General features: G+C 32.8%; 1 protein-coding gene across 2 annotated transcripts; it reads right to left on the minus strand.

Annotated features, from left to right (window-relative positions):
- Positions 1–20071: 20071 nt before the first annotated feature.
- On the minus strand, positions 20072–60217 carry LOC139495239 (protein dispatched homolog 1-like). Of its 2 annotated transcripts, none has more exons than XM_071283488.1 (11): positions 60068–60217; positions 48742–48897; positions 44793–46537; positions 36323–36547; positions 35165–35290; positions 32984–33118; positions 32227–32356; positions 24951–25078; positions 24063–24140; positions 21995–22165; positions 20072–21622 (listed from the first exon to the last, which is right to left on the minus strand). In XM_071283488.1, the coding sequence occupies exons 2-11, from the start codon at positions 48887–48889 to the stop codon at positions 21092–21094; spliced, it is 3417 nt and encodes a 1138-aa protein (XP_071139589.1). In that variant the 5' UTR covers positions 48890–48897; positions 60068–60217; the 3' UTR covers positions 20072–21091. The 2 variants fall into 2 exon arrangements, with proteins under 2 accessions (XP_071139589.1, XP_071139588.1); XM_071283487.1 differs by lacking the exon at positions 60068–60217 and adding an exon at positions 53581–53834.
- Positions 60218–60948: the final 731 nt, after the last annotated feature.

Consider the following 60948-nt stretch of genomic DNA (forward strand, 5'->3'; position numbering starts at 1 on the left):
ACTAACATTTCAATATTTTGAATGAACACGAATATGGCCACTTTCATTTCAGACGGAAACCGTCTAAAATTTAACTAAAATGCTAAAATTGTGAAGATTTCAGTAATTTAGCATGACTTAATGATGCTAGTATCCGATATATGTGCATTGTATTGTCAAAAACAGCCCATATTTATGTAGCAGAAAAATTCTACTTTCCAATAAAATGCTTATAGATTACATTTTCACAATTTTGAAAAACTGCTATATTTTGGGGCCAAAAAGGGATCTTACTGAACCTACTCCTTTGCATTTTGTTGAACAGTTCAATTCGTTGTTTCTTTGTATCCACGAAATCCATGAAATTTGGTATCCAACGAATATTAATGAGTCCACAGTAAAGAACAATTATAGAAAAGACAGATTCTTATAAACTACTTGTTTACCATCTCAACAGGACCAAAACACACCTTTACCTAAACATTTGTGACCTAAATATTTATTTTACAGGAAGAACAGCTTTGATGAAACTGTCATAAAAGTGATAGGTTCGGCTAGCTTTAAAACTAGGTTTAATCCAACATTTTCTAAATGCCTGCACCAAGTCAGAAATATGACAGTTGTTCTCTATTCGTCAAAATGGCAATATCTAAAGCTTAAACACATCAAACAAATGGATAACATATGCCATATTCCTGACTTGGTACAGGCATTTACTTCTGCAAAACATGGTGGATTGGGTCTGGTTCAATAGCTAGCTAAACCTCTCCCTTGTATGACAGTCGCAGACAATTTCATTATATTGACATCGATGAGTAAACAAAACAACAGACTTATGAAGTAAAAATTTCAAATATAGGTGTTCAACGGTCAACATTGTGTTATAATCTTAATACTCAACTCCAATCTATTAGAAAAATCGAATTATTACAGAAGAGTGTCTACCATGCACTTGCACTGCACTTATATTAGAATAGTATGATAGTAGAATATATAAACAATAATATTGCATCGACTTGACATATCAACGATATAAGGATAAGGCTTAGAAACGGGAAAATGCGAGGCTCTCACTATAAAAACAAACAAATATGCCAGAATGAAACACAAAAGGGGATAGAGACAATGAAAATAAGCAAAAATGAAATACAAAAATAAAAACATTTACCATAGGCACAATAACACAATGACGGGATGACAAGAACTGAGCCACGTCAAATGGATATCACTAAAAATACACTAGACAGTATAAAAGTAATATTAAAAAAGACAAATTAAGAATACTACTAGTATAACACGTTATTAAGATGATAACAACGTTAGTACTTTTAATCTATACTCAAGACCATCGTGAATTATGTGTGAAGTTGATATGGAATAATTATCTACAAGGTCATGGATCGTCCGATGAACATTTTTTTACAAACACGGGACGGTGTTTGACCTTCCACTGGTTCATCAACTTTCTATTCAGACACTGGTGATGTTTATCAAAGTTTGAGTAGCAGCTACAAGTTCTTGAATACCAAGTAAGTTGAAATATGTAGATCACATTTGTAGGTCAAGGTAATATATTGCTACTAAGGTGTGTTTTACATAGATAATTTAAAAATTAAAATCGTCTGTTTTGTCATAAATTATGATTCTGGTAAAAAAAAATTTGTTTACTTGTGTCCCCGAACTAATGACAGCTGTTTAGTTCGTGGTAAAATTGAGATATTTTGTCCATGTTCATTTCACAATAACATGTGAAATGCTACGGAAAAGATGCAAGAGTTGGTAAAAACATGTATACAATGTTCATCGAAGAACTCCAGAATTCAACAATAATGTTAAAACGCCCATATTTTTAACTAAGTTGAGGTATACTTGAAAAACATCATGTAATTTTTGTTTTCAGCATATTCAAAACAAAGTAATACCCCCTTTTAGAAATGTGTTTCTTAATGGTTTTCACGTTTGTAATTTTTGGGGCCCTTTATAGCTTGCTGTTTGGTGTGACCCAAAGCTCCGTACTGAAGACCGTAACTTGACCTATAATGGTTTACTTTTACAAATTGTTACTTGGATGGAGAGTTGTCTCATTGGCACTCATACCACATCTCTTTATATTACATACGAGAAGACATCAAGTGTCACTTCTAACTAAGATAATGATCGATGGTGGAACCAATGACTACCCAGTCACGTCATCGGGTCACGTGATCGCCTATCTGATTAAAATTCATAGGTCAGGGGATGCGGTGATTACAAAACATGTAATTAGTTTAATGTGGGTGTTTTTAATAAATAGTTCTATAAATGAAATGTGTTTATAAAGTATAATTGAATTAAAAAAATGATTTTTTATTTTAAAAATCGTGTCAGGTGTCCTTTAATAGAATATACTCGTTTTTGCAAAAGTAGTGAATAAGGTGCTAAAAAGCATTCCATAACAACTTCAAATTCAAGGATTCTATTACATGCATCTTTTATTAAGATGAGTTAATAATTCACTTTATGCTGGGTGACTTTTTTCTTGGGGACGGGGGTTATGCCATACAATTTATATAAACATTCATTATGACATGTTTAACTTAAGCATTGTATCATCCATTGTTCTAAAGATATCTTTTGAAAGATATACATGTAAGATGATGTGATATAAGTGGCAATGGGACAACTCTCCATCCATGTCATACAATTTGTAAATGTAAATCATTATTGGTCAAAGTATGGCCTTAAACACGGAGAGTGTGCTCACACCGAACATTAATCTATAAAGGGCCACACAAGTTATTAGTGAAAAACCATTCAAACAACTAAACATGGTAAACCAACGATCTAATCTATATTTAAAATGTAAATAATGGCAAAGTGTAAAACATTTATTGTTTGTATTCTATTTTTTTCTTCTATATAGTTTACATCCTGGATCAAATGTATGAATTTGCACTTAATTAAGCGTTACATGAGAGTCGTGTAAATTTCAATCAATAAACGATTGGTGGTACAGGTAGATTATACATACATATAGGATCTTACGTAACACTGATCATTTACTGCTGTCCAGGGAAGCTATATTCCTATGAAAGAAACAATTAATAATACCGTAACAGTTATAAAAGGTAAACAAATGAAAAAGTTCAATAAGATCTTATTTGTGTGTGTGTTTTGTGTATGTGTATATTTTTTGTACGTTTTCCTGAATACACATAAACGTACGGTAGGTGAGCTAGGCAAGATAGATGATGATGGGAATTACATACCGTTTCTCGCTTATTCAATCATATCTATGTGTGATATAACACCAAAACTAATTGAATTGTATAAAGTATTCAATTCATCACCAATTTCAAAGTACTACAAACCTCTAAACTATACAACGTATCACATGACAGTCTATAATATGTGGTCTCAGAGGCGGCCATTCTATCCTTATCAGATGGACCAGAGCGGGCGAGCACCAAAAAGAGAGTATCACGCAATGAATGGTGTTATGAAACCTGCACTCTTAAAAATTGCAAATAAAATCAAGGAAACCAAAGATATAAATGATATACAAGTAACTTTTTCTAAAATTAGAAAAGGATCAACAGTAGTAAGTGTACGTGTTGACATCCGGGTTCCGAAGCAAAAATCTCAAATAAATAGTTTGAGAAAGTGGTGCGCATCTAACTTTTACAATAGTGATGCAGACCTAAAATTCCATATTTCCCTTGGATATCTGTACAAAGATATTGAAGAAGATCTTAGTCTACCGATCCATGAACTTGAAGAATGGATTAAAGAAAACATTCCAGTAATAATAGTGATGCGACCCTCACCAACTATTTTTCTGTCTATGGAAAATTTTATGCCGTATAATGAATTCATCGATAAATAACCCTTGCTAAGCCATGAGGAAAATTTAGTTGTTAGGCGATGTTTACCAACTATTTTTATGTCTATGGAAAACATTATGCCGTATAATAATTTCATCGATGAATAACCCTTGCTAAGCCATGAGGAAAGTTTAGTTGTTAGGCGATCTTAACAAAATATTTTTCTGTCTATAGAAAAATTTATGCCGTATAAGTATTTTATTGATTAATAAATTAACCCTTCCTAAGCAATGAGGAAAGTTTAGTGATTAGGCGATCTTTGTCAACTCTTTATCTGTCTATGGAACAGTTTATGTCGATAATAGTTGCATCGATAAATAACCCTTGCTAAGCATTGTGGAAAGTTCATGCACCAGGACACTTATATGCCAGAGAACACAGCCAAAATGTACAGAATTACTTAAGAATATAAACATGATAAATGCAAATCTAAAGCAAATGTGTTTTCACAATAAAATGTTTTCTACATAGTGTATTACTATAAGGATAAATTATATCAAAATTATGGAATAATCTGCCAGCTCTGACTAAAAATATGGACTGTTTATAAATATGAATTGAAAGGCATTGAGTAAAGAGTCGGCTTAGTCCTTGAAAGATGTAAAAGAGATGCAATATATGCTATAGTAACAAATCTTCAACTAAACTGACAACCTCATGAACAAAACGAAAGAAAAAATTAAAAAGACTAACAATAGTGTACAAAACACAGCACACAAAACTAAAGAATGAGCCACATCAAGCTAGAAAAAAATGAGGGTGATCTATGATGCTCTCGTATAGTAAGCAGATTCTGGTCCACATGTGTTACCCTTTGTGTCAGGTGATCGATGATGCTCTCGTATAGTAAGCAGATTCTGATCCACATGTGTTACCTTTTGTGTCAGGTGATCGATGATGCTCTCGTATAGTACGCAGATTCTGATCCACATGTGTTACCCTTTGTGTCAGGTGATCGATGATGCTCTCGTATAGTACGCAGATTCTGATCCACATGTGTTACCCTTTGTGTCAGGTGATCGATGATGCTCTCGTATAGTAAGCAGATTCTGGTCCACATGTGTTACCCTTTGTGTCAGTTTGAAAAATAAACTTGTATTTTGTAATTATTAATGTTGTAGCTAGACATGAGAAGTCTTGTATCGTGTAAGTGGAAATTGTGTATGCTGTAAATGGAAATAATCCTGATTTAGATAAATTTTCTCGCAATTTGATTGGCTGATATTGAAATTGTCTTTGTTGCAAATGGTGTATTGTACAGAGAAACCTGGCTAAACCGAATCCTGCATAAACCGAAATCATGTATCATCAAACATGTTTTAATCACCGTCATATCAAATTATGTGCTTTTTAAACCCTTAAAACCGAACATCGGCCAAACCAAACAAACTCTTGTCCCGAAGAGATTCGGTTTAAACAGGTTTCACTGTACAATCGAGCAGGGTGTATGATTATAGCACTTTCATCATAAGTTCATGTATTTCAAATATTTTTTAGTCGTTTGAATGGTGTATTATCGTGCTTGATTCAAGTAAGATTGATTGATTGATTAATTGATTGGTGTCTTACATTACTTTCAACCCTATTGTGCTATTTCATGCCGGTCAGTTTTTATTGGTGGAGGACGCCTCAGTGTCCTAAGAGAAACACAGACATTCCTAGTCAATTAATTAGGAGCCGAGTTCACCTGCAACGTGCATGATTTCCGTTCACAACCTCAGTGTTGGTTTTTTGCTTTTTTTCTTCCGTTGTATTTGTGTGTTATGGCAAAGATGTTCTATACCAAGTCAGGAAAATGGCCATTGTTCTATTATAGTTTGTTTCCGTTTGTGTTGCGTTTTGGTGTTGTGTTTCTGTTGTGTCGTAGTTCTCTTCTTGTTTTTGATGTGTTCCCTCAGATTTAGTTTGCAACCCGGATTAGTTTTTCTAAATCGATTTATGAATTTCAAACAGCGGTAAACTACTGTTGCCCTTGTTCTAAATGTATTTTTCCTATATGACATTTTAATGAATTTTAGTAGCATTCATTTTGTATGTGCCATTCATCTATGTGCTGTCTTATTTGATGCTTAAAATGTGTACCATTATGTATTTTTATTGGTTAAGCGGAAATAACTCCTGTTATTTTTGGTGCAATTTTTGCGGGAAATTCACCTTAACGTCGCTGCGAATTGCAAGATTTTCTTTGGGGCATTTTTGTAACTTATTGGTATGTCTTAACATACGTACTCTTAACCATTTTATTTTTTTACTTTCATCAAATTTAAAAAGTCTCACAACACAGATATACAGCTACTTTTGATTAGGTGCTATTTCTGTACCAAAAATCTGTAGTGCTGGAAATCTTATTTTAAAATTCAGTACTATTTTGTTACTTTAAAGTTTTTGTAATATTTAATTAAGTACCTGTAATATACAGTACTTGATTTGCAATTGAAATCTAAGTACTACAATTTTTTGGTTACATTTTCAACATTTTGAAAATTTGTTTATTTCAAATTACTAAAGTTATGATTTTCGAACATGAACTATTGTGATCACTGTTGGTATAATGTCTGTACCAAAGATTTGTAGTACTAAAAAATTTAGTACAAATCAAATACTGTTAAATACAGGTACCTAAATATTATAATATTTTTAGAGTAAAGAAATAGTACAAAATATTAAATGTTTATTTCCTGTAATACAGATGTTTAGTACAAAACAAGTACCAATGCAAAAGTAGCAGTGTGTGTCAGTAACATCCTTCGTACGTGTTGTTTCAAATTTGATGATGAGTCGCATTTGATGATGTCATGATTGAAGATAGAGGAGTTTAGTGTGGCTACGACAATCCGAACACAACCATGGTTTTACTGTGCGTATTGTTGTGTGTTTGGTTTTTTTCTACATTGGCTAGAGGTACAAGATGAGGGTTGAGTTCTCCAAAAAAATGTTTAACCCCGTCGCATTTTAGCTCTGTCCAAAGTCAGGAGCCTCTGGCCTTTGTTAGTCTTGTATGATTTTAAATTTTAGTTTCGTGTGTATTACGGGGTTTAGTATGACGTCCATTATAACTGAACAGTATACATTTTTGTTTTTAGCTGCATTGAAGACCCAATGGTGGCATTCGGCTGTTTTCTGCTCTGTGGTCGGGTAGTTGTTTCTCTTTTTCTCTCTCCCTCTCTCACTCTCTCTCTTTCTCAATTCTCAATTTTATTATCTTTGACAAAAACATTCCATAACGGTCAACATAGTTGTTAATTCGTCAATAAAAGTTAAAAATACACCACAAATTAACAAATAGGACCTCTTTGTTTATAAGAGTCTTGTAAACAGGAACATGATTTCACGAAAAGTATGACAGGTAACGGAAGCTCTAGAATCTAGTACAACCAACTGGAAGATTTATATTCCATATACAGACGCTGCTTAGATGTTGCTACTTAAAATGGATGGTTTACAATTAGATCCCAGATATGTTCCTTATGTCGTAACTACAATTACGTTCCCTTTTCACTAATATGACCTATCGAATACACTATTTACCGGGTTTGTAATAACATGAGCATCACGACCGGTACCACAAGGCAAACTAAAGCATCTATTATAAGACAACGTCAAAACTGCTTTATTATGATCGGTGTATATATTTCAAACGTTGAGCACTGTGTGGGCAAGCTCCATTTTAATCATAGCTAACATGATATATCTTTATTATTATTTTTTATCCTTATTTTTTAAAAACTTTATTCAATGGTCAATATCGACATTTTCATACAAAACCAGCTTCTTTCATACTGGGAAACAGCCAAAAGACAAGAAGCATTTTCAAACCAGATAACCTAAAACAAATTTAATTGAATTGTTTTATAATTTAAATCACTAGATCAAAAGGATCTTAATGATTGATTTTATTTAAAGACATTACCAAACAGACGATCTTGTGTGCATTACATAATGACGTATGTCGTATTGACAAAACCATTAATAGGGCTCTTCACGGTTAGTTCGGCCATATTGGATAGGGGCAGATTTTCATAATGCAGGTAAAAATGGTGTAAAAATACAGGAACACATCATTTAAATAAAGTGGTTGCTTAGAAACATGCATATGGTTTCCCATACTTTCATACTGTTTCGACCTCTTTCCAAAAAATCTGCCCTTCTCCAATCTGACCGAACTAACCGTGAAGAGCCCTATTATAATACTTAAATTGAAAGACGGTTTTGTTTTGTGTTATGTAATATTTTGCCGTGTTTTATAATCCAAATTGAGTATGATTTTAGTGTGTAAGGCACAATCATACAATTTATCTAAGTTGAAATTAGAATTAAATTATAGGGAAGGACTGTAACATATGTTTTAGTCTATTCAAAATAACCCAAACAATGTGGTGCAAACTTTTATATAACGCAATACGTGGATTATTCATTGAGGGTGGTAAAGGGTTATTTTCGTGCAACGTGTTTTGCCATTTTTATTCCACGTGCAGCAGTGGAAAAGTTTCGTTTTTCACAGTGTTTCGTGAAATCGGTAAAAAGATCAACGTGCAAGAAATTTTTAATTGTTCGTTCATCGTGAAACGGCAATTTTATTTCGCATTCTTCCGTGCATATATCCACCCCTTTTTACGCCCCTCTTCATTGTACACCATATGTTTATGTTATTTCATCATATATAGATAAAAAAATATCACAGTCATTCCTTATAATTTTATAATTCCCTTACAAAATTATGTCAATGAGCTGATAGACAAAAGCTTTAAACCAATCAGAAGATGTGTTACATCCAAAATAAATTAAATTATTTAAGGAATGACTGTAATATTTTTTCTGTCTATGAAGAAATAACATAAAAAATTTGGTGCACACTGAATAACGCGCGTAGCGGGTTATTTAACAGTTTGCACCACATTTTTTATGTTATTTCGAATAGACAGTAAAAATATTACAGTCATTTCTTATAATTTAATTCTAAATTCCATTTTAAACCGTAGAAAACCATGAAAAAACGTTGATGACGTCGCGGTCACATGACTACATTATGTCTATGGGCTCATAACAAAATAACGTCAGCCAATCAGAAGACGCGTTATATCCAAAATTAAATTATTTTTTGTTGGAGGCAGGTTTTTTTTTTCTCTCGTGCAAATATATAGTAACAAGTAACTCTGTCAATACGGAATTTGTTTCAATTCTAATTTGTAATTATTTCCCTCGTAGTTTTTATAATTCACAAACTGTTTTAACAGTCCTTCTGAAAAATAATTTTCTCAAGAAATTTGGAATCAAATGCACAATAATAATTAAAGAATTAAAAAAATTGAGATTATTTTTTAAAGTTTATTTATTAATTATAATCCACTTTCCTTTTCTATTTCATCTTATAAATAAGATAAATAACAACCATGAAAAAAATCTTTACACATTTGTGACGTCAACATTCAATACAATACTGTTCCATTATATAACACAATCCTTAAAAGAACGAATCAAACCGATGTGTCGTTAGTGTTAAGAAACTTAGGAAAACTGTATGATATACATAAAAATATACACAGCGTAAAAAACACCATTGAAAGTTATCTAGTTGATGAAATCAGCACATACGTTTGAATGTTTCTTTAGTAAATTAGAATAATCCGTGTAATCAAGAAGCTTTTTATATATTTGCGAAAAGGGATGACACAAACTTATCAATGATTTCTGCTGTTAGACCTTACCATGTAAAAACAGATAAAGCGTACGATGTATTTATTCTAATCTTACATGTAAGAGCGATCTTTCAATGGTATTTTTATTCTGATTTTATTTCGATTTCACGACAATGTTCATTCCAGATAATAATTACTGGGTACATCATATTTCTAAATCATACTTCAGACACAAATCTTCTCGCAGCTGCTTACTATTTAATTCAACAAATATATGCCATAGTATGGGGAAAAGGTGATATGAATCGCCTATTTCTAATCCTTGATATTGAATGAAGTCTTTAGAAAATAAAGTACGTTGTATTTGTTGTAATACGTCCTAAAACTGTAACTATATTCTTGATGACTACAAGGTCTGAACTCGATTTCTTTTAAAGGAAATAGAGTACGATTGCGTAAATTACTTAACGACGAGAATTATTCTGTTGTCAGTGCGTTCCCTTTATCTAACGCGCCAAATTTTAGTTCTGAACTAAGAATCATTACAAAAAGTCTCCTCCGACTGCTGCGAAATCATCTTTGAAAAGTACAGCTGTATTTGTTTAAGAGAGACAAGACGAAAACCATATTTCACTTCCGAGTAAAACAACCAAAACAGTTTATCCTACACTAAAAGTACTTACAAACTTTTGTCATCAAAACAATGCAAACAAATATAATACGGAAAGTACATCTTAGGTTCATTTCAAACGAAACTCGTCAATTGTCATTAAGATCCCACCATGAAATCGACTTGAATCTGTCCAGGTTTGAATTTTGTGGCGTGACCTTCAGCGTACATCTCGTTGTTTTCGTAGTAATACGTCCTAAAACCGTAACATTATTCTTGATGGCTTCAAGAGCTGAGAACGAATGGAAATGCACGAACATATCTAGGCTGTCGAGACTGCCATTTTCTTTCAAGGCTTTTAAATACTCTTGCTCGTTTTTTACATCGAATTCCATTCCCCTAATACCAAGAAAATTCTGAAGGTCAGATGCGTACCGTTTCATGGCGTTGATATTTCTGATTTTCTTTTGAACTTTTTCTCTTCGATCATCAATATCATCGATTACTCGTTGGATTCTGGACTTCATCTCCCTTTGTTTAGTTGCCATTTCATCGAGAAATTGACTTTCCATTCTGTCAAGATGGTCGTTAATGGCACGCTTCATTTCCCTGAGTTCGTTTTGGTATCGGGTCGCCTGATCATCTAGGGTTAATATGTTATCCGTTCTATCTTTTCGAACGCGGTCGATGGTTTGCAGTACGTGTTTCAGTCCCCTTTCTATAGTTATGCATTCGTTTGAAGATTTTGAATCTTTGATTAAATCGCTGATTTGTTTTAAATCACGGCATTCCTTATGACGATCTTTTATGCAAATAATACAGCACGGTTTTCCATGGCGATCGCAAAAATATTCAAACTTCTCTTCATGATCATCACATCTATTTTTGATAGCAAGGACAGATGGGGCGAGTCGTTGGTAGTCGCTAATATAAACTGTTTTGTGGTTTCTGGACATTTTCATCAGGCTGTGATATTGTTTGCATTCGGAACATAGTGCTTCCTCGCATTCGGAGCACCAGACGACAGCAGTATTGTACACCCGTCGGAGTTGGCAAACATTACAGCGTTGCTCTCGAGGACTGTTCATATCACCAACGCTAAAAATAGAGGACAAAAACGGATGTTTATCTTTGCAAAATTAAAACATACATGTAGAAAAATATGTAATGGAATTAAAAGCTTGAAACTTTGTGTAGACTTCTGTCTTTTGTTGAAGACCGTTCACTGACCTCTATAGGTCCTATAGATGTCTTTTCGGTTTTTGTGTCGATTTGTTGCTGTCTCACGTTCATCTCATACATTTTTGCTTTTGTTATGAAATCAATTGATTAAAATAGAGGATAACATCTTTTTAGACTGTTATCACAATTTCAACTTTAAGTCTAACCTGAATCTTTTCTCAAGACGCAAATCTGAAATGGCGAGCGAATATTTATGAAATGACTGTATTATTCTTTCCAAAAGACCGAATAGATATAGAAATAAACAAGAGGAACTTTTGCCTAAGGTAAAAATCATACGTTATGTCGCTGGATTGCTCTGCATATCTACATTTTTATCAAATTTATTAAGTAAATATAAAATTTACAATAATGAATATCAAGTACATTAGAGAAAAAAAAGATAGCATATCGCAGGAAAAACTTTGTAATTCCTTACAGCAATGAAAAATGAGTATTTTTGAAACTTGATCGAAACCAGAATAGCAATATTTTAAAAGATTACTTTATAAAATAACGCTACCTTCCGCACCTCCGCAGCTGTTCCATGACGTTTGTGACTCCTGTTGGGCTATTTGTAATCCTGAAGTCCCGTACAGATTATGTCAGACTGCTTATATAAAAAAATATAAAAAATACTTACAAAAATTCATAGGCTCAGATCGTACGAAGAAAATTATTGATGACGTCTACGTAATAAATTTGAAACAATTGCCAAATTTTTACAATTAATATTAAGATATGTTAAAATTGATGAGTACGAACTTTTATTCAAAATTTGACCTATGTTGGGATTCGCGCCAAAACTTGTATAACGTCTGCCAAGTGATGACTTATGACAATTGCACAAATAGATAATGGCGGACTGATTGATTTAAATATTTTGTTGATCATTGTTTAATATTCATTCATCATTCGCCAAATTTTACGATATAAATCAATAACCGAAATACATGTAGTAGTGACTTTACGAATGTCTGCATAAAAAATAAAAATTGCAGTGCAAATTCTAGTTTTAAATATCCCGAGAAAATAACTTTGGTATTAAAGTTTTTCAATTTTCTCAGTTAGATGTGGTTTTCGCTCTTGTTTAACGTTCAAGAAAATATCTTAAGAAGAAAAGTAAACATCTAAATTAAATTCTAATGCCAGGTGAGAGACTGTTGTTGGTTTCAATGCCAATTATTCTATGCATGTTCAGGACGGACAAAAATTAAACCATACATAAAATAGATTGGTCCAGTGACAATAGATATATATACATATATAGGAAGATGTGATACGAGTGCCAATGAGACAATAATCCATCCATGTCATAATTTATAAAAGTCAACCATTATAGGACAAGGTGCGGCCTTCAACACGGAGTCTTTGCTCACACCGAACACCAAGCTATAAAGGGCCCCAAAATATAACAAGTGTAAAAACATTCAAACGGGAAAACCAACGGTCTTATCTATGTAAAAACGAGAAACGAGAAACACTTATGAACGACATCAACAAACGACCATTACTGAACATCAGATTCCTGATTTAGGATAGGTCCAAACAATTGCAACGGGATTAAACGTTTAAATGGTACCAAACTTCTCCCTTGTGTGAAACAAATAGTATAACATCACAACATAAAAAGACACCCTTTATAATATCAATTGGAATGGCTTGACTCAATTTAAAAACGTAGTAACACAGATGAACATACACAAAACGAATAAAATGTGATCTATGATACAATTTAAATACAAAGTTAATGAAAATAAGGGATGAATAATTAAAGTAAAAGTATTATACCGCTGTGAAATGCTAAACAATTTCAGAAAAGCAGCAATTTTGAAAAAAAAATTACGTCATATGAAACACAAGTCTATGAAGGGTTCGCATAGGTGGCGAGGGGTTCGCATAGGTGGCGAGTTGGAAGTCAGTACTTTATCCGCTATCTTACGTACCTCCTTTTCCATTTGCAGTAGAACCTGTCGCCATTTAAACAGGTCGACCCATGCACTTCCCAGTACCTACCTATATTTACTGTTAATTCATTATTATGCATGAAATATTAGCCACTGGACTTGATGCAAACATCAATCAATATAGTTTAAGGTAATTTTACAATATTCAAAACATTAAAGAAGAGAATGCTGGAAACGTTTATATGTGTCCAAGCGATATCGAATTGACATAGGGACTACAGTTATAGAAAAAAAATACTTCTAACCAATTAAGGTGGTACCTAACACTACAGGGAGATAACTCTGTAAAATCAGCTAAACGTTTTAATTACGTTGTGTTGTTAAGGGAATATTTTAAGCTTCTCAATGATCAAAATAAGTGTTTGTCAAACTGCTATATAACCAGTGTAATTTTTCTGATAAAACGGTTGGTTCAAATTTTTTAAAATTTTTATATTTTTGTAAAAGGGTCAAAGTAAATATTTTGTCAAAATTTTAAGAAAATTAAACGAGCCAAATTAATTTTAGTTAAAGTGTTGGGTACCACCTTAATCAAAAATTAATCTTCAAAGATACAGGTTTATGATCGATTGTTCTTTGTTTGAATATCCAGTGGCAAATATTTAATTTATATTCAGCCCGAGAAACTGAATATTTATACAATAGATTCTGCTAGATATAGGGCCGAATGAGGTGGCATTTGTATTTCCTCTTGAATACAATTAAATACAATAGTATGTTGGATTAGGGCAGAAATTTAATTTGCCTTGCAACAGGCAACCAACAGAACTTTAATAAATTGTTGCAAGATTTCTTTAACGAACAGATAGCATACGTAGAACCAATGTTAAACATGCGGCAAAGATGAATAGACGGTGCCTAAAATGCAAAACAAAACCATGTGTTTCAACACTGTTGATAGCTTCTTTTCTATACTGTCATTCTATCTCCTTATGTTTTTATTTCGTTAAATAACTTTACAAAAGGTCGAATATCGGTTAAGTAAACTGATCCTACCTTATAATGATCTGTAGATTTGTAAGTGATATTTCAAAACATAATTAATAAATTATATATATATAGTACTTCCCTTCTAATCTTCTACCTTTAAAGTTATATTATATACACCATATTAGCTTGAACAATGACCCATGCCAAATATCGGAAAACTTCGGATGAATCTGGTGCTCTCATAAAAGGAGGTACGGAATCTGCCGAATAGCGGCACGTGACTAGCCAGTTGATATTAAAGGCCCAGACAAGACAAATACCAAGGGCGCAAGTTCCATATCAAGAAAGTCGCCTCCCAAAATATCAATATAATACCTTATTCATTCCGACGTACAAGAGCTGCATATCCAGTCAAGGTCGTTATTTTTTTATTCTTTGACTTTTTATACCATTTCTCTGTAGTCTATATTTCACCAAACTATTCTTTTATTTATATATTAACCCCATCTAGACTGTATTACATGAACAAGCTTAGAGACTAACGCATTAACATATATTTCGTATGTACTTTCAATTATATCAGATTTTTTTCGGCCGGCTGTGAGGAGATAATATGATTTACCATAATTTTCCATCCGTCTGTCTATCCATGTTCTTTGTGAACACACAAACTAGGTTGACAGGCTAGTTTTCACAAAAGGTGACCCACTAAGGCCTCTCTACCACCAAGGCGACGTCATACTGTTGACGAAAATGTCAACAAGAGTCCACACACTGAAATGTCTCGCCTTCTTTACTTATCATTGATATTATTTTGGTAGTCCTTAACATCAAGCTTTACTACAACTATCACATAAACTTAACATGATCCAAGAAAATGAGGTCTAGTTCATATAAACCAATCAAAAAATACGTGTACACCTTACAATTATTCAATACACTAAATATAGTTGACCTATTGCTTATAGTTTCTAAGAAACAAACTTAACAAAGAAAATTAGACATTGGCCAATGAACCATGAAAATGAGGTCAAGGTCAGAAGAACCAGGCCAGGCTGACATGTACAGCTAACAATTCTTCCATACAACAAATAAAGATGACCCATTGCTTATAGTATAAGAAACACAGACCAAAATACAAAACTTAGCACTGCATGAACCTTGAAGATGAGCTCACGGTCAAATAAAACCTAAAATAAGATTTTGGTCTTGATTGACATTTTCGCTTTTAAAACTGAAAATAAATTCATTTTGGTGTGACAAAAGCACTTTTCTTCGTTTCTCTTCATTTACCGAGGAACCCTTAAAACCAGATTTTGAAAGCCACAGATGTTATGAATAGCGAATAGCAAAAACCATCAAAGGTTTACTTAAACCGACAAAGGTTCGCTTTGTCTAAAGGAGTTGAAACCTTTTATAAAACTTCAACAAAATATTTCTAGAATGTACAATATATACCATGTCAGTGAAGAAGCACAGACTACTGAGCCAACTTCCAAGCAAGGACCGAAGCTCATAAACTCGACAATGTTAAACGCAAGACTTCGGGAATGTCCGGAGAGCCGACAACCTTGCTTCCGAAGTTGACTACTGAGCTAATGCTACTCTGGATGACATACAATTCACCAGCAGCGACCTCGATCTAGTATTGGAAATTACAAAAATATAACGCTTGGTAAATGTGATGCTTCCATAATGCCTTTCCTGGATACGCGTTTATAGTAAAAAAAAAAAACTTAACTCATATCTTGTGGAGAGTTGTTCAGTATTTTTGTGATTCAACTTTCAGTTTAAGATTAAAAATACAATGATGAACTTGACTGCTGTATCCCAATATTTGACAATTTTACCTCTGTTTGTTTTGCTCACAAAGTGTTATCAATATAAAGGAATTCTAGGAGAAACAAGAATGTGTCCTCAGTACACGAATGCCCCACTCGCACTATCATTTTCTATGTTCAGTTGACCGTGAAATTGGGGTAAAATCTCTAATTTGGCATTAAAATTAGAAAGATCATATCATAGGGAACATGTGTACCAAGTTTGAAGTCGATTGGACTTCAACTTCATCAAAAACTACCTTGACCAAAAACTTTAACCTGAAGCGGGACAGACGGACGAACGAACGGACGGACGGACGAACGAACGAACGGACGGACGAACGGACGGACGGACGAACGGACGGACGGACGAACGGACGCACAGACCAGAAAACATAATGCCCCTCTACTATCGTAGGTGGGGCATAAAAAATAAAATCACAGAAGTACTGAACTCCGAGGAAAATTTAAAATGGAAGTCCCTAATAAAATGTCAAAATCAAAAGCTCAAACACATCAAACGAATGGACAACAACTGTCATATTCCTGACTTGGTACTAGCATTTTCTTATGAAGAAAATGGTGGATTCAACCTGGTTTTATTGATAGCTAAACTTCTCACTTGAATGACAGTCATGTAAATGAGAGGTTAAGATAGCTATTAAAACAGGTTCAATTAACTATTTGTACATAAGGAAATGCTTGTACTAAGTCAGAAATATGACAGTGTTTCCACCGTGCGCTGTGTTTGAGCCTTTGATTTTTATGCCCCACCTACGATAGTAGAGGGGCATTATGTTTTCTGGTCTGTGCGTCCGTTCGTCCGTTCGTCCGTTCGTTCGTTCGTTCGTTCGTCCGTCCGTTCGTTCGTTCGTCCGTCTGTCCCGCTTCAGGTTAAAGTTTTTGGTCAAGGTAGTTTTTGATGAAGTTGAAGTCCAATCGACTTCAAACTTAGTATACATGTTCCCTTTGATATGATCTTTTTAATTTTAATGCCAAATTAGAGGGTTTACCCCAATTTCACGGTCCACTGAACATAGAAAATGATAGTGCGAGTGGGGCATTCGTGTACTATGGACACATTCTTGTTGTCATTTGATAGACTTTCCGTTTTGACTATTTCTTTGAGTTCGGTAATTGTGCTATTTACTTTCCACTAGAAACGCTGAAAATCAAACAGTTCTCATATACAACTTTAACAAAACTTTATTTAATTCAACAATAAAGCAAACATTTATAACAGTAAAAATGCATTATTTTGTTATATTCACATTCAAAATACTCCCAAATATACACTCTCACACACTCATACACACATAGACGCGTGTGCGCAATCTGTTAAGTTAAAACTAAGTTAGATGTAAATAAAATATCAGAAAAATATAAAAGGGCATCACGTTTAAATTATTTAGCATATAACACATACTGATGGCAATTAAGAAATTTGTTAGCAAAAAAAATTGCAAGACACAAGCATTTAACACTTTGAATTTTGTCTTATATATTTGCAAAACAGCATTAAACTTTCATTAAGTGCAAATCGTCAAAAATGTCTAAAGGCCTCATTTTGAGATCTTCTCATTAACTATTTATATATGAGAAAAAAAACTATACCCAAAAAGTCATTTCGCTACTCAATTAATTTAACAAAGATGTTAATTTGTGTAAAATGTCTGTTTGTGTAAAACCTGATCATTCATAATTTGACAAAAACAGTATGCGTGAAATTGCAATTTTAGGTGCAACACCGTATATATATATGAGGATGACATCACAAGCAACCTTTCTTTATAAAAGTTTCCGGATTAAGGTAATTCGATCGTTCATTTATTAATGAAATTGACATATATTTTTTTGAAAGGCTTGAAATTATTTTTTTGTATTTTTGCAATTTCAGGGACACAAAATACAAATTGCTCGCAGCGTAGCTATTCATTTGATTCATTCACACTGTGACAGACATGCGCACGTATGTCATTGTCTCATTAAACTACAATTAAAGCACTGATTGGTCTATAAACAAAACAACAATACTGTATCCTTGTTTTAGTTAAAGCTCTTCTATAAAAGCATGCAAAACAAAACTTTAATCAACTTGCTTGCTATGTTTGCAAACAATAGGTAGGCGGAGTTTCAATATATACTGGGGTTTGATTGGACATGAATTGAAGTTAATGTTTACTGCCCAATCAAATTCCAGTATATAGTAAACAAACTACCTACCTGTTGTTTAAAAACACACAAACAAACATAGCAAGCAAGTTGATCAATGGTTTGCTTTGCATGCTTTCATGGAAGTGCTGTAAAGCTACATGTATGATTGTCTTACCAAGGCAACATTACATTGAAACACTCTCTTTGTGAAATATGTTTATAAATATACAAATATAACAAATATAAAAACAACATAGAAGTATAAAAATCGATGAAATAAAACTCACTTTATAAATATTTGATTGACTTTAAAAGTTATGGAACGGCCATTTAACTTCAAGGGGGGTATGTTTTATTTTCCTACAAAAATATTCTGTCCTCCAACTGTATGGGGGAGAATCTTATTGAGAAGATGACCAAAAAAAATGTCTGAATGTAAATTTCCCCATATGTTAGAATTTGAAAAAAATTAATTTTATTGTTAGCATTAAAAACTAAAAAACCACCCCTCCCCTTTGAAGTTAAAAAAGTTACGTCATGTCACGTGCACAGTATCACAGTCATACTTGCATGATCTATTGTGTCGATAGTTTTTGATTGTTTCGGATTCAGCTACTTATCGCTTGTACATGCAGTATTTATCTTAAGATGATATACTTGAATACAATATTGTTAAACTTTAAAATAATGCATCAGTTCTTTGTAGATTTTCACAAAATCTTTTTTTTTTTTAGGTTGTATCACGATCACGATCGTGCAATCATGGCAAAGGGTCAAAATCGTATAGTACACGCCTAAATCGTTAAAGTTGGCAGGTATTCCTTTAGAATTGCACAACACAATTTTGTAAATATTCGCCAAAGGAATCATTCAACGAATTTTAAGATCAAAGACGGTTAAAGACTAGATTATCGTCAAATATGATTGTATTTAAATTTTCAAAATTGCAATTGAACAACTACGTATACTTTAAAAGAATTTTATGAAATTTGATGGAATTATATTTAGCCATTCTCAAAGTGTTGCAAATTAACGAACGACGACGTACGTCAATAGAAGCGCCCTCTATGTTTCGCTACTGCTTCGATTACAGGGGACACAATTACGTATTTTCTACTATCTAAATAACTTATTTACAATGTTATAAAAAATATAATAATGATCCATTATTAACGATATAACATATACAAATAACATAACAATAACACATTTCTTTTAAAAAAAAATCATTAAATTAAATATATGAGGGTGTGGATGGGGTTTTCAAAATAGGGGATAATGTGCAAAAAGTACAGATTAAAAGACAACAAATAAGAATAAAGAAAAATAGGGTGTTTAAGATATATAAATAAAAGAGAAAACGGACAAAATAAATAGTGATTTGAGAATTATGGTGGAATTATAAGAACAAAGAAATAAAGGACCCTCATACAGACCCTCATATATATACATTTTAAATTCAGCACCAATCGAGATAGCGACTATTTATGCATATATTTTCTCCGTATAGCGCTTTTCCTTTCCGTAAATTTAGTGTACTAAAGTCATATTAAGTGTAGTGATACAAAGTAAGTACGGAACGGATTTGAGCTCTGCGCCGGAGATTGATATTCTCTCTACATGTTTTAACACTTTTTTACACATATACTGTACATATATCTTATACAGTGTCCACCTAATCTAGTAACCAATGTATCTACATTTGTTAAAAAGAGTTTGCCTATTAGCCCCGTGTTTATTTCACGAGCAGGGTTAAATTCGGAGTTTTTGAAACGAAGAAGAATTGTGGTCAATCTGACTGAAATGCAGACAGTTTTCAAGCTTTGATTACAAGAATATGAAAAGGCCCCTTTCTACTTTCTGTTTTAAACAACTTTTAAGATGCTCTGGCTTTTTTCGGATAATAACACACTGTCAACAATTTGAAGATTGAAATTTCATTGGCTGATATAAAACAATTATCAGAACAGAAAGTAGCACGAAGTGTTTGTCAGATCATATTCTAAGCTTTGACACATGTTCTGCTTTTTAATCAGATTAAATTAGAGTATACCAGCATCTATTTCGAAAATTAGATGGGCTATTTTGTCCCATGAACTTGGGCTTTTCTTTTTAGTCATACGAAACGCTGAATGGGATTTTTTTTTCACCTAAAGAAAATACCTAATTAAAAGTAGAATATTTTTCATGGGATTTCTAAAATGTTACATTTTTGTTATGTCTAAAATACTTCATCGTATGTCATGGTCTATGTTATATCTAAAATGATACATTCTATGTTTCTGTATATACAAAATATTACATCTAGTGTTTATATGTCTAAAATGGTACATTGAATGAACATTTTATGTTTTGTCTTAATTTAACATTTTATGCTTTGAATGGTAGATTATATTATATATAATTTCTAAAATGTTACATCTATTGTTATATCTTAATGTTACATTTAATGTTTTGTCTAAAATGTTGCATTTCATGTTTTGTTCAAAATGTTACATTATACGTTTTGTCTAAAATGTTACATTTTATGTTTTGTCTAAAATTTTGTATTTAATGTTTTGTCTAAAATGTGACATTATATGTTTTGTCTATGATACATAAAATACACTAATGGAGATGAGTTATAAATTTAAATCCTGAACGGCTTCTTTCAAAACATTATTGTTTCAAGAGTTTTGAGATTCTTCGATGATCCACAATACTAAATTTATAAATTAAACAGAATCACTTTATCATAATCTCTCTTGTCCGAACATTGTAGTACAATTCACCACCCTAATTCTTAAAAGGAAAGTTTGACCTAAAGCACGGAATATATATCTTATCACAGTTTCTTTTTCAAAAGTTTTGTGATGCAATAGTTTGCTAAACTATCTAAAACAAATCTTTAGTTAGGACTACATGCTCCAATTCATACATTTTTTTTGTCAAAACCGTTAACGTTAATTCGTGACACGTGCGGCGGAACCTGTGACTGGATTAATTTGTTTTGTGATCCAGCAGCACTTATTGTTGACGCTGACATCGACTGGTTCAATGTTATTTCGGAATCTGTTTCTGTCTTTTCCGTCTTCTCTGTCTTTTTCAATTTATTTCTGCACTTGGCAAACAATGTTTTCAAACACCCTGTGTTGTTCTCGGGACCAAGCATTCCCATTAGTAGTGTAAACAAACCGAGGGAGAAAAACAGGGAAAATCCAATTGTGCAAAATAAAAATATCCCAAACTGCAAAAAAAATTGTACCATTGCAAAAAACATAAAACACGATGCGCCCAATGTTGTACATGCACCTGAAAACACGGATGTTGCCATTTCTTCCAGCATGTCACGTGTTCTATTTAATCGATCCTTGTGTAGTGATAGGTGATATCCTTCCGCCAAATGCACAACATAATCCACAGCTAACCCGACGACAATACACATGTTCAAAGAAACTAATAACTGAAATGAATTAAAAAAATGTAAAATCAAATTCAAAATACCAGTAAAGTTATTCAGTTATTGATAATAAGGTCTATGGAAAATTATGACATTTTAGCGATGTAAAAAATCATCCCATATCCTACAATTACTGATTCAGAAGCTGTATCTGTTCTTATACATCTTTGGCTTCATATTTTCCGCTTAAAATGATGAAGGTAAATACAGAAAATCTATTCAGACCCATTCAGTTTATAAAGTTGTTTTCAATTGTTTCTGTTTTTTCAAAAAACATTTTCTCAAAATGTCATAACAACAAAGATCAAAAGCGTTTTTTATCAATGATTCATTAATAAAAAAACAAGTATCTACGCGAAAGCTACTTATACTTACTCCTAGTTTCCAACCAGCAAGGGGAATAACTCCAATAACACAAATTGTTGTACAACATATTGACATGGTTGCAAAAAATCCGATTATTACATTCATGGTTGTCAAGGTCAGGATAGGAAAGGCCAAGGTCACTCCTATGATGATTCCTTGCACTGCATTGTCCGCTAAACTCTACAAAACATAGCAGAGCAAAGTTATCAAAACATTTATAAAAACGAAAAGAACTTTATGAAATAAAGATTTAATTTTAATAATTAAATAAAATAACCATTAAAAAGTAACAAGTGGAGAGAACAGTGAAATAAACTGTCTGATATGTAAATGAATATTGATTTCTAAATTAAGCAATTAATGAATGGCTGTTATTTATTTTGAATTTACAAGTTTTATCGTTTATATCAATATACAATGTTATTTCCATTGTTTTATGTAATGAAGGTCTACATATAATAGTAATGCTGCAGCTGATTTAATAAGTTTATGTAAATAAATCGGAAAAAAAACTTTGGTTTCTTTATAGTACAATCTGAATAAAATTTGGATCTATTATAATTTTCATTCGTATAGTTCTGGACAAAATATTCAATTTCATGATGTTTGATGTATAGGGAAAACGGTAGTATTACATTTTCCCAGCATTAGGTTGGCCTTTTGTGTACCCAAGACAGGGCGTAGGAAGTCAACTTGAGAACGCTGTGATTGGATGTATTAAAGGGTACAAGTTATTTTTTTATTTATCTATTAATAACTGCAGTGTGTATATTTACAATATAAATTTTAGAACCTATTGAAATATTTTCTAGAGAATTATTCGAAAATGTTGCATAATTAGTAAAGGTTGAATCTAGTGCATTTGGTTACTATGCAATTATTCTAAAAATAGTAAAATCACGTGAAGGCCGCGTGGAGTCTGCATGCACAAAGCGTGATAGATATTGTTCGGAACCAAATTGCGTTCTGAAATTCTCTTGACTTTTTATTACTTTAACGTATTCCCAATCATTTATTTATTTAGTATATTGATATATAATTGAACCATAAAATTAATTTTTGACTCTTCACATTTAACATAATCCGCGAATATTTATTTTGAATTTATTGAACCATAAAATTAATTTTTGACTTTTCACATTGAATAATTATTGCCATTCATTATAAATAAATTTCTATCAAAAATTAGGCTCAAAGATATATATTGATACGAATAACAATGTACACAGATGTTTGCGTATGAATACACAACGTTAGAGTGGGCGTGTCTTCATAAAAATTGATAACATTGAGAAGCTAATTCTTTTAACCAATCATAAGACAGTAAATACACCAAATTTATTTATTAAGTTTTGTTTCCAAGCGGATATTTTTGTAAAGTGTCTATGTACCTGTCCCAAGTCAGGAGATTTTAAGGTGGTACCCATTTTGTCAAAGTATTTACTTTGACACTTTAACAAAAATATAAAAATGTAAAAAAATTTGAACCAACCGTATTGTCAGATAAATTACACTGGTTGTATAGCAATTTGACAAACACCAATTTTGATCATAGAGAAGCTTAATATTCCTTTTACAATACAACGTAATTAAAACGTTTAGCTGACTTTACAGAGTTATCTCCCTGTAGTGTTAGGTACCACCTTAATTCGGTTATTTTAGTTGGTAGCTGTTTGTCGAGTAATGTTTTAGCATAAATCAGTATATTGGATTTCTTGTTTTAATTGATTTACATTTTGTCATGCTTCAATGGATATCTTACAATTTATCATACGGTATGAGTGATTAATCACCAGCCCAGTAGTCATCACTTCTGTGATGACGTCATGCATTATCCTGGACATGGTCATATTAATTAGAATTTAACTGCATATTAACAAAACTTAATACTAAGGATTTTCACCCCCCCCCCCAAAATCCCCGGAATATACTTCATTAAACCCCTTCGGATCATTGGGTCATCAATGCTCTTCAACTGCGTACTTTAGTTGATTGGAGTCACTGATAAGTGAAACACCTGTCTCACGTTCACAATATATCATAGTCCCCATAAAAGGCTTATTTAGTTTGCTCTTACCTTCTGTACATAAAACCAGTGCCATGTTTGGAATGTCAGTTGGAATCCGCCTTTAAGACCAGTCGGCATTGTTGAGACCTGTACCAAAAGCAAACTTTAATTTTAAGGTGGTACCCAACACTTTAACTAAAATTAATTTGGCTCGTTTAATTTTCTTAAAATTTTGATAAAGTATTTACTTTTACTCTTTGACAAAAATGTAAAAATCTTAGAAAATTTGAACCACCCGTTTTATCAGAAAAATTACACTGGATATATAGCAGTTTGACAAACACTTATTTTGATCATTGAGAAGCTTAACATTCCCTTAACACCACAACGTAATTAAAACGTTTAGCTGATTTTACAGAGTTATCTCCCTGTAGTGTTAGGTACCACCTTAAGATAATACTTTTAAGAACTGTGTACCTTAAATGTAAACTCAATAATGTTCTTCCCATTGTATGCTTTTACAAAAATTCTACAAGTAAACCTATTTTGTGGCGTTCGGATTTCACTTGACAATTTAATGTATCTTTTATTGTGTACTTGGAATGTAACCCGAGTAATGTTCTTGGTGAATTCTTAATGTATGCTTTTACAAACATTCTACAAGTAAAAACTCTTTTATGGCGATCAGATTGTTAGTTGACATTTTAATGTATCTTTTACCGTGTATGTAATCTTAATAATGTTCTTGGTGTATTCTTACTGTATGTTTTTATAAAACTTCTACGAGTAATAGTCATTTATGGCGATCAGATTGTTACTTGATGTTCTAATGTATTTTTTTCAATTAAGAAAGGAAATGAAATATTCATTTTCATTGATCAAAGTAAGGAGCAGATGTTCTTTTCTGTGAACATAACTGTTATATATACATCAATCGGAAGTAGAATTACATCTTACCAGATCATTTATGAATGTTTCCCATAACTCCACTAGCGGTATTCCAGTAGCATATCCGGTTGTCTTCCGATTTATAGTGGTATTGATCTCTACGGCTATGTACTTAAATTGTGTTCCATAATATATTGCTGTAAGAAGAGGTTGTCAGCTTGAGAGAAATTTTATAAAGATGTACTAAAAGGAAGAATATTGATTTCAGGATGCAATTGCAACCATGGGTCACCTGACGGCTTTCAACACTGACCAAAACCCATACTGCATTGTCAGCTAAAAGGAAGAATATTGATTTCAGGATGCAAGCGCAACCATGGGTCACCTGACGGCTTTCAACACTGACCAAAACCCAAACTGCATTGTCAGCTATGAAAAGCATCGACATAACAAAATGTTTGAACAAGAAACCCTACAGCTAGCGCAGCCTAAATTATGAAAGAAAAAAAAACACATACGACAAACAATTCATGCGTCTATTTTTCGTGAATGGACGTAATGTACTAAAAAAATGTGACAACTGGTTGTATACATGTGTTGATCCTTTCTTATCAATATTCACCAAACTCATTATTCAAAAAAAGAATTAAACAACTCTTTATAAATTTGATGCATAGTTTGTTTATGTAATTCATACGTGTTTCTCGTTTCTCAGTTTTATATAGATTAGACCGTTGGTTTTCCCGTTTTTAATGGTTTTTCTCTAGGAATTTTTGGGCCCTTTATATCTTGCTTTTCGGTGTGAGCCAAAGCTCTGTGTTGAAGGCCATACCTTGACCTATAATGGTTTTCTTTTATAAATTGTTGCTTGGATAGAGAGTTGACTCATTGGCACTCATACCACAACTTCCTATATCTATATAGGAAGCACTTTTCAATGTTAACCTTCACCAGGAACGCTCCTTTAAAAGTCAAGGATGATTACTGAACCGATCAGTTGGAGAGCTTCATGACCAAAAGGAAATACAAAATAACCAATAAAATTGAGAATGGAAATGGGGAATGTGTCAAAGGGACAACAACCCGACCAAATAAAAAACAACAGCAGAGGGTCACCAACAGGTCTTCAATGTAGCGAGAAATTCCCGCACCCGGAGGCGTCCCTCAGCTGGCCCCTAAACAAATATATACTAGTCCAGTGATAATGAACGCCATACTAACTTCCAAATTGTACACAAGAAACTAAAATTAAAATAATACAAGAAAATCTAGCTAAATAAACTCATCATAGATACCAGGACAGGTCAACTTTGCCTGAGGGAGGGGAAAGCCCGGGAAACCAACGTTTCTTAATAACTCATAAAGGAACAATTCAAGAAACATTTATTTTCAATCATGATGTCGGTATCAAAGTTCTGTCTAGGGAGCTGATGATATGGCGCCTACGTGTGCGGGAGTTTCATTGAAGACCAATTGGTGGCCTTCGGCTGTTGTCTGCTCTTTTGTCAGGTTGTTGTCTCTTTGACACATTCCCCATTTCCATTCTCAATTTTACAAACACTTGATTTAAAATCAATTAAAAGGATTTACTTGAAACTGTTTTCTCAATCCGTTTGTATCTACATCTTAAAGATTTACGGTTTTAAAACAAAACACATCCCATAAAAGCACATTATTCTATTGGCAATTCAAATATATTTCTACCTCATATAAATTAAATAATTGTAGAAATACACCTTTAAATTCTTCGAAACCAATTAATAACCATAGACAAAACCTTGATAAATAATCAAATAAAAGGGTGAGTTGAAATTGGCTTTGCTATCTATTCATATGTACTTTAAACCCCGTAGAACTCAACAACGTCTTTTAAGATTTACTGTTTTTAACTATACGGATATCAGCATGTATTTTCAAGTGTTGATTTATTCGAAATTTAAAATACTAAAATACCGGTTGAAATTGCATTGTACATGTGTAGGAATTCGGATTGTTAAATTAACTCATCATAGATACCAGGTTAATATAGTTATCAAAAGTACCAGGATTATAATTTAGTACGCCAGACGCGCGTTTCGTCTACATAAGACTCATCAGTGACGCTCATATCAAAATATTTATAAAGCCAAACAAGTACAAAGTTGAAGAGCATTGAGGATCCAAAATTCCAAAATAAAACTTTTGCAAAAACAATAGGTCATAAATTAAAGTTAACCCGTGTCATAACCTCGAAAATCCATGAAAGTAGTTTGTTTTGGGATTTTTTTTTAGTTCATAAAAGTTCTTGGAAACGTGAGAAGATATTGTACAAGAAAAATGGGCTATTAAACCCGTAGAACTAAATGTCATTTAGATTAACTGTTTTAAACCAAGCCGGACACACATGTTTGAAGTGATATTACAAATTCATGGAAAAGTTGAAGTATAATTTTACCCGATAAAGAGATAATTAACCCCGTAGAACTATATGTCTTTAAGATTTATTGTTTTAAACCCAGTCGGACACATATTTTTTAAGTGTTATTACAAATTCATGGAAAAGTTGAAGTATAATTTTACCCGAAAAAGATATCATTAACCCTGTAGAACTATATGTCTATAAGATTTATTGTTTTAAACCCAGTCGGACACATATTTTTTAAGTGTTATTACAAATTCATGGAAAAGTTGAAGTATAATTTTACCCGAAAAAGATATCATTAACCCTGTAGAACTATATGTCTTTAAGATTTATTGTTTTAAACCAACCCGGACACATGTTTCAAGTGCCATTTCGATTGATTTGACTGTACTTGTAATGTTAATGACGACACATTACAACAGTTACTGACGTACTGGAATAGAAAATGTTAATAACTTATGGGTCATAAACTTAAGTTTACCGATAGTCAACCCTAGTAAATCTTTATTAGTATTGCATGTGGGACTTTTTTTTTTATTTATCACATAATTGGAAAACTTAGAAAAGAGGGACAAAAGATACAGAGAAACAGTCAAACACATAAATCGAAAACAAACTGACAACGCTATGGCTAAAAATGAAAAAGACAAACAGACAAACAATAGAACACATAACACAACATAGAAAACTAAAGAATAAGTAACACGAACCCAGAAGCTATTTTCAAACATTTGATATACATGGAAAAGATATGATAAGTAAAACACACCAGTTGACTATCTTTTCAATCCTATATGTACGTTATAAGATTTTCAGTCTCTCTGTTTAAGTTGATTTAAGAAATTGGTATTGACTTCGAATATTACGTATTTTGTGTTTCGTTAAGTATCTTTCAAAACAATTTCTCCTCATATACATCGTCATAATAGAACTATACTACTAGAGTTCTTTTGAAACTAACTGTGTACCAATTACAAACAGCTGATTTATATTCATGCAAATGTACGTTTAGTTGATATGGATTTTTATCTTTAATTAATTTGTCTTATCCTGGTTTATATCATTGTTTATAAAGATTTACTTTTTCAAACCCGGAAATAATTAGTATTATTTAAACCAATGTCCTCGTATTGATTGGGAAATGGGACCAAATTGAAATGTTATATTCCAGATACAAGAATAAAACGAACCGTAGCAAATCATTATAAAGCAGACGATATGATTTCTATTTTGGACGACAACCGATTATGAAAAGATTTTTTGAAGATCGATACAAAAAAATGTTTCAGAAATTATATACTGCTTGAATTCCCTGAAACCGATTTGTTCAAAGTGTCTGATCCTTTTGTCATTTTGAACAATAAAATATGTTTAAACTAGCAAATTATTAACAAACACTTGTTTAATAATCAATTAAAAACTTATTTTTTCTGTTTAAAACCATTATGCATTTACTGTTTTAAACTTGGATATACCAATGTTTTAAGTGGTTTTTGAAATTGGTTAGATTACACTTGATTTACAAAATGAAAGCATGTTTTAAATTGGGTGTCCTTGAAAATTATTTCAACCCAATATATATGTCTTTAAGATGTATCTATACTATTAAACGAGAAGACCTCATATTGTGTGTCGCTTCTCTTCCTTCCTCGATAAATTAATCATCATGCCTCAATGTTCTAAAGGTAGCATGCATAGTGACTGTCGCATTTGTCATCCATTCTTATGATTATTCAGATTGAGTTATTTTGGGAGAAAAACGACAAAAAAAGGAGTCCGGATATTGATTCCGTCATCAGACTGACTTTTCGTCATAGATAAGACTTCCGATTTGAACCATGCACAAGTACAACCAATCGTATGATAGATAACAAAAATGAAAAATAAATAAGGCAATCACAGCGTTCTCCATATCATGGTGTTTAGATCGCAAGAACAACAACTATTATCATGATTATACCTCCTTAGAGAGGACAATTATTTTTCGAGTTTATCTACGTGTAAACTACGATTATACTACTTTAATATAGATACTATCTGTATTCTTTCTATTGTTTTCTTTGAATTTTTTACTATTGAAGGGGTTTATCTACATGTAAACTACGATTATACTACTTTAATATAAAGACTATCTGTATTCTGCCTACTGTTTTCTTTGAAATTTTTACTATTGTAGGGGTCATACCAGTTGCATATATATCACAATAGGTAAAACATGTGGAAACAAGAATGTGTCCATAGTACACGGATGCAACATCGGTATTATATTTACTAAGTTTCGAGTTGACTGGACTTCAACTTCATCAAGAACTAGCTTGACCAAAACCATTAACCTGAAGCAGTACGGACGGACGAACGAACGAACGAACGAACAAACGAACGAACGCACGGATGCACAGACTAGAAAGCCGAATGCCCATAAGGGAGCTACCATTTGATTTTATGGGGGGGGGGCTAGGATGAAAAATTATGTCCTGCATTTTTTTCAGCTGTAATCTCTGTCCTGCCTTTTTATTTTTCACTCTGTTCGGTCCTGCCTTTTTTTTTTTTTTTTTTTAGTTTATCCTGACTTTTTTTTTGCAAGCGTCTCATCCTGCCTTTTTTTTTTACTTAAAACTCCTGTCCTGCCTATTTTTTTCAAATTTCATCCTAGCCCCCCCCCCCCCCCCCCCCCCCCCCCCCCCCCCCATAAAAATCAAATGGTAACTCCCTTAATTGTGCATACAAATTTATTGTTGAAAGTGAAAGTAGTGATTTGGCAAAAATGAAAGTAGGGTAAAGATCATAGGGAGACAGAACCTTTTTCGGGAAATCGGGATCGGTGTTTTTAAGCTCGGGATTTGAGATTGACCCTTACGGGATTTTGGGATTTCGATATTTTCAAAACACGAAAATAATTGAATTTAACAGAAAGGAAACAAATATCGGACTTTGGAAAAAAGAAGAGGGCTTTTGATACCTTTTATGAAATTCTCAATACATAATATCTTTTACAAAAAATCATCATGCCTGCAACAGTTTACAAGCTGTATATGCCCGCGATTTCGCGGGTGTGTTCTAATTATTTATAATGCGTACACATCCAATAAAACACATTAGTTTATTTACATCTTAAACATGTTTCCATTATATTTAAAGTAAATTTTTCCAGATATACATGATATATATACAAATTGAATTCTTCGAAACCACTTGAGAACCATTGACAAACACTAAATGACTGATTTGTTGAAATGGGTTATATTTTTTATCAAATGCACTTGTTAACCCCGTAGATATCAACCGTGTTTGTAAGATCTACTGTTTTATACCCATCCGAATACATATATATATTTATATATATGTTTCAAGTGTTATTTCAATTGATTTGAACGTTATTACAAAGTTAGTCTTTAAAAAGTTAGTTACCACATTACTTACATAAAGGGAAGTTCGTAATGTGTAAACTTATTTGGTCATAAACTTAAGTTATCAATGATAAACCTCGGAAGTCTACGAAAGTATTTCGCGTGGGTTTTCTTTTATAATTGATAAGAGATTTCTTGGGGAAACATAGAAGATTATTTTCAACTATTTGATGTATACTTCCATATTTCCCATTTCCTTTCTCAATTTTATATTGTACAAGGGAAAGGGATGTTTACAACTACGTCTTGTCGATAGGAATGTCATTATGGCTTTTCGTATTCTCTGTTTAAAGCCTATCTTTAGCAATTGGTTTTATTTCAAAATTAAATTTTCAAACCACGAGATATCACTGCCTCCAAGATTAACTCGGAAACACATATGCTTTACGTATTATTTATATCGATTCCACTGTATTTATAGAGACATAAGACCAAATCGAAATGTTATAGAGGTCACCACGCCAAAACAATAACAAACCACGAAAAAGCAGAAGACGTCATGTTCATGCCAGACGGCAACTAACGACAACCACTTATTAAACAATTTAAAATACAACTAAAAAATGCATTTTAGGACTATACTACTGAAATTCTTTTAAAACGAATTGAGCATAATTGACATGGACCACTTGATAACAATTCGACGTTTCAGAATGTAATGCATCCTGGCTAATATTTTCAAAAGTGTACACCAAAACGTCCTGATTGGTTGAAAATGTCATAAACAATGGAAATTTAACCAATGACGTGACGTTATTTTCATTTTGGGTACGAACAATGAAATTACCCTTGCTTAAGATTCTGAAACGGCCAATTGAGTACCATTGACAAACAATTGGGTTTTCTTTTTATATATATTTTTTAACCCATATAATCACCGTCTTTTAAATTTACTGTTTTAAACCCGGACACATCTATTTTTCAAGTGTTATTACACTTGATTTGATGGCACTTGTAATTTAAGAGACTTAAAGATTACCAAAGCTACTGATAAAGCGACAAAAATCATGCTTGTCCTAAAGCGATCTTGTCAACACTATTATAAAGGACTGAATAGGGAGTTACATTTTTTTTAGTTGTTTGTTATTCATTCCATAACTTTGAAAAATTATTTTTCACACAAACTGTTTTGTTTCGACTTATATTTGATGTGTTTCCCTCATTTTTGGTTTGTAACCCGGATTTGTTTTCTCTCAATCGATTTATGACTTTCGAACAGCGGTAAACTACTGTTGCCTTTATTTCTTTATTCTCTATTCTTTGTAACCCTTACTTTCTATTGCTTATATCTAAGCACCCAATAATCCTGGCTGTTCTTTATCTTTTGGACTTTTTTTATGCACTTTAAAGCTATTATTTTCTATTCATTAAACCCTTCTCAGACCTTCAATCATATGTATCTTACTTTGACACTGGATTACAAAAGTTTATTTCTGCGTTCATCGTTGTTACCTTCATGTAAAGTCATTCTACGCGTGCACGTTCACGTTATCCTTTTTTTAAATTCAATAACAGTAAGTAAAGAAGTAAAGCTTACAAGAATCTGAGAGAAGCTGTTGTGTAAATCCACTTGTATTTTTATATTCACCAATCAGGGCATCGTGATGTCCAAAATCGGCCGTATAATTTTTCTGAAACTCGTTGTAAAGCCAGTATCCAACAGGTATCTACAATCAGAGAATAGTCATTCTTGTTTTTATACAATAAGACAATGTATTCAATAGATATAAGAAGATGTGGTATCTATGAGTGCCAATGAGACAACTCTCTATCCAGTCACAATTTGTAAAGTAAACCATTAAAGGCCAAAGTAATAAACACAGAGCTATGGCTCACACCGAACAGCAAGCTATAAAGAGCCCTAAAAGGACTTCTGTAAAGTATGAATGATGTAATTGATTTGTTTTGAAACAATAACTGATCTTAGATGTTTTGGTATAGTCTTTAAAATGTATTTTTTATTATGATACAGTTTTCAGTCGTGTAAAAATGTATAGCTTAAACTTTTAAAAACAAAATTAACGAGCTCTGAGGAAAATTCAGAACAGAACTCGATGTTTTCATTCATAATTAATCAAGAATGAACATGATTTCGTGCAGGCAAACCTCAATCGTAATAAAAAGTATAAATAAAAAGTTAGTTTTATCTGACAGGTCCAAAAATGTTCACCGTACCACTCATCAAATGTAGTTTCTAAAAATAATGTGACGAAAATTTTTGTTGGACAGACAAGCTGGTTACAATTTAGCCACACTACCAAAGAGGTGTTATACTATATTACATATTTACTCACTGCTAAGTAGTCTTTGAAAGCTGTTGTAAAGGAGGATGAGTCGTAGTGAGCTGGCAGAGCATTCATAAAGTTTATAGTCTTTGTATAGTCCCAGGGGAGAGATAAGTCTACTATCCCAATGTCTGCTGACTTCGACTGAAAAGAGATAAAACAAATATAAAGATATAGGAAGATGTGGAATGAATGCCAATGGGTCAACTCTGCATCCAAGTCACAATTTGTAAAAATGAAAACATTATAGGTCAAAGTATGGTGTTCAACACGGAATATTGGCTCAAACCGAACAGCACGCTATAAGAGGCTCCAAAACATTGCTATATTAAACCATTCAAACGGGAAAACCAACGGACTAATCTATAGAACAAACGAGAGACAAGAAACACTTATGAACAACATCAACAAATGACCACTACCATGACTACTGAACATCAGATTCTTATCTTTATTTCTCAACAAACCAAATTATATTGGTATAGATATGCACACAATAAATATAACATAATGTATATGTACAGACATACAAGAGTTATTTGAAAGCAAGAGAGAGTCAAATATCATAAATAATAGTATTCATTTTGAACTAAAATCAAGTACAAATGTACATGATTTACCCAGAAGAGCCTACATGCATATTGACTAGCCTTATTAATTTGCACAACCTGTTAAGATCAGTAAGATTTTTACTATTCATCAGTTCATTAAATAGATGTTACTGTCAAATTTAATATGAATATTCATCTATTTGAATATGAAAGGGTATTGACAATCAGTCTCTTTTTTCGACTGAAGAGAGTACAAATCTATATTCAATAATTATATGCAGGGGCAGTTCTCCTTTACCAATTTATGTTCTTTTCGAATGAAGACAAAACAAACTTATAGATATAAATGTCAGAAAAGAATAAGTATTCAAGTATTTATATAAAGGCAACAGAAGTATATCGATGTTCAAAAGTCAAAAATTGATTCAGAGAGAAGAAGTTATGCCTCAAACCACAACCGAGAAAAACGCATCAACTATAACAGGAAAGCAAAAGGAAAACAGAAACACTGATATAAAACCGACGTCGACATACATAGAAACGGACTGTTGGACATGCTTGATAACAACTGCCATATGACTGACTTGGTACGGGACATTTTAAGAAAAAGATGGTGGCAAACATCACATATTCCTAATGACAGATTGACAATAAATATTCGATGGTTTGAATTTGGTAGTGTAGTGATGACTCTAATATACGTATGTTAGATTATTTCGATTATAATTTCATAGATGCAGCATTGTCAGATTGCCTATCAATTTTCAATAATTTGAATATGTCAGAGTAGTCATAAGTCTGATAATCCAAATTAAAGACAAAATATATTCATATATGTTACTTTGTCATGTTGACTTTAAATATTCAGTAATTGAAATCTGTCAAAAAAGCAAAAATTCTAAATTTTCATATATTCATTTCATAAAATTTAAGGATCTTTATCAGTCAAATCTGAAATAAAATAATTTTAAATTCATAAATGGATTGATAATACAGTATTATCAATATGTTAGATTATATAGGGAAAATGAAAACGAGGGACAATGTCCTCAGAGATAATGCTTATGATATAATAAATTATTTTCAGTGCAAATAGGTTTTTGGTTTTTTTAATGTTAAAGGGTTTGTATGGTATCTTCTTTTTTGTATTCTTTTATTATTTTGGACGATCTTTATTTGTCATGTTTGTTTTGGCTGTCCTACAATTATATTGGCTGTTCTTGAATTATTTTTACAAAAATAAGGAAATGGGTTATCGAAAATTTGAATCATATAGTCCGTTTTTATGTATGTTAACGTGGTTTTTAAGCAGTTCAGTGTTTCTGGTGTTCCGTTGTTTTCATCTTATCGTTGATGTGTTTCTCTCGCTTTTGATTTGTGACCCGGGTTTGTTTTCGCGTAATCGATTTATGACTATTGAACAGCAGTTTAATACTATTGCCTTCATTTCTGATTGCCAGTGAGACGTCTATTCACTAGAGTCAAAACGATGTCGACTTAAGCAACTATAGGTCACCATACTGTCGTCAAACGAAGAGCACAATCCATACTGCATGGGCATCCATGTATACCTCTTACATTCTGTAAATCCCTCCTCTATCAGGATAACCTCGAGTTCTTCCATAAGTAATATACTTACTTGAAGAAATGTATCTAAATCCTTGGTAAAGCACGCCACCTCTAGCTGTCCTGTGGAGGAATCTGTTCGTATCTTGTACTCCTGTATTTCTGCTGCTGTCATGTTATACAATCTGTTACAGAACGTCTATAAAATAACCAAACAAAATTAGCATTATACTGGCACAAGTTTAAAAGAAATGATTTGCGTCATCATTATCTCTATCGCATATTGTCTCTTAATTGTCTCACTTTCAATGTTATTCTATTTCTCTTCCCTTCTCTTTAAAAAAAATATGACAATACACTGCATTCGTTCAGACATAGTTAATACTTTGTCAGTATGAGTTTATAATTTTTATTTATGCTCAGAAGACTGATTAAAAATGACTTCTGATTGACCAATTGATTTTGATCAAAATCAGTGTCATATACGTTATAGCAACGAAATTACATAGGCAAAAAGAGTATTTATAGTTCTAAAAAAGTGTGTTCGTTAAATCATATATTTAGTTACCATCAATGCCTGCGTATTAACCATTGGATCTAAATCATCGTCATATACGTTATTGCAACCACATTAAATAAGAAAAGTATGTTTATAATCTTATTTTCAGTGGGAACACAGACTTAGGTTGTTTGAGTGGAGAATGGAAATTATGATTTGTTAGTTAATATATTTCCAATCAATGCTGGTTAACCACTGAATTTGAATCAAAATCATCATTATATACGTTTATATTACCACGAAGCCATACAATCAAAAGTGTTTCTAAAGTTAACCAAGTGTGGACACAGACTTGTGTTGTCTGAGTGGCGAATTTTAATAGTAAGTTAAATTATATATTAACCATAAATGCCTGTGCTGATTAATCAACTGATTTGGATCAAAGTCATCGTCATATACATTATTGCTACGACATAATATAAAGACAAAATGAGGGTTATTTTATAGTTAAACAATTACGTGTGGACACAGACTTGTGTTGTCTGAAAGTCAAATTTTTATATTGACTTGGTAGTTAATTATACCTGATAATTAACCATTGATTTTGATCAAATCATCGTCATATACGTTATTACCACGACGTAATACAACAAAACAAAAAAGTGTTCAAAATTAATAAGTGTGGACACTGATAAGTGTTGTTTGATTTGCGATTTTTTTTGTAATATTTACCATCAATGCCTGCTGATTAGCCACTGAATTTGGATCAAAATCATCGTCATATACGTTATTGCCACCACATTGTATAGAAGAAAAGTGGCAGTGGCTACGATCCTTGTTCTTAAGTCCCCAGACCACGTGGATTTGGACGAGACTGTCGGCTGTGCTAACTAACATAGTATACTCCTGCGCGTATACGGCTTTGGAATAATGGTGGTCGTCTTGGAAAAGTTGTAACTGAAAGACAAATCACCACATAGTAAATGAACACAATAGCACAGAACATATGCAACTACAAATTAAGAGCCCACAAGGGACGGGTCATATAGAAAATACATGTATAAATAAAAAGAACATTGATAAGCATGCCAGATAGATAGAATTTTTGTTAACAATCATAATACAATTTTAGATTGTAATAGAGTTCTTAGTTTTTATTATATATTATTGTATAGTAATATAATATTTCCTACAGAAAGTAACCAAAAGTTAGCGTGCAATAAATTCTAATATTGCACTAGTGCAATAAATCTTCAAAATGCATGACGTCATTAACGACAAAATCTTAGTTTAAACCAATTTTTACTTTTAAATATTATATTGCAATACAATAAAAGGGTTATTGCATGAATATTGGGGAATATTGTCCCTCGTAGAACATATATTGCACTCGCAAGCTCGTGCAATATAAAATTCTACTCGGGACAATATTCCACAATATTCATGCAATAACCCTATAATATAGCTATAATATTAAAAATAAATCATATTGACTTTAAAGAATTTTCCAACAGCATCAAGGACCTAATTGTCTTTACAGCTTCATAAATAAATGATTTTTACCCAATTGTCCAGTAAAGCAAACTTAGGAATATTTTGGTAAACAAATTCAAAGAGAGTATCTCTTTCAGAGTAAATTTTTTTCAAATGAACTTAAAAAAATTGATCAAGCGTTTGTTAATAGATTGCTGTTGCCTTCAAATTTTTTCTTATGTGATCTGAGCCAATTCCAATTAAACGTAACCTTGTGAACTTTTCATCGTTGTACTGTTTGTTCTGTTTAGTGGCCTTTCAATTTCTATAGAATATACCAAGTATATTTCCGGAAATAATGCAATGTAGCTGTTTTCTTTGTATACCTATGGGCATAGACGTATGTTGATCATTCGTCTCAACTCGGCCGATTCCGTACCCTCATCTAAGGATAGAAGGAGAGTAGCGGATTCTACCGAGGATTGCCGAATGGTATGTTGATGTGTAATACTATCTTTTTCATTATTTATTTATACAGAAAGTCAGGTTTTCAAATTTCTCTTTTTCTACTAGCATATTAAATAATGCACGATCTAGCATGCAATTAAACACTGTGTGGGCCATTACGTCGAAAAACGAAATAAATCCTCAATACACGGTTGCCTATAATAAATATATACATGCGTGCAAAACGGTAAAACTTTTATTTTATATCCTGTGATATGATGAAAACATTTAAAAATTTTCAATATCGTATGAAAATAGTCAACAGATTAAATTACACTTTGTGTTATAAAAATATCTGTTTATTGTTTGATTAATTTTTAATATGGTATTATTCGAATTCGGTTTCAAATACAATCTAACATTGACCTTGTGAGTGATACAAACAGACAGAAAATCAGCCAAATTCTTCAAATAAAATAATTTTTGGTATCTCTTTCAAGTGAATTTACTTTGATGAATTGTGTAGGATGACTTATTCTTTCTCTTGAAATCATATCAATGTATGTAACGGACATATCATATAAAAACTTACAGCTATAATCAGATATGTTCATAATATAAATTTAATCATTACAAAAAATCATGAAATCCTACACTTTACCGAGACATTGAAATCAGATATACATAATGACATAAATCAATATACAGTGAAACCTGATAAAACCGAACCCTGAATAAACCGGAAACCTGTCTAATCCAAACTTGTTCTGAAGACCAATCATATCACATTGTATGCATTGTGAACCTGTTGAAACCGAATACCTGCAAAAACCGAACAAAATCTCAAGTCCCGAGAGGGTTCGGTTAAGTCAGGTTTTACTGTATAAGTAATCTACTATTAAATCTAGATACTTTTTAATATTATGCAAAATAGACTTAGAACTAGGGCATATTATGGATCGTTCAAATTTCCTTTAAAGATAACAGAGGACCATAACCCTTGAATGCAATAACAATTAGGCATTAAAGTACATTTTTTTATATATAAATAAGGCCGTTAGTTTTCTCGTTTGAATTGTTTTACATTGTCATATCGCTGCTTTTTATAGCTGACTCTGCGGTATGGGCTTTGCTCATTGTTGAAGGCCGTACAGTGACCTATATATATATATATAGTTGTTAATGTCTGTGCCATTTTGGTCTCTTGTGGACAATTGTCTCATCGGCAATCAAACCACATCTTCTTTTATATATATATATATATATAATATATTTTTTGATATTTTATCAAAAGCCTTCAATCCTTCTGGATATAAAGGTGTACTTTTTTATTAATTGTTATATATATCTATGTGCTTTTAAAGTAGATAGAGGAGTGCCACTACCATCCCCCTTTGAAGCTACACGTGTGGTTAATGCATAAACTCTCTACAAGTCCTCTGACTTATTGCCTTGGTACGCCCAGGTCCCATTTCAAAACATCGGATCCGAAACTGTGCATTTTAATTGGGAAACAGATATTTTCTATCAATTTACAAAGCCAAATCGAACTGACAGCACTGGAAGTGTTGTTAAACATATAAATGGTTCAAACAAAGGGGCGAATCAACGATTTATACTCATAAATCGACAATAAACTAACAACGCCATGGCTAAAAAAGAAAAGGTCAAACAGGCAAACAATAGTATAAAAAACACACGATAGAAAAACAAAGAGGAAGATTGTTCGTATATATTATATACTCCCACTATGTTCATTAATGTTTGACTGTCCTCACGTTTCCTGCTTCGTCTCTATTGGATAGTCTGATTGATATTTCTTCATTCGACAATCCTCGGTAGAATCCGCTACTCTCCATGAGGGTATACGGAATCGGACGAGTTGAGACGAATGGATATATCTTGAGCGAAGACAAAAAAGTCAGCTAGGGACAAACACTCTTTAGTCTAAAACACATCTTCTTATTATTTCAAAAGAAAGTGGATCAAATTCGCGGCTGTCAACCATTTGTCGCCAGGAAATTTAAATAACATGTTTACGTCATACTTTTAAACTGTTACTGATAAAACTCTTCCGTTATTCAGTTATTAATTTTTAAAAGTAGATATTTATTTAGGTACAAGACGGGTACTGACGTCGATTCTCGGTGGAGTCAATTGCGAACATATATTAAACAATATCGTCCTAGTTATATATATCTAATGTACTTTTGACAAGAACTTGTACATGGTTCAAGCAACGATGAGTTTCAGATCTATCATCAATAAAGTTCTAAATGGTTTGTGTTATGTCTATATTATATCAATTTTTCAAGCTGTCTGTGAGGATCTGATTTGCTGTCAACCATGATTGGTCATGAAGAAATTTAGATACCACGTTAAAGTACATTGTTTCGAACAAATGCTGACACAGCACTTTCTCCGTTTAGTAGTACTGTAATTAGCTAGATATATAAGAAGGTATTAAGGTATGTCTATATTATATCATTTTTTTAAGCTGTCTGTGTGGAACAAATTACTGTCATTGATTTTTAATGAAGAAAGTTTACGTCATTGTTTCAAACATTTACCATGTTTACTGACAAAACACTTCCATCATTCAGTAATTAGGTAGATATGCATTTAGGTACTAGACGAGTACTGACAGTGATGCTATGTGAAGTGAAATGCGAACGTATATATAATAACAACATTGTCTTTGTTATTATATATCTAATAAGCTTTTGACAAGAACTTCAATATGCTTCAATCATCAGCGAGTTCCATACCTATCTTTAATGAGGATCAAAATGGTTTGAACTATAAAAAAAAGATGTGGTATGATTGCCAATGAGACAAGTCTTCACAAGAGACCAAATAAAAGAGAAATTAACAACTATAGATCACTGTATGGCCTTCAATGTTGAGCAAAACACTTTGTCTATAATGATATCTATTTTAAGCTGCCTGTGTGACACTAATTTGCTGTCAACTATTGGTCACGAAGAAATTTAGATAACATGTTTAAACCATTGTTTCGATCAGTTGCTAACAGAACACTTCCTTCATACAGTAATTAATTAGATTTTCATTTAGGTATTTGACGGGTTCTGAGTTCGATGCTCTGTGAAGTCAAATACGAACGTATATCATAACAATAGTGTCCTTGTTATATATATTATCTAATGTACTTTTGACAAGAACTTCAATATGGTTCAATCAACGGCAAAATTTCAAATCCATCTTTAATGAGGGTCAACATGGTTTGAGCTATAAAAAAGATGTGGTATTGCCAATGAGACAACCCTTCACATGAGACCAAATAACACAGAAATTAACTACTATAGGTCACTGTACGGCCTTCAATATTGAGCAAAGCCCTATGTCTATATGATATTTATTTTTAAGATATCGGTGTGGAACTAATTTGCTGTCATCCATTTTTCACAAAGAAATTTAGATAACATGTTAAAGGCCATTGTTTCCAATATTTGCTGACACAGCAGTTTCCCCGTCTAGTAATTAGATAGATACCAGTATATAAGTAGGTATTAAGGTAAACTGGTACTGACGGTGATGCTTTCCCAAGTGAATATATCCAATTACCATATGATCGACTGTACTCTTGACAATGTCTTGACCTCAACAGGGTTCAATCACCAGTGAAAAGTTCATATATATCTTTAATACCAAATAAACATTATGCCAGTTCATATAATTATTTAAATTATAATCTATCCCTTAATTACACTATATATTCTTCTGTATTTTCTTCTATATTATTATTATGTATTCAACCAACATTTTACAAGTTTAACTATAGCTATATTTAACTTCAATTACACTAGGTTTGGATCTCATCTTTGTATACTGTGGGTTCATTATTATTCGTTTTTGGTGTTTTATATCCAGTGGCAAATATTTCATGCATATTGAGGACTTTGTTGATTAGTTTATATCCAGTGGCACATATTTCATACATTTTCAGGACTTGTTCGTGTTTTATATCCAGTGGCAAATGTTTCATACATACTAAGGACACTATCTATTATTTAATTTCCAGTGGCAAATATTTCAATTATAATCAGGACGTTAGCATCATGACAGAAAAAATGATTTAAGATTATAGAAACAGATAACAATTTTCGTGGGTTTCGTGGGTACAAGAGAACAACAAATTTAATTTCCAGTGGCAAATATTTCAATTATAATCAGGACGTTAGCATCATGACAGAAAAAATGATTTAAGATTATAGAAATAGATAACAATTTTCGTGGGTTTCGTGGGTACAAGAGAACAACAAATTTAATTTCCAGTGGCAAATATTTCAATTATAATCAGGACGTTAGCATCATGACATAAAAAATGATTTAAGATTATAGAAACAGATAACAATTTTCGTGGGTTTCGTGGGTACAAGAGAACAACAAATTTAATTTCCAGTGGCAAATATTTCAATTATAATCAGGACGGTAGCATCATGATAGAAAAAATGATTTAAGATTATAGAAACAGATAACAATTTTCGTGGGTTTGTTGGTAAAAGAGAACAACAAATTTAATTTCCAGTGGCAAATATTTCAATTATAATCAGGACGTTAGCATCATGATAGAAAAAATGATTTAAGATTATAGAAACAGATAACAATTTTCGTGGGTTTCGTGGGTACAAGAGAACAACAAATTTAATTTCCAGTGGCAAATATTTCAATTATAATCAGGACGTTAGCATCATGATAGAAAAAATGATTTAAGATTATAGAAACAGATAACAATTTTCGTGGGTTTCGTGGGTAAAAGAGAACAACAAATTTAAATATTCAACAAATAGCAACTTTTCTTTAGGCTTTGTATGCACAGATTGGAGGGGGAGGACAGGGGTAAGGGAGACAGGGAGAAAGGGGGTAGGAGAAAGGAGAAAGGGGGTGGGAGAAAGGAGAAAGGGGGTAGGAGAAAGGAGAGGAGGGCTGGGAGAAAGGAGAAAAAGTTGGAGAAAGGAGAAAAAATAAAATATCTCTCCTTTTAAAAAAATTTCTAATATTTCAAGAAAAAATATCTCAAAAGGAGATGTTTTATTCTAATGGGAGAAAGGAGAACGGGGGTAGGAGAAAGGAGAAGAGGAGTGGGAGAAGGTAGAGGGGTACCCCCTGTCCTTCCCCTCAGATTAGAAACCACGAAATCAAATATCCACGAAAACCCAAATTTTCCTCAATCCTCGAAAATTGATATCCAAGAAAATAAATGAATCCGAAGTATTCCTTTAAATTACTAAAAGATATTACGTAATACATGTATGGTTCGACTTGAAGTGTTCGAACTGTACATGGGGGTGTGGACGTGGTGTCTTAATTTCTATAATCTTAAATCATTTTTCTGTCATGATGCTTACGTCCTGATTTTAATTGAAATATTTGCCACTGGAAATCAAACAATAAACAGTGTCCTTAATATGTATGAAATATGTGCCACTGGATATAAACTAACAATATACATGAAATATTTGCCACTGGATATAAACTAACAATATACCTGAAATATTTGCCACTGGATATAAAACACCAAAAACGTCCGAATGTTCCGGTATATATGTACGGAATATGAATGAAATATTTGCCACTGGATATAAACCCCACACATCTATCTTACTATGTATGAAATATTTGCCACTGGATATCAACCAATTAACAAAGTTCAAGTATGTTTAAAATATTTGCCACTGGATATTAGCATTAAATATACAATGTACAAAATGTTTATACATAAAAAGCGTAAATTTGTCCTGTTTACTTTTAGTGTTACAAATTAAATGTCAAATTAGTTGAAGTATTCTCTATAAAAAAGATTAACAACAAAGGACATTTTAAGTTCCATGGACGATTTTTTTACTCATCTGATAAGATAGAATTTGGGAATTTTAATTACCTTTAATAACGTTATCTTTGTAAAAATCATATCCGCCCTCATGCCAACACCCAATAATGTATCTATAATTATTCATACCCAAATAAAAAATACTTTCCCTGACAAAACCGCAAGTTCTCTTTGAACGTACACCCTCTGACCTTCCGATTTTTGCTGGACAATAAGGAATTTCTTAATCAAAAAAGAGAAATGAACTGATTCTTGTACCCTCTGACCTTTTGATTTCTAGACAGTACGTAAATTCTTGATCAAAAACGGAAATAAGGTATTGGTTAATTTAAAATCGGAAGTCTGTCCTGTACTCAAGGTAAAGTAACGGGTCTCTTTTATTAATGAAATACCAGACTCGACATGAAACGTCAAGAAAAGAGTAGACGTTGATCGATTGTATGTACATGAAAAGTGCAGTACACGTAAGTCAGTGCACGCCAAGTGGCTAATTGCTTTCACGGTGCAATCTCTCGATCGTAAAACAAAATAACGTTTGTTCTCAATTTTATTTCACAAAAGTAGGGGGTACGAATTTTGTCCCACATTGACTTTTTTACGCTCGTACTTGTTCGTAAGATTTAAAACCCTAAATTACACAACAGATTTATTTAATTATTTTCCTAATATATTACAATAAGTTTGTGTGAACTCATTTGATACGCTATAATTAATATAAAGCGACCTTGACGAATACACATCAACATTGAGTTTATGCATTGGGGTGTTTAAAGATCTTAAAAGTTATAACGCACTTAGTTTAATTCAATGTTAAAAGTTGGTTATCGGCCATATCTCATAGTTTGCTTTGACCGGTCTTTAAAATTCCATACTAGATTTGATAACAGGCGCTTGGGTAATAGACCTTCTTTTCTAATATTTCTTTGTGTGTTTTTAAACTTTTCGAACATCTAAACTGTGTTGTTTATATAGATATAGGAAGATGTGATATATGAGTGCCAATGAGACTGGCAAACTCTCAATCCAAGTCACAATTTATAAAAGTAAACCAGTATATAAGTCAAGATACAGTCTTCAATAAGGGCTTATTTTCACTTATTTTATATGGTCTTGCTCTTATTCATACGATATTCTTCAGTTTATAAATTTTGACTCTCTTTCGAACCTGCTTTGTGAAAAGAAAAAAATAACGAGGGCCCTCATGGGGTTTTTGATTATGTGATTACTTGGCCGTTTTTTTAATGATTATTTGATTATTAAGCCAAATATTTCATGATTATTTGATTACCTAGGACTGTATTTTTAGTTTATGATTATTTGATTACTAAAGATAAGCAAATATTTAATGATTATGTGATTATATTGGCAAAAAAATGGTGATTATGTGATAACTAGGACCCCCCCCCCCCCATGAGGGGCCTCATTACTTACGTTTTCGTTGTCTGGTTCCAATGTAGAAGCATAATAACCAAACACACACACTGTTGCTATGAAAACCGGTAAGAGGGCAAATCGCGTCCATTTTGATGTTATAAATCGCCAGTAGTGATCTCTAAAAAATACCACTTGCTTTTTTTCCTTTTGTTTTGCTTTTGGAATGCAAGGAGAGTTCAGTTTTTGTTTTGTAGTCATAGGTTTGTTAATATCATTGTCGTATTCGGAAACGCTCCGACGTGTAGAGTATCCGTTTTCAATCTTACTTTTATCAGAAAGTTCCTTGGCTTTAATAGGACTCAATCGAGCCGACGGGCGAACAAAATCTCCTTTAATTGGGCTTGAAGGATCTTTAGTGTCATTTGACTGTACTGTATACACATTCTCAGGTACGACTTTGGACATCGAGTTTGTTCTTTGGTCATTTTCTATTTTGCAATTGTCTCCCTTTTTCCTGCATCGGCAGCAGGGCCAGGTCCAGTCCTCATATTTTATATGATAAACCATAACAACCGTTGGAAAGAAAATAATCACCGATAGATAATTATAGATAACCAAAATGGCGGCAAAAACACCAAACGACTTGGTGGCAAGTAAAGGGGATAAAGCACTAGCTGTGAAAGCGACGGCCGTTGTGATAGACGTTATTAACATGCTTTTACATGATTTGGAATATGCTTCTGTGAGACGATGTGCTAGTGAGGGATACGATGAAAATGCTGTTAACCGCCACGAGTCATAGAAAACAAACAAGTCGTCTGCTCCTATACCCAAGATTATAAATATCGCTAAAACATGAAAGAATCCTAGATACTCAAATCCTATTATACATCTGTATATCAAATTGGTCCCGGCAAAGCTCGTTAAAATACTCATAACAGCCAAACCGGAAACGAACAAGGAGCGCGTGTGGAATGTCATGAAACAGAATATGAAGAACATACTTCCAATAGCGAACATCATGTCTTTCATTGCTTGTTGAATTACGTCATAGAATAATAAGTTTGACGAAATATAATAAAAATCAAACTGTGAAATATCATCCAGAAGAGTTTCAAGCCTCGGTTTCATTGTTTTACCAAGCCATTCCCTGGCTGTATCTCGCATTAAAAGGCATTTTGTACTTCCGGATAAGGAACAGCCAATTGCAATTTGTGTCCTAGTTACCGAGAACGAGGCTGTTGTCGGGGTTATACTATAGCTATTTGGCAAGAAATACTCAAAATCTGCTTTCGTCAAATTATTGGTATATGCTTCATAAATAACACCAGCAATGTTGCTGAATGTCGGATCATTAAAAGTCGGGCTAACAGATGCAAAAGTTCCATCAAAATATCTAATCAGAGAAGTCGGATCTTTGCAGATTAAGGATGAATTTTTGGTATGACAAAATGAAGTACTATATCCATCCGATGCTATCAAATGTTCTTCAATATATTTGATAGTCTGTAAATTTGCTTTTGTCAAAATGTTTCCGCCATCCGCATCAAAAAATAGTTCGATATTTGAAAACGAATATGAGAGTCCTCTTTCGTACGTAGGGTACCCTGTATCTGTGAGTGATCTGGTTATACTGTTATCAAATTTGTGTTTGTCTCTATACGCATAGTCTCTTACTCTGTACGGTATGTCATAGAGTTCCATAGGTAAAACTTCAAAGTTTGTCGGAAACAAATCATAGTTGACACCGAACAGAATCCCAGTTATAACGACCGGAAACAACTGTAGAATAAGCGTCACAACTGCAAAATAAAGAAACAGTCGTCATTAATTATTGCTTGGCTGGGGGATCCTTTGTTTCTTTACTTTGTATTTTTCTCTTTTAATTTATTGTTTAAGAACTAGGGAATAAACTAGAAAGACTATCAAATTAATACATGTGCAAAAAAGAATTCCTAAATTTGTTGTTGTTGGTGGTGTTGTTGGTGGTGTGGTGGTGGTGGTGTTGTTTGTGTTGGTGGTTTTTTTGTTGTTGTTGTTGATGGTGGTGGTGGTGGTGGTGGTGGTGTTTGAATTTGTGTTGGTGTTGCTGTGTGTTGTGGTGTTGTTTGTGGCGATGGTGGTGTTGATGATGATGTTGTTGATGATGTTGTTGGTAGTGGTGTTGTTTGGGGTGATGTTGATAGTGTTTTTGATGGTGTTGTTTGTGTTGTTGGTAGTTGTGTTGGTAGTTTTGTTGGTATGTTGGTGATGGTGGTGTTGTTTGTGGTGGTGTTTGTGTTGTTGTTGGTGGTGGTGGTGGTGATGGTGGTAGTGTTTGTGTTGTTGGTGTTGTTTGTGAAAGTGTTGTTAATGATGGTGGTGGGGGTGGTGGTGGTGGTGGTGGTGGTGGTGGTGGTGTTTGTGTTGTAGGTGGTGGTGTTGTTGATGGTGTTGTTTGTTGAGTTGTTGTTGTGTCAACGATTCTTTTCTATTTATAGTTTAGCAACTCTTTATTACCTATTTTTTATTTTCCACTCATCATTCTCTCTTCGGAGTTCCAGACCCGCATTTACCAGCAGCAAAAAAAGCATTTACAAAAACGTGATTGAGATATATTGACCAAGCGGAAATTATTTCATCAGAACTTTGTCAATTTACGAGGATCCGAATGGGTTTGGATGGATAATGAGCAAAAAGTGTAAAATAAAGGAGAAAAGATAAATAAAAGAGAGAAAAAACAGGCCAAATATATTAATGAATTGAGAATAGAGGATTTCTTCATTTATAATAATGAACAGCGAATTATGTGTTAAATAATAAAGAATAGAGATAAAAATGAATATAGGTCCCCCATCCAGACCCTTAATCTTTTTACCACGTGAACATGTTCATTTGTTCTATGTTGTAATTAATTCCTTCCGTATACTGACTGTTAAATTGCTGAGAATTACGTCAAAAGAAGAACCAAAATCAAGTAATAATTGATCTCACCCACGCGCATGAATTTAACCTTTACACTGCGTCATCCGGAGTTAATACCGATATTGATTTTCTTCAGTTCTAACAGCTTCTTGATGGATTCTTTGAAATTTGAGACACTAATTTCCATTATTTCTAGTCTTGATTAAGGAAATACGCTATAAACAATATACCAGTGCGCCTAACTGTTATAAATATCGCGGGTTGAAGGATTAAATACATGTAAACTACCTTACATGAAAAAGAGATCCTAGGTTCGTGATACTTAACAAAAGGACATTAGGGGCTTTAGTGGCCGAATGTTTCAAGAAGCTCTTTTACAGTGATGACTAGCTTGTCAACTCTGAAAGGGCGAAGTGTAATAGACTTAAATACTCCAATCTTGATGGTGAATAATTGGGGCCCAAGAAGATCTCCAAAAGACCGTCACACTTCAATCATAACTACTGTCTATCCAAATATAAAAAAAAATAGATGTGGTATGATTGCCAACGAGACAATTCTCCACAAGGGACCAAAATGACACAGAAATTAACAACTATAGGTCACCGTTCGGCCTTCAACAATGAGCAAAGCCCATACCGCATAGTCAGCGTAAAAAGGTCCCGAATTGACAATGTAAAACAATTCAAGCGAGAACACTAACGGCCTTATTTATGTACAAAAAATGAGAGCTAAACAAATATGTAACACATAAACAAACGACAACAACTGAATTACAGGCTCCTGACTTGTGACAGACACATACATACATAATATGGCGGGGTTAAACATGTTAGCGGAATCCCAACCCAAACGCGGCTCTTATTAAAATATATTGATAACTGGCTTCCTTACTGCGCTTAAAAGGAAATATTGTATCTGAAGGTTTTACATATAAAATGGTATACCATCATTAGATGTGATACAATCAGGAACTTTAGGGATATTAGTTATATCTTTATGTTCTCTTTTTTTTAGAATTTAGGAGATGATGGCAGTTTTAGTCTTTTGTCGTAAAATGTTTCCCTAATCTTAGATATTTTGATTATAAACTAATACCTACAGAACATGAGATAAGGACGTGTTGCCACCCATCTGCAGTAGAAAAACGGCTTCCGGTTTCTTCGTTCTTGTTGTAATTTTTCCGCATCATGTGTTAAAGCCTCATCACTGTTCGACCAAGCCGGTTTAGAAGTTTCGTCACTGGCCATTTCTTTTTCTGTAAAAGAAATATTTGATTGATTGATAATTGGTTGATTGATTTGTTGATAGATTGATTTATTGACGTTGAGTGACAAATATTTCAAACATGTTTAGAACGAGAAAAAAATACCAAGTAGCATGTAGGTTCTAAGAGTACAATGGATAACCATATGCCCATGGGCCATGGGATAACAGTATTATAGGAAATCGTTTTTGTCTATTTTTGAGGAAGGGGAATTCGTCAGGTATTTTGTTAATTTTTAATGATGTTATATATAGCGTCTCTGTACCTCTGTACTAGTGATGAGAATAAAGATATATACTAGGCAAAAAAAGAAACGTTACATTGGTTTTTCATTTGAAAATATCACATATATTTATTTGAAATATTTTCATGATTAAAACTAGTAACCTGAATGATTTATCTATCAAATTTACTCATTTATAAAAATATCGGAATGACTCAAGTGCAGGTTGCAAATCATTTTAATGTCTCTAAAATGACTTGCAAGTCTTAGACTCGTCTTAGAGATACTGGCACAACAAATTGTCGCCCCCATCTCCGGAATCGATTTGTAAACGCGTCACAAACTGCACGACAAACCCACGGAAGACATAACAACAGAATATCTGCTCAAACAGTTCGTAACCGATTGCGTCAAGTTGGTCTAAGAGCTCGTCGTCCGTTGAAGGGACCAATCCTTACGCAGCGTCACAGGATGGCGCGACTTCAATGGACACGGGTACGGATTCGATGGAATAGGCAAACATGGAGACAGACTCTTTTTACCGATGAATCTAAATTCAACTTGAAATTTAGCGACGGCAGAACCAGGGTCTACCGGAGACGCAATGAACGATTTTCTGATGCGTGCGTGCAGGAAACAGATCGGTTTGGTGGTGGCGGAATCATGGTATATGGGGTGGAATTACCTACCAGGAACGCACCGAGCTCAAAATCATCGTTGGTAACCTAAATGCAACAAGGTATAGGGACGAAATTCTGGCTCCAGTTGTTCTCCCGTTTCTCCGAAGACTTCGTTTTAACCACGTTTTTCAGCAGGAAAACGCCCGTTGTCACGTGGCACACATTTCGATGACCTTTTTGGAGAATAACCATATTCGTGTGTTGACTTGGCCAGCAATGTCTCCAGATTTATCACCAATTGAACATCTTTGGGACGAACTTGGACGACTTATCAGAAATAGCGAAAATCCACCGGAAACGCTAGCCCAGCTCCGAACAGCACTTTTCGGGGAATGGAACAACATCCCTCAAGATTTTATTCGACGTCTTATTGATTCCATGCGACGGAGGTGTCAGGCGGTCATAAATGCAAGAGGTGGTCATACAAGGTATTGCCATGTTAACCCGAATTCTGTACTCGTCCTGTTAAAATTGTCCGACAATGTGCAATATTATTTTCAATAAAAAAAACTTGTTATTGTTCTCTTCAAAATCATGTTAGCTAACTATTCCATTAAATTATTGTTATCAATTTTTTGTTATATAAAAATTAAATGATCTTATAAGCATGTAACGTTTCTTTTTTTGCCTAGTATATATAGATAACTGATCCTGTAATAGTATATTCTTGATTTCCTATTAATTTTTAATTACTACTACATGCATGTACTCGAGTCTCGAGTACAAGTCCTTCTGTCTTATAAACGTATACATTGATTTGTTCATAATGACAAAAGCTCGTTAAATATTAATATCCATATATCGAACTAGAAGTTGCACATTAGCTTTACAGGATGACGTAAATGCAACGTGTTTGCATCAAATTTATATAGTGAAACATCCTGCATGAATTTTCAAGTTTGTCATAAATTTAAAATTAAGAATTGATTAGATAGAGTAATTGTTATTTGTTCAAATTGGACGGGGAAATTGGAATTTACGATCTGAGATCACGAATAGAACAAAACTAACACATACATTTTGTTTTGTTAGAAACAGATAATTTGAATTCTAAATGAACTGGGAGTAAGAAACTGATACGAGCTTACAATGAACAGAGATGCATAATTCATTATGATTAAGTCACTGTCGTATTTGTTACGTGGGAAATTGAGGAACTGGATGGTTGGGTATTCATTTCTGTATATTTGTTTTTATTTTAGTTTAAACATATTTATTTATAGTGGATTAGGAAACAAGTTATTGATTGCAACTTGTATATTATTCACTTTCCACTTTGAGGGTGCGAGTGCTGCCTTGTAGCGGCATTAGCCTGCTCTTTTTCGAAATCTACAAGGGTGTCTTTTACATGCAAGAGATATGGCTCTCTCTTAACATAGGTCAGCCATTTATCGTGCCCTCCCGACGGACTATCATCGTTTCCTCAAGACCATACTCGCTAACGGTGTCAAGGGAGAGCCGAAAATTTCCTGAAATTTTCCTCCCTTGAACCGGTATCGAGCCAGGAACCTTTGTGTTAGTAGTCCGTTGCACTAACCACTACACTACAGCTCTCTAAACGTGGGAAATTGAGGGTCTGGATGGTTGGGTATTGATTTATGTATTTTTTTTTTAATTTTATGGGCTGTTTCTCTGATATGTATAGTTTGGCATATATACTCTGTTGATATGATAGTTCTATATATTTTAGCCCCAATTATTCTCTTTTATTTAATTGTCCAATTTTTCTCTATTCTTGTCCAAATTTTTACTATTTTTTATTTTTGTCCAAATTTTCACACTTATTAATTTTTGCTAAAATCACAAATGAAACAAAATTAACACATACATTTTTTTTTTTGTAAAAAACAGATCATTTGAATTCTAAATGAACTGGGAGTAAGAAACTGGTACGAGCTTACAATGAACAGAGCTGCATAATTCATTATGATTAAGTCACTGTCGTATTTGTTACGTGGGAAATTGAGGGACTGGCTGGCTGGGTATTCATTTCTATATATCTTTTTTTCATGTTTATTTTATAGTCTGTTTATAAAGAGTGTGCCACCTTCTCTGCACTTATGAATACATGCATTAACTTTAAGAGGTTTCCACAGATGCCTAAACAATTATTTATTTTTATTTTATAAACAGAATCAAGACCCTTTATTGCTTCAATGTAACAGATACTGCATTTCAACAGAACAAATTGTATTTCATGTGAACTTGAAATAATTTAGTTCATATAGTAATAACTGAACTACATGTTGCTGCAAATACTATACTTTAAATCTTACATCGAATGGCGTCTCTAACCAAAATGAAGTATGTTCTATTCATTAATCTTAATGGAGCTACCATTTGATTTTTATGGGGGGGGGGGGCTAGGATGAAAAATTTTGTCCTGCATTTTTTTTAGCTGTAATCTCTGTCCTGCCTTTTTATTTTTCACTCTGTTCGGACCTGCCTTTTTTTTCTAGTTTATCGTGACTTTTTTTTACCTAAATTGTCGTCCTGACTTTTTTTTTTGCAAGTGTCTCATCCTGCCTTTTTTTTTTACTCAAAACTCCTGTCCTGCCTATTTTTTTCAAATTTCATCCTAGCCCTCCATAAAAATCAAATGGTAGCTCCCTTATTGTCGTTCTTGTACATTTTTTGGTTTTAATACTCAAAAATTGCTAATATCTGTCAAAATAAAAAGTTCTATCAATGATTTTTGAGGAGGCAGTGTTATCTTTGATTTTTTTTATATGAGAGTGTTATTTTTGATATTTGTAAGACATATTTTGAGTGATTTTTAGGGAGACATTGTAATCAATTGTTTCGGAGGGGGGGCATTTTTATCAATTATTTTAGGGAGACAACGTTTTAGGTAATTTTAAGGGAGACATTTTCATCATTGATTTCGGAGAAGACAATATTTTTCAATGATTAAAGTTGGTGACAGTACAAGTGTTATCAATGTTTTTTTGGGGGACTGTAAATTCAATTTAAATAGAAAAACCAATGCTGTTTAAAATTATTTTGTGTCGCTTTTGACTTTTTTATACAATATACCAGATGCTAGACCATAAGAGGCACAGCTTCTGTCTGTGTCCTTTCTATGCTCGCTTTTTTACTTCTGTACATATCACTACCGTTATTCAATATTGTACTGTACTATTCATTTTGATTTACGGAAGGAAAACATGTACGACTGTGCAAAAAATAAACATTTTAACCACAAAAGAGTTTTTAAAAACCCTAAATCTCACCACAAATACATTAGTTTCTTGTAGTACATTACGTTCTTAATTTTGTATCTATATACATCTATAAGTTGTCCCTTATAAGACTAAAATCTGTACTAGTGTCCTTTATTCTAAAAATGTGCCCCTGGCCTTAAATTTTAGGTAGAACAATTGTCATTATAGTGTGGTCATCTGTCAGATATTTATCATTTATGAGGGGGAGGACAGGGGTAAGGGAGACAGGGAGAAAGGGGGTAGGAGAAAGGAGAAAGGAGAAAAAATAAAATATCTCTCCTTTTAAAAAATGATCTAATATTTCAAGAAAAAATATCTCAAAGGAGATGTTTTATTCTAATGGGAGAAAGGAGAACGGGGTATGAGAAAGGAGAAGAGGGATGGGAGAAGGGAGAAGGATACCCCCCTGTCCTCCCCCTCATTTATCTTTAGCATATTTTCATAATCAATACTATGAACATAATTAAATAGGCCTACCTTCTTTTAACCGTGTATTCATTATTAAACCACAAATATTTTTGAACGGATTATAGACATAAATACTCACAAAATTAAAATATATCCGCTATGGTATTGTAATATGTCCCTGTACACACATACACACATTATTTGTAAAACAACACTAATAAACAAATCCTTAAATGACTTGCAATTTTTTTTTCTTTCATTGAAAAAAAACTACTTTCACATTTTTAGTTCCTTATTTAAATGTATAGTAAAAATACATTCGCTAATAAATTTTGTTTTATATAGCCCTGTAATGGGTATATCGGTATCTCTGTTCTGGTTGGTTGAATTCATTCGTTCTTTTACGTAATTTAAAGTTTTTAAAATATGAGGGTCTGTATTTGGGTTTCTTTATTTCTGAGTTCTTTAATTGATTTTTGTCTTTTTTCTCTACTTTTTATATTGTTTTGATCATTACTCTGTTATTCTTTATAATTAGCAACCCACTACTATCTATTTGTTTCAACATAAAATCAACCCATTATATTCTCTATTTTTTAATTGTTTTGCTCAAATCCTTCTATATTTTTTTTCATGTTTTAGCAACCCTTTATATATTGTATATTCACTATATATATTAAGCCCCCCCTTCCAACTCATTATTTTCCCCCATTTCATTTATCCCCCCCCCCCTTTCCATTATTCTCGTTTCTGTATATTTAAGCACCCCATTATTTTCTATTCTTTATATTTTAACCCCTCATGATTCTCTATTCTTTTTTATACAATATTCTCTTTTCTTTTTTTTGTCCTATTTTATATTCGTTACGTTTTCGGTCCATTTTCCGTAGATTTTTTCCAAGTTTTCTCTGTTCTGTAAACCCCATCGCGACCCTCAAGTATTAGTTCAAATGTACCCCGGCTTGATGACAAAGGGTTTTGTTATAAAGATAGCTGGTATTGTTTGTAATCAGAGCATTTAATGTGTAAAAAAAAACAGTTACGTGTGTCTGTGTAAATTTCATTTATCCAAATGTTATTGTTATTGTCGTAAAATTGCAGGTAAACTGCTACTAGTAATAGACATTGTCCAGAAAAGATTATTAACGCCAGATTCGGTGTCGATATATAACAATGTTCTGGAATTATTAATATCAGAAATTTCTTTCTGTTATTACTTATTGATGAGCAAGTTTATATTTATGATCTATTATAGCGGAAAATCATTTTAGACAGCAACCATTTGATTTTCTGGGGGGGGGGGGGGGGGGGGGCTATTCTGGACAAATTTTTTTCTTTCAATTTTAGCATTACATATAGTGGCAGCTGAGGGTGAAACAAACAATTTTTTTTTCTCAGAATCAAAAAAAAATTATTTTTTTCTCCAAAAACTGGAAACAAACTTTTTTTCCAAAAAAAACCATAGCCCCCCCAGAAAATCAAATGGTTGCTGCCTTAGAGAAACATGATATCTGCGGAATAACATGTGATGTGCGGTTTAAGTCAATGGGGCGGTTAGGGGACAAAAAGTCATAGGACAAAAAGTCACAAGTATATTGTAGAACAAAAGGTCACAGGACTGGAAGTCATAGAACAATAGGTCACAAGACAGAAAGTCACAAAAGTCACAAATTATTTGTTTTAATATATGAGAGAGAGTTCTGAAATCATTTCTTTTTGTTACATGTATTTATTTTACAGTTTAACTTAATAAAATTGTCCATCTTTAGATTTGTCAAATTTTTATAATATAAAGGGTCTATTTTGGTACCATGGAGCCATTTAGTACTAAGCCACTCTAACATTATTTTTTTAGGATTAATTATGTTTCCAAAGTTGTTTTTAGAAAATTAATAGAATTATTTCAAACAATAAGTGTTTTCTTATCCTAAGAAAATAATCTCAAATCTGAATTGTGACTTTTTGTCGTGTGACTTTTGTCCGGCACATTTTGTCTTTTAAATTTTGTCCTGTGGCTTTTTGTCTTACTTACCAATAATACAACTGCTAACGTAAATGTGTTCATCATATTAAAAAGAAGACTCATTGGACATTTTGTTATTCACATTGAAGTGTTGTCATTTATCAACAAAAAGGTGTTCTAGGAAATTTGAGATAATGATATTCCGGTTTTATTAAAAAAAAAGTGATTGCTGTTTTGTTTAAACTAGAGACAATATATATAAAAAATATTTATTAATTTACATCTATGTCAACTCAGATATGATAAGATTAAATATAACAAACAATGCTTTAATAGAAGTCCATTTCGCTCAAATATTATTTTTGAAAGGTTCATGTATATCGCCAATATGCGGAATTCATTTTGCGCTATTTATACCTGTACTCATAATGATCATACCAAAAAAATTCATAGATAAAATTAGATAATCATACCAAGGATTTGTATAGTAAGAATTCTAACTATAATAATCCTTGGTCATACCTTGAAAAATGTCTATAATTCATGTGCTATTTATAACTATTGTTGCTTAAATATCATCAAATGAAAGGTGAATTAATTTTCCATTAAAAAAATATCATATGATCGGTGGTTTTTTTTTTAATCGAGGTGAATCATCTCGTAAAGTCTAAGATTTTTTTTCATAGAGTTAATTTTTAACAATAAAGATGAGGACTTCGTGTTGGTGAATGGTATTGTTAGAGGCATTGTGATTATTGGTTGTGAAGCTTCAGCATTTTTTAATGCAGAAAATGTCATTGATTTTTCTTTTCTTAATATCCAGTGGCGAATATTTCATGCATTCTCAAGACGAGGTTGCAGAGGATGTATTAGCAGACGAAACATTTTTGTTTCAGATAAGGGTGAAGGTTTGGTATCATTAAAACGTTTAAACCCGCTGCAGTCGTATGCACCTGTCCTAAGTCAGAAATCTGATGTTCAGTAGTCGTTTGTTGATGTGGTTCATAAGTGTTTCTCATTTCTCGGTTTTTTATATAGATCAGACCGTTGGTTTTCCCGTTTGAATGGTTTTACACTACTAGTAATTTTTTGGGGCCCATTATAGTTTGCTGTTCGGTTAGAGGCAATGCACCGTGTTGATGACCTTACCTTGACCTATAAGGGTTAACTTTTATAAATTTTGACTTGGATGGAGAGTTGTCTCATTGGCACTCATACCGTGTTATTCCAGTGGTAATACGTTACAGAATATTTCTTCCCCTTGGAACTTTTATCATGGTCTATAACAAGCAGGTTTTCAAAGAACAAAATAGTAGAATAATGATAGATAGGAGAGGGTCTGGGTGGGGTTGACAGAATAGTAAATAATGGGCCAAATTTACAGAAAAATCAACAAAATTAAAGAATAGTGGAAAATAGAATAAAACAATTAATATATTTTTTCTGTCTATGAAGAAATAACATAAAATATTTGGTGCACACTGAATAACGCGCGTAGCGGGTTATTTAACAGTGTGCATCACATTTTTTTATGTTATTTCGAATAGACAGAAAAAATATTACAGTCATTTCTTATAATTTAATTCTAAATTCCATTTTAAACCGTAGAAAACCTTGAAAAAACGTTGATGACGTCACGGTCACATGACTGAATAATGTCTATGGTCTGATAACAAAATAACGTCAGCCAATCAGAAGACGCGTTACATCCAAAATTAAATTATTAATTAATAGAGAATAAATGGGTGTTTAGTATAAAGAATAGAGAATAATGGGCAAAAAATATAGGGAATACAGAAAAAATTACCTAAAATATGAACGAATGCAGAAATGATGTACCCCTTATACGGGCCCTCATAGAAAATTATATTTATTTATGTACTGCACTATGGAACAAAACATATTGGTGATAAATGTCCTCATATTTCAGATCTTTACTTTATATTTTCGATATTTTAATATTACTAATATTTAATTTAATATAGGAAGATTATGACATCAAACAGTAACTATGATGGATAAATTTAGTAAATCTATTAAGCGTATCAAGAAAGGTGTATGTGCTCCTGGCTAAGATCGTATCTCACGATACCGGTTCTGACGACACTATCGTTATACAAAAACAAATATAAATCGTATACAATTATTTATGTACTCTTAATATAATATATGTAGTGCAAGTACCTATATCAATATATGACCATTGAAGGACTACAACATTTGTACATTGGGATTTTATATGTCTTTTCATCAAAATACGGTAATATGAAGAGACATTTTTTTAAAGTATACTCTGGGGACTGTCTTTTGACCATAATTAAAGGGGCACTAGCTACGAGATATATAAAAAATCAAAAGTATGATTTGTTTTTGTTCAATCGAAAATGGAAGTGATATAGTGAAATAATAATTCACCTTTGAGCAGCCAAAATGGTTCAATTTGTCATATAAGACAAAATAACATTGATAATGAATTATTCACTTGCAAGTGAATAATTCGACCTCGTTGAATCCTTATTCATATGAACTTCAATTTAACCCCTTCACTAGAGATGGACAACGCATGCATTGTACGTGTACTGGTTATTCTAAAGGATATATTCAATATAGGTCAATGTCAGAAAAATATCAACTTTTTTGTATGAGGCTGAGAAACTGGGAAGGGCGAGGTTCTACCGATCCCTTCTCCAGTTTTTCGCCGAGTACACAAAAGTTGATATTTTTCTGACATTGACCTGATATTGTTTTTATACTGCAACGTAAATTAATACATTGATAGCTTTTTCAATCCTTACACAAATGTCAAACTTATCTTCATCCCTTAATGGACCCCTGATTGTGGAGAAAGTGCTCCATGCTAAAATTGACATTATACAAAATATAACTATGTTACTATATTTAGGAAATAAACACAGCTAGTTGCAGTATAAGGGAACAGTCATAATTTACCAGCTGGGGGTTGGGTAATTTTTTGGGGGTCAAAATATTTTTGATGATCATTTTTTTTTGGGGGGGGGGGGTCAAAAACATGTTCCAATATCAAATGGGGGGTCAATTTTTTTCAAACAGTATTTTCAACAACTGCAAAATTTTATGTTCTCCTTAAAAATAAATACTGACATCTGATTAGTATCAGATAAGTGTGATACAATCAAGCCATTATCTTTGCCTAATGCTACATTTAATCTGAATGTCTCACCCTTTTAATACATAATAGAGTATGGAATAGTGACCTATTCCAGCTGCCCATTCCTACAGATCAATAACATAGTTATGATATTGACTTTACAATGTTTAAGCAATTTGTTTATCAACACAGTCTTATTTTAATTAAAGATGGATAGAGAAAAGAAGGAAAATGCTAAAATATTTCAACGTAAGATTTATAGAGAAAAACGATCTTTAAAAAGAAAACGTCAAACAAAATATTGTGAAAAAAATATTCGGATTTCTCTTCAAACATGCTCTACAATTTTGGAAAATCGACAAAAATCAAATGGATACATGTATGAAGCACATACTCCAAGTTTGATTTTCGTTCTCTGCTGTCATTATTTATTATTTATGCATTGAATATTGTCTAACATAGAAATAACCTTTCTTGCAATTGTTGAAATTTTGGGGTTTATTTTGGGGCAGGTGTTTGGAAACAACCCCTAGATGACTCCCTAAACCCCCTACCCCCAAAATCAACTGGTCCCGCTTATCTACAGAATGAATACAAAAGAAATAGATTTATAACAGCATGTGTTAATAATTATAAATTAACTGTTAACAAATTTTTGAAATACTAAGGCTTTTTTTCTCAGGAATAAATTACCTTAGTTGAACTTTTAGGAATTTTTGGTCCTCAATGCTCTTCAACTTCGTACACTTTTGGGCTTTTTTAACATTTTTTGATTCGAGCGTCACTGATGAGTCTTTTGTAGACGAAACACGCGTCTGGCGTAAATATAAAATTTTAATCCTGGTATTTTTGATGCCGGAGCTTATTTACAAGGAAATATGACGTGGTTTATGATTTTTACAACCCACCAAATGAGGAACTGTTCCCCAAATGAGTAACAACCCCTCATTTGAGTAATCATATGGTAGTGCTAAAGAACAAAATTTTCTTAACTGAGTCTTTTTTTTCTAAAAATGGCACATGTTCATGAAAAATGCAGCAAATTTTCCAAAAGCTGAGTATCCCTATCTTGATTGACCGAGAAGATACAAGCCTATGAAAAATTCGAAAATTTGATTATTTTCAAGGCTTTGTGACGGGATTGCTTCCCTTAGAAAAACTTAGTAGAGACTTAGTCAGCCGTAAGCGGTTGAGCTAAGGAAGTACTTAGTCGGTTTGCACGCTGCCTTGTAACACAGAGGTACCGGATTCGAGTCCCGGTGGAGACAAGCAATTTTGTAATGGAAATTCGTGCTCTCCGGTTACAGCTTCTTACTTTTTAAAACCCATAAATAAAAATAAAGTTCTTTTGTAGAAGTTGTTCCATTTTCTATAAATTTGTGCCATTTTACCAAAATACCCATTCTTAGAAAATTTTAGTTTTTAGTACTATATGAGGGGTTGTTACTCATTTGGGGAACTGTTCCTCATTTGGCGGGTTGTGCCCAACCTGTTTAAGACACATTCACCCTAAAATATCAAAATATCTCACATTACCTTATGACTTGTCCTCATATACACAATCCTAGTTTTTACGCAATGTTATTCAATTTCAACATGATAACAATATCCAATACTGATAGAAATGAACATTATATGTAAGCTATTAAAGATTTATGTATGTATAACTTCATAACATTGCTTATAATGAGTAACATTAATGAAAAAGATTATTGGAAATCTATTCCAAAACTCAACCAATCAGATCACGACTTTTTGAACTGTATTTGTTTTTACCGGTAATCTTGATGGTTGCAATTTATTTACGTTCCTGGTTATTTTTAATAACTAATTCTTTTTAAGTTCAATTTTAGGGGGAAAATCAAACAATATATTTTTTTTAAATCAATGTCCGTCTGAAAGTATGACAGAATATTCTGCCATGTCATTCTTGTAAGAATCGATTATTGTGGTACTACACTGTTATAGATTCTATACGTATAAAGCTATTGTAATGGAATAGAACTAAAATGAAATCTTATTTCCATTGGCAAAATTATTCTGGAATATTATTTCCATGCTCTGGAAGAGTTAAGCCTATATGCTGGAATATTATTTCTTGTGAGCAGCAATCCTCTATCAAGGACATCATGATAGGAAATACAAGCCCGAGGATACCATATGCTGCGTATGCAGGCGGTGCTGGACTGTTGCTACATAGAAATGGAATGTTCACAATTGAGAAGCTGAAATCATATCTTTTGTCTTAAAGTTATGTTTTCAACCGACCCTCATTGTCAATTAACAGTCGACAAAAACATAAAGACAACGAAACAATCCAAGAGACTATAAAACAACTCATCATAGATGAGGGCCCTCATGGGGTTTTTGATTATGTGATTACTTGGCCGTTTTTTTAATAATTATTTGATTATTAA

Source organism: Mytilus edulis, chromosome 11, assembly GCF_963676685.1.
Source record: "Mytilus edulis chromosome 11, xbMytEdul2.2, whole genome shotgun sequence".
Taxonomy (NCBI): Eukaryota; Metazoa; Mollusca; class Bivalvia; order Mytilida; family Mytilidae; genus Mytilus; species Mytilus edulis.

Excerpts from the sequence above, each read along its gene's own strand:
- LOC139495239 (XM_071283488.1), bottom strand. The coding sequence starts at position 48,889 with ATGGCCAGTGACGAAACTTCTAAACCGGCTTGGTCGAACAGTGATGAG. Across the intron at positions 46,538-48,741 it reads ACGTCCTTATCTCATGTTCT|TTGTGACGCTTATTCTACAG; the intron begins GTAGGTATTAGT and ends TTTATTTTGCAG. Across the intron at positions 32,357-32,983 it reads CTTTCAAAGACTACTTAGCA|ATACCTGTTGGATACTGGCT; the intron begins GTGAGTAAATAT and ends CTCTGATTGTAG.